Below are 72,089 nucleotides of genomic sequence, written 5' to 3'. Positions count from 1 at the left end.
GGGCTCTCTGAATGTCACTAACATTAATATGATAGAGTTATCATAGATTGTAAAGCAGGATAATGGCTACTTAATTCTCTGTCCCTTCAAAATTGTCTAGTGTGAAGTGACTAAGTGCTTCTTTTTGTTTTTTGAAATATGTAAATGTGTATGTAAAGCTATAATGAGAACGTGTTAAGGCTAATAATATTTATTCTCTTATACAAACATAATTAAAATTTCCCATTTGAGGAAGATAAGTGATGTGGTAGAATTGGTTGACTAGAGGAGGTTAATTTTTTTCTCATTATTTATTAAACAACCTAGCTAATCACTGTTTATTTCTCAAGTTTTTGCTTGCCTATAATTATAAGCACATTCTAATTTTCCCTAATCCTTTCAATGTATCCCGAAAGGTATCTTATTTCTAACATGGTTGTAATATTTTGTCCTTCTACAAATCTATCCGTCAATTAAAACAAGCAATCTCATTATCCTCTGTTATTGTCCCTAGCTTCTAATGAGTATTTAGGCAGGGATTTGCTCAATAAAGCAAACACATTGCCATACAAATGATGACTATGTATTTTTTACACTCACAAAAATATATGTTCATGGTGAATATATAAACCTCTAAAAATGTAATAAAGCCTCTAAAAGTGCAATAAAATTCAAATATTTAAATATAGATTCAATTTTAAAAAATGATTCTCCAACTTATTCATGCAAAATTAACAACCAAAGTTTTACTCCACTTTAGTATATACTTCAGCCGGTTGTGGAATAACATGTTTTGCTAAGTCAGTTTAACACAGACGAACAGCAGTAGTTAATTTACCAGACAGAAATTGGGGCACATCTATCAGTTATCTGACAGCAGGATCATAGCCAAGAAAAGTTTGGTGCCAAGTAATTGAGAAACTGCTCGAATGCATTTCATGCTTTGATTTCTGAGCAACTATCACGAAGTTTAGTCCTGGGCCAATTATGCAGTATCATGCTTGGAAAACAGGAAACTGCCTTAAGAGGAAGTTGTTACTGTCATTTGTAAGATATCTCAGACAGCTCATTCAAGGACAGAGAAAGCATTTTGTTGTGAAGCAGCTGTATTGTACTGGAAAGCAAAACAGTCACAAGAAATGGATATGGATCCTGGCTCTCCCATGTACTATTCTCATGTATAATCTTGGGCGAGTCATTTAATGTTCCAGTCTCAATTTTATCATCCTTAAAAAGGCTATAATACTTGCTTCAAAGGACTAGAGTGAGGCTCATATAAGATCATAAATGGGAAAGTGCTCTCTGTTCTAAAAGACTACTCATCTAAGAGATGATTGTTATGATTCTCCATTCAATAGTCCTTGCCATGGTATTAGTGAATTTATGACCTTGGATGTTGAGTTCTAAAGACCTTACACCATTTTCCTCTTGACTGTATCATGAATGAATCAACACATAAAGAACATCTCAGAAATGTTAAAATAGTAAAATAAATATGACTCATCTGGAGTGAGATGCATTTATGTCCAACCTCTGAACTCTTACATGTCATCGACAGCAGGCTAAAACCTTGCAAACTTAAATACGTTGGACCATTTACCTGTGCTTATAGTTTTGTTTTTCTTCATGTAAGAGATGTATCCAAATATGTTACATACAAATTGACTCATATTGGAAACAGGTTATTATTTAGATTAAAGAAATGTTGTAATAATTTTTTGTGGAATAAAGAATCTTTCAGTGTAGAAAAATAATGGTCTCGTAAATTTGGATTTTTATAAGTCTAGTATTGTGAAAGTGGGGATATGCTCCAGTAGGATTTTTTTTTAACGTGGGTGCTTTACTCATGAACTAGGAAAAAGTAGCTCTGGGGAACTAAGACACAATATAAATTAAGAATTAAAACACTATTGCTTATCTAACAATGGATTTCTTTCTGCAAGTGGAGTCACAGTCACCCTTTAACTGAAGTACTGGCCTTTTTGTGTCAGTCCCCAAACATTAGCATCTGTGTGACAGGTAATGACTCTTAACTACACATTCTAGCCTGTTTGCTCCATTTGACTGTGACCAGTAACAGATTCTGACTTTTGACCCACTTTTTGATTATATGTTTGTTATTTACTATGTGACAGAGCTCATAAGGATTAGAAGATTCATGAGGATGGCCTCTTAGGTCCCAGCCTCTCCTTTGCCCCTATCTTGGATCCCTTTCAACTTAGTTCTGCTTAGAGTCAGGCAAGGGCAACATCCACTCCTTAGTCAGCCCCAGCTTCAAGTTCTCCTATCTGGGCAGATCCTAGAATCTTCTGTTGGCCCTGGAGTGAAAGCTCATGGAGTCTTGAGTTTTTAAAAAGAATTTCCTAAGTCAGGTTTATTTTCTAGTTGAAAGTGACAGCAAGCCAACTCAAAACTAGTTGAGCCAAAAAAATAGAAATTTATTGGAAGACATATAACCACAAAAAGAGCAAATATGGCCCAGGGACCAACTGGGAATAGAAACTCCAATGTCTCCAGAATGTACTACATGTCTTGTATCTGCATATTGGCTTCATTTTCTTAGGAAAGGTTTTCCCACCAGCAGGAAACACAGAATTTGGCAGAAGCTCCATCTTCAACCTTCCAGAATCATCACCAGAAAATGGCTGGCTTCTGCTGTCTCTTTTTCTCAAATTAAAAACCAGGGAGAAGATATGTACTTTGGCCAGTGTGAGTGAAGGGTTCATTCCCAGACCAATCAGCTAAGGTCAGGCAGTAAGTGGTGTTACTCTGGATTTATTTACTTACCTCAGATCATTAAGTGTTGCTGAGACTTACAACAAGTGACATCTCCCACTGAAAATAGATGGCTTCGGTGGGAGAAATACCATTTCCCAAAAGGAGGGAGTGAGTACAGAGAAACAACTTCCAGAAGGAGGAGGGGTGAATGACTGGACAGACAAGGCAATGGCTATTTATTGGGGTAGATATCCATGGGTATATTATCTTTTGATCTTTTGGTTTTCCTGTTTTCCCTATTAATATCTGCCTTTTGTTTATGTGAAATCTTTCTTAAAGTCAAGTGACTAATGAATAGGAAAAGCAAATAAATCTTAAAAAAAGCTTTATTAGAGAATTAATACTTCTTGAGTACCAGCCAATTTCCAGAAATTTCTTCTGTAATCTTTTATTTTCTCCCTCAAACAACCCTGAAGTGAGATAACCCCTTTCCCATATAAACAAATTAATACTCAGGGATAATGAATAGCTGCTTCAAGATGACAAAATTAGCAAGGGCTGGGCTGCAACTAGAGACCTGTGTACATTCAATTGGAAAAGAAAAAATGTAGTGGGGCTGGTGCAGATTCAATTCATGGTGGAAATTATGAGAAAGTAGTGATTGGTGTTCAGGGCTCATCTCTACATGTCAACCTCACAAGAGATTTGTTGCTTTGCAGGGATTAAGTCCAAGGACAATTCAAGCCCTGTTACTTTATTATTAGTACAAGAAGTATAAATAAATAATTGCTCTACTTTCTTTTCTTTGGGATCTATTTTATTCATCATCACAGTATTAAGATGGAAAGTTGAGATTAGGGTGTAGACCTAGAGAAATGAGGCCAAGGAGACCAGCTGTCCTGCTGACTATAGCCCCTGCTAAAGGCTTTCTCACAGCATAATACGATAAGAAGACTCTATTGGGGTTTGGTGAAAAGTCTTAAAAAAAAAAAAACCAGAATGATTTTTCCTAGAATATCCCTTTGGTAGAATGCATTCTTGAATCAGTGGGGGTGTTAGCCAGCTATTGGAGAATGCCTGGATCTTGAGTTCCTGCCAAATGCCATTGCATCCCAAAGAAAGAAGAGCATGAAAGACTATAGGATATTTACTTTGTATCCACAGAATTAAGTTGAATTCTTTCTTGTCATCTGATTATATTTAACACTCACCCACTATGTATGGGCCTTGTGGTTGGCATGGGGCATGAAAAGATGCATCCCTCCCCCCAAATTCACAGTGTCATGGATGCACTTTGGAGCATTTCTGAGCTCAAAACTTTAAATTAATTATTAAGATAATTTTGTGACATGAGTACTTCTCATAAATCACAAGCCATTCAGACAACAGATTCATAATGTGGCTCACATCTCTCCCATATTGTAAATGAAGGAACCATCTGAAAGCCTGAAAGACACATGCAGCGAATGACTGAGCAAGATAGGATTTGAGTCCATCTGGCTGGTTCTGGAACTCAAAATACATATCTCATTCCTTTATGTTCCTGTGCTGAAACTGCAAGTTGGAGGTGAACTCATGTCTTTCTCTTTCCTTTCTATTCCCCTTACACATTCATCAGAGAACTGGGAAATAAATCTGGGAATGTGCTCACTGATCGGAGCACTGATACCCAATAGAATTAATTTGCTTTGACACTACATGTTCGTTCAAGCATATATTTAATTTACGACAAAATTGTGAAAAGAGCATGTCCTGGAAAATTGAGATGAAATTAGAAAGTTTTTTTCTACCTAATTTCCAAAGCCTAGATTTCCAACCAAATCTAAAAAAAAGTCAATTTGGTTATTAAAGGAGCTCTTGGATGAAAAAAAATTGCTCAGTTGAATATAAGAAGAATCTCTTAATTTTATTCTTAAACTTGGGTACATTCTGTTTTCACAAAAACCTTCTCCAATTACATTTACCAAGTTTGCATTTTGCCTTCTAATATTTTGTGGTTACATATTTCTCATCACTGACTGTCATTTAGGCAGGCAAAATGCCACCTACAACCAAAATAATTTTAAATAAAGTCTATACCCACATGAAGATCTTAACAAAAATAATACTTACCCTAACCGACAGATAGTATATGGACATTCAGGAAAAGTCCTTCATAGAAATTATCTTATTTAATCCTAAATGAAACTACTTTGGTGGGTGATATTATTTTCACTCTTATGCAAATGAGGAAATGAGGATTAAAGTGTTTGAGCCAATGGTCAAGAACAATAGCCTTCAAATGGTGGAGTAGGGCTGTAAATTGAGGAGACTTGTCTTGGCTTTGCCCAGGCTTCAGAGATATTACTGCCACTCATCCTTGGTCCACTGCAAATATGAAACAATGTCTTCCTCATCCCCTGTGCAATATTGTTAGTAGTTCAATGATCTCCTGCACATTCATTTAATATTCAGTAATTATTACTTGAACACTTGGTTTATGAAAGGCACCATGCCAGGCACCATTAGGATAGACATCAACAAGACCCCAGCTGTGTCCTGCAGTTTACACTCTCCTCGGTGAACAAATTCAAATATCCCAGTATGCAGAATTCCAGGAAATAGATTATTTTATTTGTTTTTTATGTTTATTTTTGAAGGAAAGAGAGAGGAAGAGTGTGAGCAGGGGAGGGTCAGAGAGAGAGGGAGACACAGAATCTGAAGCAGGCTCTAGGCTCTGAGCTGTCAGCACAGAGCCCAACGCGGGGCTCAAACTCATGAAAAGTGAGATCATGTCCTGAGCTGAAGTTGGACACCCAACTGACTGAGCCACCCAGGTGCCCCAGAAATAGATTATTTTAAAAGTGCCATATAAGATGCATGTTTTAAATGCCAAGGCATTTAGGGGCACCTGGGTGGCTCAGTTGGTTAAGTGTCTGACTCCTGATTTTTGCTTAGGTCATGATATCATGGTGGGTCATGAGATGCAGCCCCATGTTGGGCTCTGTACTGACTGGGCGTGGAGCCTGCTTCAGATTCTCTCTCCGCCTCCACTCCCCCACACATATGCACACTCTTCCATAAATAAATAAATAAATAAATAAATAAATAAATGCCATGGCATTTAGCAGAAAAATGAGGTCACATCTGGTGATAGATGTGTGATGACATCATGAAGGCATGGCCTCTTTTTTTTTTTTTTTTACAAATAGTTTATTGTCAAGTTGGTTTCCATATAACATCCAATGCTCATCCCCACAAGTGCCCTCCACCATGTCCATCACTCCCCTTCCCCTCTCCCCTACCCCCTTCAGCCCTCAGTTTGTTCTCAGCATTCAAGAGTCTCTCATGGTTTGCCACCCTCCCTGTCCCCAACTATTTTTCCCCTTCTTCTCCCTCATGGGCATTAGAGCCTTGAGGATGGGGAGGATTTCAGCTGGAGGGACTAGGAATTCCAGAAGAGAATCAAGAGCATAAAAGTGAGAATGTGTTGGAGAGTTCAGGGAACTGTGAAGTGTCCAGTTCAGCCTGGAATGTGTGAGAAGGTTGTGAAGCATAAAACCCAAAGACTGAATTAGAAGCCAGAGGACAAGAGACTGGAATTTTAGTTTCAGAAACTCACTGTGAGGTTCACATATTATCTGTTAACTAAATTAAGTCGGTTCTGCCAGAGCATTGTTATATGCAGGTAAGGTTACTGAATTTAGAACAATCTGTTGGTTGTTTAAAGAACATAAGAAGGAAGCATAAGGAATTGCTTCTCCACGGGTGCTTCCTTCACAAGGTAGTCACATCATTCCTTGTCTAAAGATGATCCAAGTGTATTGCTACAATCAGGTTAATCTTTAATTCTCCGTTTACCCGGTGCATTAGGATGAAGTACTCTGGGAAGAAATTCCTTTGTGTATTACCAGTCTTTTCAGATGTAATCTTATTTTGAAAAAAAATGTGGTTTTTATATACAGTGCTAATAAAAACAATGCATGTCAACAGACAGAATAATCTAAATTGAAAGAGCACTGTGATTATTTGCTTTAGATATTATAGTCTATTTAGTGTTTTAGCCCTCAGTTTTCATGACTGAAAGATTCACCTCCTGGCCACTCCCAAATTTGTTAGTAGCTCTGGTGAGATCTTTAATCAGAAAACAGGAGTTGGTGAGCTCTTAGATCAGACAGACATCTGTGTCAATGGCAGAAGTGGCCTATAGAATAGGTTTATTGGGAACAAGTATTAAGAAGAATGAGTATTTGACTTTGAATCATTAAAATTCTTCTAATGTGTTGTTAATTAGCACCACTTATCTCAAACAAGCTAAATGACAAGAGGTCTAGATAATTGTCTAGAAAATGACAAGAAGTCACAAGATATGAATCACTTAGAAGAGAATAAATATAGATCCAGATTATTAGGAACAAAAATTAGAATGTATAAGAAACTTCAGCACATCAACAAGCTGATAGGCATGAAACCAAGCAGGATACAAAGAGGCAAAACTAGGATTAGGCAGGATTCTGGAGCTTTCCTAGTGAACTGCACGTGTATGAAGAGATGCCCTAGCCCACTGGCAGTGTGAGTAATGGGTCCTCCAATGACAAAGGGAAGCACTTTGTATTCCCCAGGTTGGTAAAAATGAGAAAGCTGGAAAATACCCAATGACACTATGGACCTGAAGAAAAGAAACACAGACTCTTGCACACTATTTGCTAGGGTATATTCTAAAGTAGTTTTTTGGAAGAGAAATCTGACAACACAGTGGAATTAAATTTGCCATCTCATTTGCTGGTACACTCCCCAGAGACAAAAGTCACCTGCAGTTTAGTAAGAGACATGCCAAGGAATATCAACTGTAGAATGGAGGTGAAGGCACCCTGGGTCTCCATCACTAGACTTGCCATGCAAGTCAAAAGCAATGCGCTAGAGGCATATCCAGAAATGTGAGAATATGTTAAGAGCATAATATTGAGTGAAAAATAGGAAAAAAATCTCTCACAAACACCATTCTACATTATTATAGACACATATATAGCTAAAAATTTACATAAATATGTTTTAAAATGTGCCAGACAGGAGAAGGGTGGGGAACAGTAGTGGGGATCAGAAAAAATGGGAAAATGGCCAAGTAATATTTTTTAAAAGTAGGATCTTCCATAGATCAATAGTGAGAGTGTTCCATGAATTGTGGAAGAGAGACAGAGTGATGGATGGAAGGAAGGAAGAAGGGAAGGAAGGAAGGGAAGGAGGGAGGGAGGAAGGAAAGGATGAGGGAGGGAAAACTGAAGTGTAATTATAAGGAAATGATACTTTCATTTCATTCAACTAATTTGTATTGAATGTTTACCAAGTACCACACACTGTAACATAACGTTTATTCAAGAAACAGGCCAGAAACTAAACATTCAGAAGGTTGTTACCCTTCACAAGAATCACCTTGGTAAGCTATGCTCACTTTTCAAGCCTGGCATTGCTCAGAATATTTGTGGAATTGCTATACTTTGAAATCCAATTATGTCCATAGCACATTCTCGTGTCAATAGGGAAAAGAAAAAGAAAGTTATCTCATTATTTTGCAATCATGCCTTTTTAAAACCTATATGTGAGAGTGTGTGTGTACATATTTATGCATATGCACAATATGTAATATACATGCATGCAAAAGGTGAGTCTGTATAACTTTTAGCACTTTCCGAAAAGAAAAAATTACACTCCCACAGGATTGATATTTGCCACTGTCTGAAAGAATGCATGACTGACTCTGGAAGACTGTAACAGTGGGCCATAATGCAAAGAAAATACCATTTGGGGCGCCCGGGTGGCTTAGTCGGTTAAGCGTCCGACTTTCGCTTAGGTCATGATCTCGCGGTTCGTGGGTTCGAGCCCCGCGTCGGGCTCTGTGCTAACTACCAGCTCAGAGCCTGGAGCCTGCTTCAGTCTGTGACTCCCTCTCTCTCTGACCCTCCCCTGTTCACGCTGTCTATCTCTCTCTCTCCTAGAAATAAAAAAAAAAAATTATAAAAAAAAATAAATAAAATGATAGAGATTTTTGTTTGTTGGTTTTTCCACTACTAGAGTTGAAAAAGGAATCATGAGTCAATCTAGAGTAAACTGTCAAAAGTTCAACAGAGTTCAGTTCNACCAGCTCAGAGCCTGGAGCCTGCTTCAGTCTGTGACTCCCTCTTTCTCTGACCCTCCCCTGCTCACGCTGTCTCTGTCTCTCTCTCCTAGAAATAAATAAAAAACATTAAAAAAAAAATTAAAAAAAAAAGAAAATACCATTTACTTTTGTACTCTTATTCTTTTACTCATTAATTTCTCATTCATTAAATAAATGTTTTGAAATCTTTATGTTAGGATCTGAGCTATGTGCTAAGGATGAAACCAAAAAATAAATAATAACTCAGGCCTAAGGTAATTCAAAGCCTGATGATTTTACTTCAATAGTTTGTGGATTTATGTGAATATCCATGTGGACTTGAAATGACGAAGGCCCAATTTCTGGCAAAAGTGTAACTCCTTTGTTTGACTCTATATTCTAATAAACATCAACTTTCCACTGGAGGAAAATGATGGAAAGGGAAGATAAAAATATTTTCTAGATACATATCTATTTATACTAGGGAGAATGTCAGGCCAGTGCCCCTGATCATACCCAGCAGATCCCTAAGGGGGATCAAGAGAAGGAACATCTGCTAGGTGTCTAGTGCCTAATTGGCCCAACTGCCTAACTCTTCAAAGCCTATTGATGATGAGCATGTCTGGTGCAGATTCTTTGTTCAGTAACTCATTGTTCAATTGGTCTTCACGCATGAAGCCTACTAACATAGGCTTCATTTCCTTCAAACCTACTCTATTTTAGAGGAAGCCACACCACTTGGGATGGTTTCCTCCAATCCTGTGGATTTGAATGGTGTTTAAGGCCTTTTCACACACTGGTTCAGCTGTGTTGGAGGCTGTATTAAGCACAGCGTCGCTGCACATTAACCTCCACACTTCAGAGCCTTAATCCAACAAGGCTTATTGTAGGTCAGCAGAAGGTACTACTTCACATGGGAATGGAGGGACTGTACAGTTGGGTGCTTGCAACATACAGATAACACACATCACATACAGGGAGAAGTTTAAGGACTGATGAATAAAGGGATCATTTACCAGATGTGGGGAAGGTAAAAGAATCCACAAAGACAACTGCGGTATCAGGTCTAATATCCATAGGCCAAATGCTCTGGCCTAGAGGGTCTAAAGGAGAGGCCAGGGAAGATGCTGGAGATAAATGTCTGGACCTTACCGTGTTCACTTCTACCATCTCCTACTGGTGGTCCCCATGCACAACATGGAGCCAGAGGGAAAGGGCGTCCCCCAAGAGTACTTACAGACTGGCCTCCTTGGTGTAGAGCAGGGTGGAGAAAAGGGGAAATAGAGTCAGGAGGAGCAAATGAAAACAATTGGGGCTGGAAGCTGAGTTGCCTGAGACTCTGCTATATTGTAGCTGCCCCTCCTCTGACTTTGTTTTATCGTCAGCTTCTAGAATGTACATTCCTTGAAGTGAGGATGGAGACTCAACTGCTGTGCAATGAATCTCCTACACTCTGCACTGTGCCTGGTTCATGGCAGGCAGCCTCTAAGTACATAATGAATGGCCACTGAGTTAAGTATTTGGGGTTTGTGTTGTGAGAAAGGCACAGAAGAGCATGATAAATATTCACCAGATTCACTCATCTGAAGCACATCTCTGACGAAACTCCACTCACGATCCCAACCTCCAGGTATAAATGTTCTCAGGTCATCCTTTCTACTCTGGATGCACTCCAGAAAATGAGAGTGAATAACAGCCGTCAATCAACAGCTGTGACTATCAAGGCATCTTGGAAATAGCTGGCTTTCAACAAATACTGCACTTGACAAAATTGAATCAAAAGCTCCATTTAACTTGGACAGGATGATGCATGTAGTAAATGTGGGTCCTGAGTGCCCCTCACTATCTGTCTCATTTCTGACGTGATAAGGAAGGAGATTGCAAGTGGGCATTGCAGTGTTGAGTCTCAATACCAGTTAATAAAAAGGACACTATTCCGTGGCAAGGCACACTTGTATGAAATAAGATACAGAAGATATCCCTTACCTTTGGAATCTTTCATTTGCCTTGTAAATGTGGTCTTTTGATGTTTAGAAGCTCAACTAAATACCCAGAATAAAACAACTTGGACATTAGATCTTTACATATTTACAATGAGAAATGTACCAGCGTCATACATTTAGTCTCAGAAGTCTGCACCAACAGCCTCTATTAAAACAAAAACCATGCGTTCTCAATTAGTGCATTCCAGCTGCAAGTGCGGCAGTGATAAATCTACCATCGCCATTAGTCAAAACCCACCTTGGGTTGTTTTCACTAAACCTTGTTGGAGTTTGCAAAATGATAGATCAGAAAATTGCAAACTAAAGAATATAAAAACTTATCTATGATAAGTCAGACAAATAAGATAGACAAATACCGTACGGCATCACTTACTTGCAGAATCTAAAAAAGTCAAAAACATAGAAACAGAGGGTCCAGGCACTGGGAGGTTGGAGGGAATGGGGAGATGCCAGTCAAAGGGTACAAACTTCCAGTTATAAGACGAATAAGTTCTGGTTATCTAATGCAGAGCATGATAGCTGTAGTTCATAATACTGTATTGTACAGTTGACATTTGCTAAGAGAGTAGATCATAAGTATTCTTACCACACACACACACACACATACGCACACACACACAAAGGTATGTAAGTGAGGTGATGGATGTGTTGATTAACGGGGTTGTGGTAATCATTTTACAATGTATACATGTATCTAATCATCATGGTGTGTACTTTAAATATATATAATTTGATTTGTCAATTAAGGTAATTTGTCAACTACCTTAATAAACCTATTAAGGGGGGGAAATAGGGGCGCCTGGGTGGCTTAGTCGGTTAAACATCCGACTTTCGCTTAGGTCATGATCTCGCAGTTCGTGGGTTCGAGCCCCGCGTCGGGCTCTGTGCTGACTGCCAGCTCAGAGCCTGGAGCCTGCTTCAGTCTGTGACTCCCTCTCTCTCTGACCCTCCCCTGCTCACGCTGTCTCTCTCTCTCTCTCCTAGAAATAAATAAAACATTAAAAAAAATTTAAAAAAAAAAGGGGGGGGAATAAACCTATCAAGGAAAATTATCCTCAAAACAAAACAAAACAAAGCAATCCACCTTCTTTATGACCATACAATAATAACATAAATGTGTTGGTTTTATCTTAGTAATATAGTAGCACTCCAAAGAAGCTTTGTATACAATTATTTTATTTTCACACAGATCCATTCTCTTTGTCTCTTGTTTCCTGTGAACTTTCTGAACTGTTTAAACTTTCAGGTCTTGTAAAATGTAAGCTTTCGGGCAAAAATGTTAGCACCCGTGCGGCAGAAAACATGACTTACTACATTGAAGGAGAAAGCGTTATCAGCAGAACTGTCTCCTTTTCACAAATAGTGGGGCTCACTGCTCGGGTACACTTTTCTGAATCCCTCCCAAGCACACCCATTCACAGCGACATCCACCCTGCCAGGATGGACAGACACACACAAATTTTTCATATGTTACTTGTGGTGTTAATGCCTCTACCAGGAGGCGATGGAGGGTGGGGTTTGGAGTTCATTTGAACTTGAATCCCAGCGCTGCCACTAGCAAGAAACATGACCCTGGACAAGCTACTTAAACTCTCCGTGTCTCAATTTCCTTGTCTGTAAACTGAGAATCAAATAGCATCTACATTAGGGCTGCTGCCAGGGTTAATGAGCTAATTCCTGTAAAACACTTAATATAATGAGATCCAGACTCCTGTTCTTTGTCTTATAACACTGGATTTGCTAACATTTAGTAATGGGTGTAGCTATTGTATTTTGGAGCAGGATTTACAGGAAAAGAGGTTTCCAGCAGCGTGACTCCCTCACTTATGTGGTCTTCCCAGCTTCTCTGATTCAGAAACTTCAAGAGGTGAGGATGGTGTCCAGGATCAGCCTCTGACACTTAAAATACCCTTCTTAGATATGTTCATTCAATACATCTTTATTGCGAACCTCTTGAGCTGAATCATATGAAATTGCAAATGGTCTACTGTGACCATTAATAAAAAGAAGTCTTCCTTAGAATGAGGTGGGGAGGCAAGCAGGGGGAGCTCTCACACCCTATTACTCCTTGTCAATTGCACACCCAACAGGGAAAGAGGGGCCTTGCACACTGATACTACTTTACTATCCCAGCACCAGGAAGAAAGGCTTTTCTCCTCTCTGGCAACAGCCAGCCAATGAGAGACAGTCACACCTCAGCCAATGAAAGGTCCACCTTAGTTCAAGTTTCTAGTTTACTCCCAGAGATTTTTTTGTTTGTAATAGCGTTCCCACCTCTCCTTTCCTCTATACCAGAGCATTCCTCTCCTTTGTTCTGCGGACTGGCCGATGGTTTTTCCATAACTTGCTTGTCCCAGATTGTAATTCTCTGCTATTCTTGAATAAAACCATTTTGGCTGGTAAAACAACAGGAATTTTTTTAAGGTTAAAAGTAATTTCATACAATCAAGTATAAAATACCCGAGATGAAGGGTTAAGGATGCCAAGGTTAACCAGACAAATGTGGGCTTTGATCTCACAAAACTGGTGCTTCAGGTAGTAAGGCACACAAACCACATGCTAAGGGGAAAGAATAAAGGATGTTGTGGCAGAAAATAGCATCTACCCATGAACCACACTCAAAAGGGTAAAGGTAGGGCAAGAAAAGCTCTCCTCACAGAAAGCAAATGAGTGGGTCATAATAATTTGGAAGGATATTAGCTTCCCTAAAGCTACTGCAAAAAATCAGCACACATTTGGTGGATTAAAATAACACATACCTTTATTCTCTTATTGTTTTGGAAATCAGAAACCCGAAATTGGTTTCATGGGGAAAATCAAAGTATAGGCAGGATTGAACTCCCTAGGGAGACTGGGAGGAATCTATTTCCTTGCCTTTTCCAGCTTCAGCATATAGAGTCCTTGACATCCCTTGTCTTGTGAAATCTTCTTCCTTCATCTTCAAAGCCCATGACAGCATCTTACTTCAGTTGTCACATGCCCTATTCTTCTGTTTGTCAAAGCTTCCTCTGCTTTTCTCTTATAAGTGTGCTTGCAATTGCAGGTTAGACCCAGCTGGATAACCCACATCAATATTCTTAATAACATCTGCAAAATCTCTTTTGCCATATAAGGTATAGGCATTTGCCATATAGGTTCCAGGCATTAGGATCATGCCATTGGGGGGCCATTATTCATCTTATTATCCAGGGGTTGAAAGCTAATTAATTGCAGAAAAAGCAGTTAATAGGTTGTTACTACAGCACAAATGAAGATTCTTGGGTGCTCAGTGAGAAGATTTGGGAGAATATAATACCCTAAACCAAATCAGCCAAATGAAGAGTAAAGAAGGGCATTGCTAAGGCAGACAGTACAGGTAGTGTGAAGGCCTGGGGACAGGAGAACATGGGATGCTGAAAAACCTTAAAGACTGTCTTACCAGATACCTTTTACACGTGGAGTGTAGTAATGATGGGGGAGTAGTAAAAGATTCCACTGTGAGGCTCAGAAATCATTTTGTAACACGGTATTTCAAGATTCAAGTCTCATAGGATTATATTCCCCTCAAAGCTCTATCCCGAAATTTTAACATGATGCCAATAAATGGTAATATGTTTTTGTAGGAATAGAGTCAATATAAATAAATTCTATTGTCCAAATCATGGGATATAACATACATAAAGTAATAAAATTAAGAGATAACTTGAAACTGGGCCAACACATAATAGAGTCCAGAGGAAAACAATGGCCATGAAGGGTGTCAGCGGTTCAAAACAAAGCCCAAGGGACTATGGCAAACTTGAATCCATTACGGGTGAAGGTTAGTGGCCAAGGGTGAGGTTCTTATATGGAAAACCAATATTTCAGTGTACTGGTGGTTTTCAGACACAATACATTCTTCCATTCGAAATTTATTGAGGTTTTGCTTTCACCTTCTATATAATTGCATGGCATCACTCACCATTTAGGGAAGTCTGTGTGAAAATAGCCTAAGAAGATGGAAGCAATAATCTAATGTCAGGAGCTCCAGTGTGTCCACTGGTGATCAAGGCTTTACACCAGCCATTATAGGAAGTCAGGGTGGATCTGGAAACAAAGACCAAGGCATAAGGTGATGGCTCCAACACATGACAGACACCATAACTCTGCCTGGATATAAGCCTGAAACCTGAGCATGAGGGGACAGACATCATTCAGGACCTGAGGCAAAGCTTGTACAATCAGAGACTGAAATAAAGACTTATCCTGAGATCCAAATAATAATGTCATAGTTTACTCACATTTCTTTCACAACTATATAATTCATTTATTTGTTCCTTCATCTTTTTATTCCTCATAACTTCATTGCACCCTGCTATGCATCAGGTATTCGTTTCAGCTCTAGAAATATAGAGGTAAGACACAGTTCACTCTTTCCTTTATTTAACAAATGTTTATTGAATACTTACTGTCGTTCAGCCATTCAGTATACAGGATTGACTGTATACTTGTCCCTTAAGCATCCACAGTTTTGTAGGAGGAAAAAAAGATTAGTATGTAGATAACTACTATGCAGTGTGATTTTTTTTTTCTGCAATAGAAATAGGTACCAAGTACTAGAGATGCACAGGGTGAGAAGGGCATTGGCCTAGTGTTAGGAGATTCAAGGAGACTTCCTGGAAGAAGTGGCTTCTAAATCAAGATATAAAGCAGAAGCCGGAGTTTAAAGATAAACAGGGTAGAAGGAGAAAAAGATTGCAGGTAGAGCGAATATCAGTTACAATGATTCAGAGAGAGCAAAGGACGCTACTGGAAGCTTAAATAGTTTAGTTTTAGCTTCAGGCTATTGTGGAGGGGTGGAGAAGGCACCAGTTAGGCCATACAGAATGCTAAGGCTAAATCACAAAGGTGTGCCTGTCATCTTGAGGAGCTGGGATTTTATCCTTGGAGCACTGGTGTGGGGAGGAGAGGCCACGGAATCACTGAGGGTTATAGAGGGAATGACATCATCAGAATTTAGTTTCAGAACATCTTTTTGTAGTGGAAAATTTTCTTCATCAAGCTCCCCGACCGGGGCACACACACCTAACAACCCACTTCGAATAATACATTATGGAAGGAAAAACCTTACACTCACTTTGCAAACACAGCTTCAAGATGGTCCCTATCTCTCTCCTTACCTGCCATGCCACGTGGATACACACTTTCCACTAGACTGCCATGCCCTCCCAAAAGAAACTTCATTGACAGTGGAAATGAAGTCAAGAGTTCACGCATAGAAACTAAGCAGGCTCCTTTAAAGCATTAAGTTATTTGAGTTCAAAACAGAAAGCATCCACAATTCTGTCCTAACAGGAATTTGCAGCTGGAAGCTGCTTCTAAAGGTACCAACAATTTAAATACATCACATCCCGCTGGCAGGTTCCCAACCATGTGGCAGGAGGAGACTTTCTCTCCGGCTTCTCACTTCCCTTTCAAGTTACATGAACCACTGACCTTTCCGGGTTATCATTCTTTGTCTCCTGCCCCAGCTGAAAGTAAATATAGAAGATCATCATTGACAAGAAGGAAAAGGAACCAGTATTTGCAGAGTACCTGTTCAAGGCATGTTAGGTATTTCCTGATACCTCTACTACATTCCTTTGTTGTTGTTGTTGTTTTATTTTTTCTTGATAGCAACCCAGTGAGGCAAGTAAAATCTCTATTCTGTGCTTGAGAAATTGGGTTTCATGGTGATTCATTTCTCCTTTTTCTGTGCCAAGCACTGGGGCACTGGGCTAGAAGTTCAGGGTCACAGGGTGTGGTCAGGGAGGGATTTGAGGACAGATTCTTTGGGCTCATGCCTTTCCAACTACATCATAAACAGGGCTTGGTCTTTTTCTTGAGGTCTTTTGTTACTGGTGCCAGTACCCACGCAGCTTCCGAGGTTTCTGGTTCCCTACTTTCCCTTCCCTGTGGCACTGTCTGTTTGTAACTACCTGCCCATTCAGACTCCAGAGTTTCCATGCTACTTTCCCCGGTGTCTTTAACCTGCTAATTCTCGATTGCTGACGTGAGGATCCCCATTTCCTCTTTGGTTTGTGCCCAGCTCTGAGCCACTCACGCTCCAGTGTCAGCTCCACTCTGTCCCTTTAAATCTCTATCTCCCAGCACTGCTCGGGCAGGACCCAGTTTCTAAGCACCTGTAGCACCTCTGATTCAAAGCCTGCCAGTCCTCGGTATCAGACTTTCATCGAGGGACATCTTTAGAAACTGCTCTGTTTCCTCTATCTCCTACCACTGATCATTTAAAAAAATGTTGCTTTATTTTTCCAAGTGAAGCCATAGAGAGCTTTGTGATGAGATACTAATGCTTCCCATTTTGGTTAAAGACATAGGAGCCAATTAGACCCAGCTACTTCTTACAAACTAAACACAGACAGTGAAATCAGGCTTATGAGTAAATTTGGTCTTAGAATATAGTTAGAGAGGGGAGCCTGGCTGGCTCAGTGGGTTGAGCATCAACTTCAGCTCCGGTCATGTTCTCATGGTTCATGGACTTAAGGCCCATGTAAGGCTTTGCTCTGATAGCTAGGAGCCTGCTTCAGATTCTCTGTCTGCCTCTCACCCCTCAAAAATAAATAAACATTAAAAAATATATCTCTGAATGACCATTTAGCCTGACTTTTACCCTCAGGTAGGAACACAACTAAAGTTTGTAGAGGGGGTACAGGGAGAATAATATATATATTATATGTATATATATATATATTAAAGTTTAATTATTTAATTAAATTATTTAATTTGAGAGAGAAAGAGAGAACAAGTGCAAGCAGGAGAGGGCAGAGAGAGAGGGAGAGAGAGAATCCCAAGTATGCTCCCCACTGTCAGCGTGGAGCCCAATGCAGGGCTCAAATAACAAACTGTGAGATCATGACCAGAGCCAAAATCAAGGGTTGGCTGCTTAACTAACTGAGCCATCCAGATGTCCTGTGGGGAGATTCATATATATAACAAAACAAAACAAAACAAAACAATGATCTATTTAGGATATCCCTCACCTAGGGCCATTCATACTAGAGAGCACTAGATTTAAGAAAGACACTCTAGGGGCGCTCAGTCAGTTGAGTGTCCAACTTTGGCTCAAATCATGACCTCATTCTTCGTGGGTTTGAGCCCCACGTCAGGCTCTGTGCTAACAGCTCGGAGCTTGAAATGTGCTTCAGATTCTGTCTCCCTCTCTCTGCCCCTCCCCGACTCGTGCTCTGTCTCTCTCTCTCACAAAAATAAATAAACGTTAAAAAAACAAAATGTTAAATGTTAAAAATTTTAAAAAAAAAGAGAGACTCTTAACTACATAGAAAACAATGTTTGAATAATTTTTATAAAGGGAGAGAGTCTTTCCAATAGCAGTTACTCAACTTGTAGAATCCAGTATGCAATGGCCAAAACTGTGGGGCCTTGTGCTGGTTTGTTATTTCTTTTAACTATGAATAACTTTTTAACTAGTAATAATGTGTTTCCTGATCCAAGGTAAGATATTCATGATCAAATCTCATGCTTCAGGCTATAAAGTAATTACTGCAGAGAACAGGATTCTCTTGCCTGTGTTTCAAATGAGAAAGAAAGAGAGAGAGAACCATTGGCAAAGTCATCTTCCCTCCCTGTAACTCGCACTGAGCCACCGTTTCAAAGTCAAGGTGTCCTGACTTTGAAACAGAGGTGATACAGCTTTAGCCACGGTATATAAAGCTCTGGTTTTTGCCAATTTTTTTTGGGAAGTGTTCTCCTTATCTGCCAAGATTAACCTCTTTTCTCTAAGTAAAATAAAACTATTGTTTTGCTAGTTAATAAAAAGGAAATCACACAATGTCTGTGTTAGCACATGACTTTTTAAAGCAACGGAATACTTGTATAGAGGCTCTTGTTTAAAAGTGATTATCTGAACCCATGGTATTTCAGGCATTATGCCGGTGGCCTTGACTTGGAACTCATGTTTAACTGAGATTTGGTATAGCAATCATGGTGACCCAATACATAGTAAGTTTGCTTTGTTGTTGCTGTCATTCTTAAGATCATATTCAAGCTAAAATACTAAAGCAAATGACACTATCATGTTGACACTTGAATTCAACAGACCTGAATATAAGTAAAGGTTTTGCCAACTGCTACTGGATGACATCAAACAAATAATTTAACCTGTGTTTCAGTTGGAAAGATTAAAATAGGAAACATAAAGAAGTGAAAACAACGATAGCAACCTCCTAGAGTTGCTGTAAAAATTTAAAAAATTAGCCAGGGTCTAGCATATGATGCAAATTTTCAACAAGTGACATTAGATTCATATTGCTAAATATAATGAGCTTCTCATACTTGAACTCAGATTTAGAAAATAAGATGGGGCGCCTGGGTGGTTTAGTCGGTTAAGCGTCCGACTTTCGCTTAGGTCATGATCTCACAGTTCGTGGGTTCGAGCCCCGCGTCGGGCTCTGTGCTGACTGCCAGCTCAGAGCCTGGAGCCTGTTNCTCTGTGCTGACTGCCAGCTCAGAGCCTGGAGCCTGTTTCAGTCTGTGACTCCCTCTCTCTCTGACCCTCCTCTGCTCACGCTGTCTCTCTCTCTCTCCTAGAAATAAATAAAACATTAAAAAAAAAAAAGAAAATAAGATAAATCCCTATGTTTCCAACTAAAATGTGTTTGGTTTTTGTGAGTTTTATATCCAGTAAATAGGAGCCTCGATACAGAAATTCCAGAATGGGGCTTCTAATTATTATGAATTTACTTAAAAACTAATATGCCATTGCAATTAGACTCCTTAGACTTACTTAGAAAGTAAGCTTTCTAGGATTTTAGTACTCAAAGTGAGGTGAGAGATTCAGCAGCAGTGTCAGCAACTAGGAGCTTGCCCAGATTTTAGAACTTTAGGCATTATCCAAACTACTGGATCAAAAAAAATGCAATTTAACAAAATTCCCAGGTGACTCATCTGCACATGAGAGCTTCAGAAGGATTGCTCTCGTAGAGTTCTCAGACTTTGGCATGTATCATAAGTACCTGGAGAACTTGTTAAAACACAGAAGCTGGGGCCCAACCCCAGAGTTTCTGATTCAATAAGTCTAGAGTGGCCTAAGAATTTGCATTACTAATAAGGTGATGCTGATGTTGCTAGCCTAGGGACCACACCTCAATAATGACTACAACATTTGGCAAAGTCTCTAGAATGGCCACACTTTAGTCATAAGACTACTAGTAAAAGCTACTCTAGAACCCTCTAACCAGACTTGAGAATAATCCTTAAAAGTATCAAATCAGTCCATGAATAACATATCTACTTACCACAAAAAAGTCCAACAGTACTTAAAGGAGAACAACAAAATCCAGATAGTCCACATTATAATATTCAAAATATCCACTACCCAATCAAAAATTACTACCTATGCCAAAATACAGGAAAATGTGACCCACAAAGCAGGAGTTAGTCAACGGAAACAAACATCGAAATGAAAGAGATGATGGAATTAGCAGACATGAGCATTATAACAGCTATTGCATACATGCTCAATCTTTTAAGGAAAAAACATCAACATAAAAGGAGAGAAGTGGAAAATATATTACAAAACTAAATGGAATTTCTAGAGATGAAAGATATAAGTGAAAAATGCACTGAATGAGATTAACAGCAGGTGTAGACACAAAAGAATTAAAAAAATATACATCACATAAAAAGCTGTATACAAATGTTCATAGGAGCATTATCCAGAATAGGACAAAAGTGGAAACAACCCAAATGTGTATCAACTAAAGAACGGATAAACAAAAATGTGGTATAACCATTCAATGGAATAATATTCAGTCATATAAACAAAGTACTGATACCATATCAGCTACCACATGATCGAACCTTAAAAATATTATGCTAAACTGCTAGGAATTTACCCAAGGGATACAGGAGGGCTGATGCATAGGGGCACATGGACCCCAGTGTTCATAGCAGCACTCTCAACAATAGCCAAAACATGGAAAGAGCCTAAATGTCCATCAGGTGATGAATGGATCAAGAAGATGTTATTTATGTATACAATTATACAATGGAATACTACATGGCAATGAGAAAGAATGAAATCTGGCCATTTGCAGCAACATGGATGGAACTCGAGGGTGTTATGCTAAGTGAAATGAGGCAGAGAAAGACAGATACCGTATGCTTTCACTTATATGGGGAACAGGAGAAACTTAACAGAGGACCATAGGGGAGGGGAAGGGGAGAAAATAGTTAAGGAGAGGAGGGAGGCAAACCATAAGAGACTCTTTAATACTGAGAACAAATTGAGGGTTGAGGGGATTAGGGGAGAGGGGAAGGGGGGTGATGTGCATGGAGGAGGGCACTTAATGGGATGAGCACTGGGTGTTATATGGAAACCAACTTGACAATAAACTATAATAATAAAAAAAGAAAATATTATACTAAATAAACAAAAATAGTTACAAACGCCATATTGTATGATTCCATTCATATGGCATGTCCCAAAGAGGTAAATGTATAGAGACAGAACCTACATTTGTGATTATCTAGGGCTGGGTAGGCCGACTTGAGGGAAAATGAGGAAGATTGCTAATTGGTATGGAATTTCTTTTTGAGTGATAAAAATAGTCTAAATGTCATTGAGGTCATAGTTGGATAATTCTTTGAACAAAATAAAAACCATTGCATTGAATGATATACAAATTATGTCTTAATAAAGCTATTATATTAAAAAATATAGGGGCCCCTGGGTGGCTCAGTCAGTTGAGTGTCCAACTTTGGCTCAGATCATGATCTCACAGTTTCTGGGTTCAAGACCCACATCAGGCTCCTCACTGACAGCTCAGAGCCTGGAGCCTGCTTTGGATTCTGTGTCTGCCTCTCTCTCTGCCCCTCTCCCACTAGCACTCTGATTCTTTCTCAAAAATAAATAAATAAACTTAAAGAAAAGAAAGATAATTATTTTATATACATATATGTGTGTGTATACATATAAGTTAGCATTATATTTCACGCCTAGGAGGTCATTGGTGACCTTTGCTTGAACAATTCCAATCTGAGTTGGGGAGGCAGAAGCCATGTTATATTGTGTGTTGTTAAAAAAAAGGGAGGGGGCGGTGGTAATGTGAAAACAACGCAGGTAGACCATTCTCTTAAAAAGTCTAGCTGTAAAGGAAAGAAGACACAGTGTTATTTAGAGGAGTTTGTATGAAAGGGAATGAGGTAATAGGAGGTGAAGGAGAAAGAAAGATACAGAAGAGCGGGGTAGGGAGAGTTGACCGAGCCAGGTGTGACAGGAGATGGAGTCTGAAGAAGGAGATTAACCTTGCATAGGAGAGCACCACTCATCCACCCATCGAGGAGGAGGAAGGAATGAAGATTGAACATCTGCCTCAGAGTCTGGGGGGCAGCAGCTGGGCTGTTTGGCTGAGGAGACATTGCTCAGAGGTCTCTAAACATCCACAGCTTTCTAGTACTATCCATCCAGACGGACACCTGTTATGGGTGGTGGTGGTGTGTGCATGTGTGTGAAGGGGGGAACCATCCTCCTCAATGACATTCTCCCACTGACAAGAAGGTGACAACTCCCACAAGGAAACTTGATAGTTTTGAAGACACAGAACCTTTGGGGGATGTTCAAGCCAGATTTAGAGATTAGAGTAGAGGCAGCTGCAAGCTCAACTGTCTACAAGGTCCAAGCAGTTAATAACAAGACCTAATGTTCACTGAGTGCGTGTAATGTGCAGGCATCAGTCTGAACGCTTTCTGTTCATAAACACACTAAATCTTCACAATAGCCCCATGAGGGGCGCCTGGGTGGCTCAGTCGGTTAAGTGTCTGACTTCAGCTCAGGTCATGATTTTACGGTTCATGGGTGCGAGCCCCACATCAGGGTCTGTGCTGACAGCTCAGAGCCTGGCGCCTGCTTCAGATTCTGTGTCTCCCTCTGTCTGTCCCTCCCCACTTGTTCTCTGTCTCTCTCGCTCTCAGATATATAAAAACATTTTTAAAAATTAAATAAAACAATAGCCCCATGAAGTAGGTATTCTTAATTCTACTTGACAGGAAGAACACCAAGGCACATGAAGGTAAAGGAACTCACCAAGAATCCATAGTTAAGAAACTGGTAGAGCTGGGGTTTGCAGCCGAGCAGTCTGAGCATGCTCCAAATCATGAAGTGACATTGCCTTTCTTTAAAGAAATATGCATCATAAAATGGCATGGGGCCTATGATGGCAGAAGAGCCCACGACCATACTGACTATACGAAGGGAGCGGGCACTACTTACACCGAGCCCCTTCCTCACAGGCATGAAGTATTCGGTGTTCCCAGTGTTCTCAGTTCAGGAGACTTTTTTTGTTTTTGTTTTTTTTTTAAACAGAGGAGCTGAATCTGAACTTGTAAATAAAATCTCATGACTTTTTTGTAATAAACCATGCATTTATGAATTTTAAAAAAATCTCACGATTTTTATTTTATTTTTAAATTATTTTTTAAATTTAATTTATTTTTTAATTGACATCCAAGTTAATTAGCATACAGTGCAACAATGATTTCAGGAGTAGATTTCCTTAATGCCCCTCACCTATTTAGCCCTTCCCCCTCCCACAACCCCTCCAGCAACCCTAGGTTTGCTCTCCATATTTAAGAGTCTCATGTTTTTGTCCCCCTCCCTGTTTTTATATTATTTTTGCTTCCCTTCCCTTATAAATCTCACGATTTTTAAACATTGGAAATTTATTTTTTTTAAGTTTAGAGATTTCATGACAAACACATCCATGGGCCAGTTGAGGTTGATGATGAGCCAGTGTGATCTCTGCTTTAAAGGGAACTATAGGCATCTAAGGTGTCCAAGAGAAAGAAGGATCTAATACAAAGTTTGATAAGTTCGGAAGTCTGATATGTCCACAGACAGCATTTGTAAAGGTACAGCATAAAGGGGAAACGAACACACATTTCATGTAGTCGAGCAAATATGCATCATGAAGAAAATCAGAGAATACCAGCCCAAAGAAGAGAAGACGACAGACATTTTAGAATAACAAATAACAAAAATGCTGGGCTTCTGTCATTGATAAGGACAATCGAGATGGGACATCATTCTCCAAGAAAGATAAATGTGATCTGGACAAATAAATCTCTTGCTGTAAAAGTCCTGTTCCACTTACATCAGGCATGCTGTAATCAGCGACATGTAAGCAAATAAGGGACAACCCATCACGATCTCACAACGTTACTGGAAGAAGAGGGAAAAAAAAAAAAGAGCTTTGGCACCAGTAGGAGAAACAGTTCCCCAAAACAAAATTATGTCCTGTTACCATGAGAAGCGACAATAGACACTGAGCAGTCCCTGCAGGGTCTGGGCAGTAAGGTGCACAGCTGGGCTCTGAGAACAGATCGTTAGGTCAGGTCTCTTCCACAGCTGCCCAGGATCACCATACCTAGGGCGATGTACCTAAAACTGTGCTGTATAGCAGGGCAGGGGTGGTGCGGTTGGTTAAACACTCGACTTTGACTCAGGTCAGATCTCACAGTCTGTGAGTTCAAGCCCCTGCGGGCACTGTGCGGACAGCTCAGAGCCTGGACCCGACTTTGGATTCTCTCTCTCTCTCTCTCTCTCTCTCTGCCCCTCTCCCACTTGCACTCTGTCTCTCTCTCAAAATTAAGTAAACATAAAAACATTGTTTTTTAAACAGTGCTGTATAACCTCTTTGCAGCCCATTCGTCAATATTTCTGTCTACATTGAAAGGATCAAAAGGCACAAACTGATGTTCAAGTATCCAGCAATCATTACAACTGCCACCACCACAACAGACCAAAGGTATCGGCCCCTGCACAAGAGTCCACTGTTATCACACCATTCACTGGCCTGCCCTGCAGGCCTCGGCCTCTGGCTGGGAGAAACTCTTTACAACCCCCAGAGAGCTCGCTTTGATACCCAGAAGGTAAAGTTGCCTTTTGTTTCAGTAAAGAAACTCTTTTTTTTTTTTTTTTTTTTGCCAGTTGAGTCCCCTGGTACGTCTCCTATCTCTTACGTACAACTGGTCATCAAAACCCATGACCCTCTTAGTCCAAGCATCCATTTGGCAAAACTGCCAAAACAATGACAACAGCAAAGTAACACAACATGCAAGAGTGATCGCTTTATGAATGTGTCTGATGAGTAGGTGCCGTTCTAAGACGTGGCGGATTTGCTGCACAGTGTGGGGTTTCGTACTAGCTGGAACTTCTACGGCAGCCGGATGTGTGTAGCTTCTAAGAAACTCCTACTCACTTCCCACTCCAGGGCTGACGGTGGGCGACTTTCCCCCCAGTCTTTTCAGACCTTTATTTCTCTAGATTCTTCCCACTGTTGTGGAAGCTGGAAGTCCTACCATGCATCGTCTATTCCGTGCCCTCGCAAAGTTTCTACTCCCCGACTGAACACTAACTTGCACTCATTCTGACTTTAGCAGGGAGGTGCTATTATTATCCTTACTTCACAAGGAAAAAACAAACAACAAACAAACAAACAAAAAATACCTGTGGCACAAAGAGGGAAAATTACTTTCCCAGAGTCATACTCCTGTTGTGTATTGGAAGATTTGAACCCATACAAATTTTTTGACTTAATAGCTAGTTAACTATCATAATAGATTGCTAAAAGAAGATATAGAGAGACAGGTATTAGTTGCCATTACAGTACATATAGATGGTATATATCATACATGTCATACTATGTGACATACATAGCATGCATTATAAGTAGCAGATATCATATATATACATTACATAAAGTATGTAACCGATTAGATAGGGACACTCAGCTTGTATATAGAATTTAACTCTAGGATTTTATAGAAATTGATTTTTCAGCTGTTTTCGCTAGTGGCTAATAAATTGCCACCTGTGTATAATAGAAAATATATATACACATGCATATATTCTTAACTGTATACATTTGGTATCTTGATATCATTTCAACAATTGAAAAACCAGTTTCTGTAAGATCCCAGAGCTAAATCATCCTACAAACCAAAAGGAATGGGGAAAACTTTTTTGAATAATATTGGTGACTCAAAAAAAAAAAAAAGAAAAAAAGAAAGAGAAGGCTGAGCTCATTAATGTTCAAGCAAGGATGCATTTGAATAAGGAAAGTTAATAAGTACTCTGCGTGGGAGATCCGTGAGACAGTATAAGGCTGTGAAACAAATTCAATGTTTAGAAGAAAATGATAGATAATTCCATTTAATGAGTACACAGCAGACTAATTATCGTAATGAAATATGTTTAATTAAAAAGAAGTCTGCTCCCTAATGATTATACTGACTGTAAACCCGTTTGGAAACCCCAAAGACAGCTAAAGAGGGTATATATAAAGGCTTCAAGGAAGCTTTACACAAGGAGGGTAAACAAACATATTTACTGTAGCCTAAAGTAATCATTCTAGCTATCCTAGCCTCCTTTCATGTAACACTCCCTGATTTCTTATGGCAATGCCCAGTTGGAAATAAAAAAAAAAAAGAAAGTCTTAGGAAAATCATTTAAATATAGTTTTATATGAATTTGGAGAAAATATATTTTAATATACATTCGTAGAAAAATGCAAACTATAGCAAGTTTCATTCAGGATACTGTTAAAATCCATTCGTAGAATCAAAACATTAACCAAAGCGTCCAGCTCCAATTTGCAGTGGGACTTAGCAAGGACACGTAAAGCATGACTTCACATACTCTTTGAGCCACGTGACCAATGCGGGCTCAATGGACAGGGAACAACATAGCAAGTGGAGGAGAGCGGAAAGGGGGTTTCAACCCAGGGCTGCAAAAAGGTGACCCTGTCTGGATCCTCCACGAGATTCTCAGAATGTAACAGATGAGCTCATCAACACAGATTAATAGTCTTTATTAGATGGAAAGTTCAAGGATTTTTTTTATTAAAGCAGGAAGGTCTTCTGCTTCCCATCCCCCAGTCTTCTAGAACATCTCATCCTCCTACAAGAAGGACAGTTTTGAACACCTAGAACAAGGATAAAACATTTCTTTTTTTCCCGAAATGCCAAACAGCTCTGAGGACAAGAATGCTATGATTTATTCCTGATGGTTGCCATGGGTAGGGCGTAATAGGTATTGTAACTCAGGGCAAGTATTTACTTTACCTAACTTTTCTGTAAGTTATTTTCCTCACTTCAAAAAATGTATTTTCGTGGGCATCTGTTTGTCTCCTTAAAAAATCACAAGCCACTGATTTCTGCTATGATTTTTTTTAAAAATCTATGCCTTCATATGGAGATAATTAGAGAAAATTACCTTACTAGGCTATATCTATCCTTCGATTATCTTCTAGTAAGGTCAGATCTGATTATGTCTAAGGTTTGAAGAATAATTAATAGTACAAATTCTCTGGGGAAAGATTTTTTTCCCTCTCTTCTGGTGTAACGAGGGGCTCAAAGTAACATTGGTCAGCTGAAATGTGTTTGGTTTTTTTTCCCTATAAAAGTAATTGTAACACCTGCCCTCTCTTGCCTTTGCAAATGTCAACCCATTTTTCTATTTTATGGGTTAAAAGTCATTTTCTATTGGATAAATTTAAATCATTACCAAAATAAAGAACAAACTATATTTCAGGAATAATTTCTTGATTCATGTATTATTACTAATGATGTTAAACATTCATTAGGTGCTTACTATGTGTTAGGCACTGCAACAAATGCTCTCCAGATAGGTGTCAATCTACAAATAATCCTGCCTCCCTATAGAAGTGTAGTTAAAAACATAATGACCAAGGACTCATAAGAATAAATGACATTCTGTGAAATGTGAAATTAGAATATTTCCCCATAAGTTTCATAAACTTGCATACCTTCTACCATGCTTAGCAAGATAATTGAGCACTCACTAAATATTTATCACACCATCATATCTGAGAGCATTTTACAATAAAAAATTACATCTTCTATTTCATTTCACTTTACAGTATCCCATAGGTAGGTAAATATAGGAAAATAAACCCATTTAATGGGTGAGAAATGAGGCTCAGCATAGTTAAATGATTTGTTCAAGATAAGCAAACCCTCACTGCACTGCTTTTCCCTTCACTGTTGGATGGGTTTTAATATTTGAGTGCCAATTTATTTTTTTTATCTGGAGCCCCAAGTTATCTCTGTAAACCTTGTGCTTTATAAGTTCACTCCCCTCTAACTTTGCATTGTCCTTATAGGGTTCTTAGGATAAAGTTCATAGTCTTAGGCTCCACTTAGAAGGCTCTGCTGAACCAAACCTTCACCCAACTCCCTGGCTTCATTTCCAAGTACATGGACTTCACTCAGTTCTTTAAAGCAAGCTCCTTCTTAAATACCGGTTTTCACGTATGTTCTCTCCTTTGTTCCTCCTCCACCCTTCTGTCAGGCTAGTTTTTCTTAATCCTTTGGGTCTCTATTTAAGTAGCTCACTCTTCAAAATTTTCCCCAACTTTCCACATTAGGTGAAGACCCTGTTACTCGTTCACATACATTCCATATGGAAAGAAAACATTTGTTAAAGTATTTTTGGCTATGCTGCAGGTGGACCAATGCCTTATTTGGTCAATTTACCAAAATATAAGTCATAGTGGAGGATAGAGCCCACCTCCCATGATGGAGAGCTAAAAGTGGATCCTTGTTGCAGCCTTCCTTGTAGCTGGAATGCAGATGCATGGGCAAATTAGATGCACCTGCTTCCAGGCTCCAGTGAGAAGCTAGTGACTCAAAGAAGCATGGACAGAAGAGGATTTATCCCCAGTATGGTGACAGTGGCTTTGCTGACACCCAGTTTTGAGAGATCACAGAAACATCAACAGCCTTGGTATCAATGGTAGAAGCCTTGACCCCGTTCTGGCAATGTAAGGAGTACAAGTCATGGATCCTGGTGATCAATGGAATTGGTAGTGTCCTAACTTGACTAGTTCCATTGCTTAATTTTGGGTGTGACCTGGCTATGCATACACCCTTATCCATTTTCTCAGCTTGGTTTCCCAGCACTCCTGCCAAATCTACAAACTAAGACATGTCTTTTCAATAAATTGTGTTTGTGTTTAAAGCAGTCAGGCTCAGTTTCTGTTGCTTGCAACTTAGCACCCTGAAAAAAACACTATTGCCCTTTTAACTTTATGATTTTAAAATGAATACATATTTCAGTGATGTCTGCTTCTTCCATTGAACTATAAGCTTGAAGACTTTTTCTCTGTCTATTATATGAGCCACTGCTGCCTAGCACAGGTTTGTCACATAGTAGACACAAAATCAGTCTGCTGCATGAAAAGAGTGAATTAATATCTGCAAAGCACTATGCCTAAATGATAGAGAGGGTTGGGGATAATCAGGTTCAACAAAGGAAAGTCACAAATATTATCCTCAATACAGAGGATCTGTTTATAATGAATTAAATGTGTATGTGTGCATACAGCCACACACACACATATGCACTAGTGGATGTGCATATACATATGAACTAATGAATTACCATTATGTAAGACAGAACATGAAAAGTGTGGGAAAGACAGAAAGGTCAAAAGGAGAAGAACTGAAGACATTATGAAAGAGGTAGCTTTCATGCAGGATCTTGAAGTGTAGATCAAATTCTGATATTCGAAATTTGGAAGACGGATCATTCAATGAAGTCTGAACACTTGGAGGGATGAAGAAAGGCAAGGATGAACAAAGGCACGGAGGCCAAAATGCATAGAATTATGGGCAATTCTCTATTTATTTAGAATGTAACAGGCGACCTATTAACAGCTATTATGGAGAGGAAAAGCTATTAGGGAAGAAAATGGCATGTCTAGTCTGCACTATGAAAAAGTTAAAATTACAGAATTCTTTAAAATTTAACACAGAAGGGCACCTGGGTGGCTCAGCTGGTTAAGCGTCAGACTTCAGCTCAGGTCGTGATCTCACAGTTTGTAAGTCTGAGCCCCGCATCGGGCTCTGTGCTGACAGCTCAGAGCCTAGAGCCTGCTTCGGATTCTGTGTCTCCCTCTCTCTCTGGCCCTCCCCTGCTCATCCTCTGTCTCTCTCTTTGTTTCTCAATAATAAATAAATGTTAACAAAGTTTTTTACATAAAAAGGTAAAATTTAACACAGAGAAGAAAGAGGAGACCAAAACAAAACAAAACAAAACAAAACAGGTTTTAGAAGCAGTTGGTATAATTCAAGGAGAGGTAATAGGACACTGTTCGAAATAGTAGACACAAATGAATGAGACAGATTATGAGCCATCAAAGAGGTGAGATTACAAAGATTTGGAACCTGGCTGGATATGGGAAGTTTCTTTAAAAAAGCAAAGTTTTATAAAAATGAAAATAAAGCATGGACAACTGGGGGAAATGGTAATACCAAGAACAGAAGGGAGAAAGCATAGGGAAAGGTGAAGTTTTAGAGAGAAAGAGAAAGTTTCCTGTAGGATATTTTGAGCTTAAAGTACAGGTGCATTCCAACAGGCAGCGGGACGTAGAGGTCTGGAGTTCGAGAGAGAAATCAGCGTTAGAGGTCCGGATGAGGAACTGAAGCAGATGACGCCAGTGCTCTCCTAGTGCAGCAGGATTCTCTCACAGAGTCATGACACCGAGTCTTTTCTCGCCAGGAAGCAACTTTACTCCTGCCGGCGCCACTCAGTTGGGTTCGTACCCAAAGAACTGAGCCCTGAACACCACGTGGCATGGTTTTTTAAATATATTGTTTACTTCTTCGTCTCCCATATATGGTAACACACAAACATGCAGTCTGATGAAGTGGTCTCCTGTTACAAGGTCTTGAGGGATGTTGTCACATAGGTGAATAGCAAGGTTGCCTTGAGATGTTCTTTTTTGTTTTTTCTTTCCTTAGGGAGGGCTCTACCACACTAGGTCCCTTCAACTCCCTTTATATCATTTCTGTGTACCTTTCTCACCACTTTGGTGTGGTTTCAAGCATCAGCCCCTGTGGCCCACTTTGGAAAACAACTGGGAGTTACTAGAGGTGCACTCCCTGCATATGCAGATTGCTAGAAGAGTCTGGAGTTTATGTGCTCTTCTCTTCTGCCCTTTTTTTTTTTAAACGTTTTATTTATTTTTGAGAAAGAGATAGAGACAGCATGAGCAGGGGAGGGTCAGGGAGAGAGGGAGACACAGAATCTGAAGCAGGCTCCAGGCTCTGAGCTGTCAGCACAGAGCCCGACGCGGGGCTCAAACCCACGAACCATGAGGTCATGAGCTGAGCTGAAGTCAGACGCTCAACCGACTGAGCCACCCAGGTGCCCCTCTTCTCTTCTGTCCTTAGCCTTTTCCAATGCCAATCAAGTAAAGAAGTGTGAAAGCCTTGCCTTGAATTGTGCAACACTGAGATGCAACTTACACTCCACTTGTTCTGCAGGATCAGGCTGACTTATGCTTGAGATCACACCCTTGCCTGCCTCCCCCCTCCCCTATCTTACGCTCCTCCTCCCCCAGGCTCCTGTGAGAGCACTTCTTCACGGAATCACTTGTACATGAATCCATATCTCAGGGTCTGCCTCTGGGGCACCAGAGGGAACATAGGGAGTTGTTCTCCTAATGCTGCTCAAGTCTTCCATATTGCCATTGATGTTCCTTTGTCAAGTTTTGAGTGAGGGATGGTGAGATCTTTGATTCTAATTATGGATTTCTCTTTTTCTCCATATATTCTACTGTTTATGCATCACTTATTTTTAAAACTCTGTTATAAGTTGCATAAACATTTAGGAGTTTTAAGTTCTCCTGATTAAATGATGCTTTTTATCATTATGATATCACCCTCTCTATCCCTGATAACTTCGTTGTGATTGAAACTTATTTGGTCTGTTAATATAGCCCCCCAGGCTTTATTTTGATTACTCTTATCATGGTATACCTATTTACATCCTTCTACTTTTAATATGTTTGTGTCTTTATAAATAAAGTAGGCCTTTTTTAAGCAGTGTATAGTTCAATAAGAATGAGCCATAATGTAAAGTATGGGCTGGGTGACTAAGATGTGCCAATGTAGGTTCACTCTTTGTATAAAATGTACCATTCTGGTGAGTGATGTTGAAAATGTGGGAGGCTATGCATGCATGGGAACAGAGTATACATAGGAAATCTTTATACTTCTCTCAATTTTGTTATAAGCCAAAAACTGCTCTAAAACAAAAAAGCCTTAGGAAATAAATTTAAAAAATTTTAAAGCGCATAGTTTACTTTCATTTTTGAAAGACATTTTTGCTGTATATAAAATTGTAGGTTGGTAGCGGGTTTTTTTCTTGAGTAACTTAAACATGTGGTTTTACTCCCTTCTTGCTTACATTGTTTCCAACAAGTCTGTTGCCACTCTTATTTTTGTATCTCTCTATGTCATGTATCTTTTTTTTGTTACTTTGAAGAGTTTTCTCTTTATCATTACTTTTAAGAAATTTTATTATGATGTAGCTTGGTATATATTTCTTCATGTGTCCAATCCTTGGAGTTCATTGAACTTATTAGATCTGTGGATATAAATGGACAACTTTTGGAAATCTGTCAGCCATTATATCATCAAAATTTTTCTGTATCTTTCTTCCTTTTGAGATACTAATTACAAAAGTATTAAAATGAGGTTCTCCCACTGCTTATACTTTCATCTGTTCAGTATTTCCTCCCTCTGTGTGTTTCATGTTAGTTCCTGTTTCTATTTCTATGTTTTCATGTTAACAAATCTTTTCACCTGCAGTGTCTAATCTGTTAATCCTCCACAGAGTATTTTTTCATCTTGGACATTGTAATTTCCATATCTAGAAGTTCAATTTAGGTCCTTTTTATATATTTTATATTTGTTTCTACATGATATACTCAATCCTTAGTTTTTGAACATATGGCATTCATTTATACTAACTATCTTAATATTCTTTCTACTAAAATTATCACCGGTACCATTTCTGGATTTGTTTATGGTGGTTGGTATTATCCTCACTACGTTTTATATTTTCTGCTTTGCATGGCTTGTCGTTTTTAACTGGAAGCCAGACATTGTGAATCTTATCTTCTAGGGTGCTACATGTTTTTGTAGATCTTAATATTACTGAAGATTGTTCTGTGATTCTGCTGAGTTATCTAGAAACAATGTGAGCATTTTGAGGCTGTTTAAAAAGCTTTGTGAGGCAGGACCATAGCAGCCATTCATCTAAGGCTGACTTTGTCCCACTACCAAGGCAATACTTTTCTGAGTGCTCTATCCAGTGCTCCATTAATTAGTAAATTTTTCACTCTAGTTCCTGGAAACAAAAACTGTTCCTGGCTATGTATGAACTCTGGAGATTATTCCTCTGCTCCTCTAGCATGCTTCTTCCTTGGCCTCAGATAAGTTACTCACCTTAATGTGCTGATCAGCATTTATCTGAAGCTTTAAGGAGGACCCTTTGCCAACCTCCCAAGCTTTCTCTGAATGCAGCTCTCTCCTATAGTATTCTGTGAACTCTAGCTCCTTTGGACCCGCAAACGCTGCTTCACCATCTCAACTCACAAAGACAGCTGGCCTCCACAAAGCTCTTCCTCCCCCATACTCTGGAAACTTGCTCCTTGGTGAGAAAATAATAGGGTTCACATGACTTTTTTCTTATTCCTAAGGGATCACTACCCTGCATTGTCTGATGTGCAGTGTATGAAAACCAGTGTTTTACATATTTTTTTTTCTGGAATTTGTCTCAACCAGAAAGATAAATCCAGTCTTGGTTATCCTATTTTGGGCAGAAGTCACATGTTGCTGTTTCTGATAATAAGAGGACTTTGTATGTGCTCATAGAGGGGGAAAGATTGACTGTAAAGTAGAATTTGAAACTGAAGAGAGAGAAGGAAAAATTAATGAATGAATTTCCTAAAGGAAGTGCAAAGGAGAAATAATGAAAAGCTGGGATGGGTCTTAATTTTGGAAAGGGGAAAAAAAAATCCCACTTCTTCTGAGACAGGAAGAAATGAGGAGAGTAATAGTGATAAAGCATAGAAATTTAGATGCAGGATTCGTGTGGCCAATGGATATTATGCGAGCTCCTATTATATAATGTGAACAAATCTCAGCTACTTTCTGCAGTGTGGGCCAGGGGATGGAGGAGAGAGAAGCGTGATAGTTAGCACAGGTCTCCCCCAAATCACCCTCATTCCAAATCCTCACATCTGAGCTTTCCATGTTCTTGATAAAAGTGAATGTTTTATAGATTACCTGATGGGTTCTTAAAACTTCTGGTGGTCTGATTCACAGCTCACACTGGTATCTGATATCTTTTGATGCCTCCATTGATCTTTTCAACTTAAAATCCTGCCATATAACATTACCTAAGGGATATGAGACAAGTGAAAATATGATTTCAATTTAGCGAAGTAAGTATTCTGCATATCAGGTTATGGAAGCACAGTGGGTGGGCAGGGGCCCTACATCATATTCAATAGCCAGAGAAATGCTGCTATAAAGAATTGCCCTTATAACCCAAAGAAATTATCCACAGCATAGATATGGGGTATAAGAGTGGTGAGAAGGAAGGCTGTTCCATTAGAGGGAGGAGAATGTGTAAAGGTCTGGAGGCAGGAGAAGTTTTGGAACTGCAGATGGATTAATAGGACTGGGGAGGTCAGAGAGCTCATCAGAAGCTGCAGCCCCACAAATACCCTGAATACATTCTGGGATGTTTGGAATTGATCCTGAGAACAGTAGGGACTCCTAGAGGAGTTTTGTTTTTTAATTTTTTTTAAACATTTTTATTTATTATTGAGAGACAGAGAGAGACAGAGCATGAGCAGGGGAAGGGCAGAGAGAGGGGGAGACACAGAATCTGAAGGAGGCTCCAGGCTCTGAGCTGCCCAGCACGTGGCTTGAACTCACAAAGCATGAGATCCTGACCTGAGCCAAAGCCGGACACTTTGGCTGAGCCACCCAGGCTTCCCTAGAGGAGTTTTAAGTAGAGGAGTGACTGCAATCAATTTTGTGATTAGAAATCATTGTGATATCAGTGTGGAGAACATAAGGGAAGGAACAAGACAGAGTACTCAGTGTGACAAGGGATAACATCTTCTCCTGAGGCAGTAGGAGAACAGTAGGGATGGAGAAATGTGATGTCTCTTCGAAAATAAGATGGTAGAACAGCCAGACCTTATAACTGATTAAATATGCGGCATAAGAGGAGCTCCGGGGAAACACCCAGATGTTTTTCTGGATAACTGTATTGACGGCCCTGTTTTCAATGAAACAAGTATTACTGGTTAGATGGTCTAAACCTCCCTGTAAAGTAAGAGATAGTAGGGATGGTTGGAATGGTTTAGATTTGCTTTCATTCATGGAACACATTGGTCTACTGTGTCAGGCTTAAAGATGGGGAAAGTGAAAGAAGATATGGGATAGTAAGCAAGACAAGTAGTCAGGAGGGGTGGTGGCAGAGAGTGACAACCTTAGGAATCCTTAAATCCTAGTCAAGGTTAGGTAACGTGAGTAAGTAGTGGAAGCAAGAGTCTTGGTTATGATCTTCTTTCTGCAACCCTGGACACTACGGAAGTAGCATCAGATAAAGCAGACACAGATGGTGGGTTGAAATCAAGCTGCAGAATACGGGGGCGGTATGGGTAGATTTACAGTAAAGTACAAGATAGAAGGCAACATCTGGGACTAATATGAGCATCCCTAAAATGCTTTCCCATGAGCATAGGAAGCCAGAACAGGGCCAATAAGAGAATAAAGGCAAAGTAAAAGGCTGAGGGTCAATGGGCTGAAAATGAAGGAGAGTGTGATGAATAGGAGATAGCCATCAGAGAGCATGTCAGCGTTCAAGGGAATGGCAGTAGTGAAATTCCAGTAAGGTGGGTCCAGATGTGATCTCACCTCATTGAAGGTAGCAAGTGGTTACGAGGCAAGATTGTTGAAAGTGTCATGAATATGAATGATGACATTCCAAATTAGGGGGTCCACAGGAAGTCTATGAATAAGGTAAAAGCCATGCTGGAAGTCAGTTATGGAAACAGGATGGGCAAAGAGCAGAAAGTGAAACTGTGAAGAGCTCATAGTCAGTTGCGTGGAGGAAGAGACACAGTGGTGAAGTGGAGGTGGGGCTGAGTGCTTTCCTTCCTCTGAGTCCGGAGGTATTGCTTTTATCAGAAGGAAACTGGTATTGAGAGAAAACAGGTATGGGAAGTTACCATGAGCAGGGAAAATCATTCAAGGAAGGAATTCACTTTCAAGCAAATATCATGTTACAATAATAGAAGAAACCTCAAGGACAATTCTTTTTGTTCCACTGGTCATTGTGGAAGCAACTAGGAGACGGAAAGCAAGGATGGTTAGGGACACATGGTATAGCAAGGAACGTGCTGGAAGGGACACAGTGAAAAGTTTTCTCCTCAGGGACAATATTTTAAATAAGCGCAATTGAGGCTCTCGGAGCCATTCGTATTTCTGGAAACTCCAAAGTCATTTTAAGTTTATTCGTTAAAATTTGGGGGGCTCATCATAGTTGCTGAATATCTCCAAAATGAAATTCTTTGAAGAGGCCTTCCCTTTGAATGCTTTTTTAAATGTTTATTTATTTGAAAGAGAGAGACAGAGAAAGCATGAGGGGGGCAGAGAGAGAGGGGGACAGGATCCAAAGCAGGCTTTGTACTGACAGCAGAGAGCCAGATGCAGGGCTGGAGATCGTGACCTGAGTCGAAGTCAGTCTGACGCTTAACTGACTGAGCCACTGAGGTGCCCCCTTTTGAATGTTCTTTAAGTGCTTATGGAGAAATGTGAGTCAGAAATAGGATAGGAGAGGATACACAGGAAGATTATTCCCTACTGTCAGGGTCTGAACCCAGAGAGAGTTCACTAATGAAACAAGTGAGTGGAGAAAACTTTACATTTCCACATTAAATATCAGAAAGTAATGACTAAGAGGTGGAGAAGATGGGAGGAATATACAAAAGGTTTCACCCACACCCTGTTTTGTGGGCTTTGCCCTAATCCTGACACCATGCCTATGAGTTTCGCTTATTAAAATAATAATGAGGTAGAATGACTAAAATCTGCTGACATTGCATAGAGCTATACACAGTCCCATAAAGGCTGGTACCAACAGACAAGATGAGTATTCAATTTGGAGAATGCCTGATGATGTTAGCTAATGTTTCTTCCAACTTGGTCCATCTGCGTATGCTGGTGTGCGTACTTTTGTTTATCTTCGGCTGATCATATCCTTTATTTCACTTAACAAAATGTTGACATTAAAATCAAAGACAAAACGGGGATGAATCGGGGTAGGGAGTCTAAACTATACATAGCATCCTTTTAAAAAATCCATTTAAGGGTTTAAAAGGCAAGAGCACTTCATAAGTTTTGGACAAGTAAAATCAATAATTAAAGCTTTATCTGGAAAATACCCAGCCCACGCAACATCATGTGTACACAAAAGCATGACATGAGTATATATCAAAATTCAAAAACACAGCAGTCGTCATTATTAGCTACCATTAAAAGAGCACTTACCATGGTCTCAGCTCTTTCCATGTTAATGTTATTTGGAAGGAGGATTGTAATCACAGGAGGTTGATATCCTTACCCCCATTTCACAGATGAGCACACCCCAGGCTCACAAAGAAGCCAGTTACCCTTCCAGCATCCACCACCCACAGGTGTTGGAGCTGAGCCGTCTGACTGTCCTAGCGGTGTTTTTAAAACCCCACTAGAGTCCCATTTAAGGCAGATCCACCCCACTTTTTAGGTGTGCCTAGTGACCCTGATTTTACTTTCTGAGTCACAATTTCAAGACCTGTCTTACAGCTACATTGAGGAAAGTAGGGTAGGGAAGTTGTGAGCGCAGGAGGAGGGGTAGGACAGGTGGAAGGGAACAGGTGGAAACCAAGCGGGCTACGGGAAACGAATCGAGAGCAGGGCGCTGGCCCGCGGCGGGGCGAGGAAGGCGCAGGAAGGACAGCGCCAGGCGGCCGCCGCACCTGTGCACGTGACCGGCGCGGGCGCCGCGGCGGCCTCGGCGCGCTCACCTGGACCCACGTGACGGGGCGGGGCCCCCCGCGGCCCTCGACAGCGCGGCCACGCCCCCTCCCGCGCGGTGCGCCGGGACCCCGCGGACCCGGGCGGCGGCGGCGGCGGCGGCGGCGGGAGCCCGGGCGGCGGAGGCGGGCGGAGGGAGGCGGCGGCGGCGCGCAGAGACGCAGAGCGGCAGCGGCAGCATGTCGGCCGGCGGAGCGCCAGTCCCGCCGCCCCCGAACCCCGCCGTGTCCTTCCCGGCGCCCCGGATCACCCTGCCCGCCGGCCCGGACATCCTGCGGACCTACTCGGGTGCCTTCGTCTGCCTGGAGATTGTAAGTGGGGCAGGCTCGGCGCGGCGCGCGGGGAGCCAGCACCCGCAGCGGCATCCTTGCGTCCGCTGACCGGCTCCCTCTGCGCGGGTCCCAGCTCCCTGACATTGGACGTGGCCTTTCCCTGCGCCCCTCCCGGGGTCCTGTCCTCCGCATGCCCAGCGCAGCCTGAACCTGGGCCCTCTCGCCTGGCACCTGTTACGCTGGCACCTGTTTCCCCGCTGGCGACAGAAATGGCCCCGGGAGAGCGAGCAGCCGGCCCGGCGGGGCCCAGGATTGGGGACTTTGAGAGCGGAAGCGTGTTTGGACTTGGGGCGCCGCGGAAGACCCCCGGCGGCTTGGCCAGGGGCCGCGCTTGGCCAGAGCCAGGGCAGGCACTCTGGGCCTCGCCTGTTGCTAACCTGCCATTTTGTTGGGTGGTGCAAAGGTGTAGCCGATGACTGAGTGACCTGAAAGCTGCCACGACGTGAAAAGCTGGAGGCCTGGAGGCGGAGGTGCCAGGAAGGGAAGGCGGGCTTAAGACCCGGGCCTGCCCACCCCCTTCCCTTTCCCTTAGTCGTGCCCTTTGGATTGAGGAGAGGAGCAGGGCTCAGGAGGCAAGGAAGGGGGGAAAGGTCAAGTGTGAACCGTGCTCTTGGCAGTTTCTAATAAATTGGGCGTGAGCGTGGCCGCCGTTGGTGGGGGAGGTACAGAAGTGGCTGTCAGGTTGCTCGCTGCCTGCCTGCCTTTGCGCCTTCTGGCTTCCTAGCTGACCCGTGCAAGTCGACGCTTCTCAGCACACTTCGCTGGGCCTGGTGAAGGCGAGGTCACCTGGCCTGCCGTGCAACCTTATTGGGCTAGAGACTTTAACTTTGTTAAAGCAATTTTATGGAGTTGGAAGCTTTTGGAGCTCGTTGTGGAGCAGGGGAAATGTGCAAACATAAATTGGGCAACCCGAGGTTGCATCACGCCCTGAGAATGGCAGATCCAGGGGGCAGGGGTGGCCAGCCTCTGGCCTTCCTGATGTTGTTTGCTCGGTATGGAGGGTTCATCCCTCTTCCCTCACCTCCTCTGAGTTTGCATAACCTGGATTTGGTCGCTTTGGTTTCGCTTTTGTGCGTGGGGGGCCGGAACGCCTTCTGAGCGTTGGTTTTCTGCCCTATTGTGTGAAGGTGGCTAAGGCGTGCTAAGTTAAGTTTAGCTCAGATTTGAATCTGCAAAAGGAGACAAGTGAGTTACAGGCGACGACATCAGTAATCGGATCGTGACTGCGAGGCTGGAAGAGGCTGGTTTTGAGTCTGAGCCCAGTTCGGAAGCATCTGAACGCTTGGGATGAGGCGCGGGCATCCATGTGAGGAGAGTAGTGAGGGGATGGCACTGGGCCCGGGCACCGGTGTGTGTTTGTGTGTGTGTGTGTGTGTGTGTGTAGGAGGTGGGGGTGGGGGTGACGAGCTTAGAGCAGTAAGATCTGGGGAGAAAGCTTGTATACGTCCTGGGCTGCTTTAGTCCCACGTTCCTCAAACTCTGCTTATTTGCATACCACTTTTAGGCATTTTTGCTATATCTGCATTCCACCTGTACTAGGATTTATAGAATGCTCGCTTGGATTCACTTTCTAAACCTCAGTACCTACTTTAGCCTCATCCTAAGCAATAGTATACATGAATTCTCAAATTTGATACATTGGGTATATTTTTTTTACTATTTACTCAAGTATGTACTTTTGTATTTACATATATGTGTGTATGCATGCATATATGTAACGGTATGTAAGGATACATGTATGTATATAGGGACCTATATACGTGTGTATATATATATGTAAAGAAGGCTCATCCATGTGCCATCAGATCGAATACTGTGTCTAGGGCCATCTGTGGTCTTGTCACACTTTTGGAAACACTGCCTAATTCTGAGGGAAAAAATGTGGAAGTGATTTATTTCCTCTCCTCTGCCCCCATATCTAGCCCAGTAGCTAGTTCTCAACTCTACTGTACTTAATTACTTGGGCAGCTTTTAAAAATACGGTGGCTGACCCAGACTAATTAAATCAGCATCTCTGGGGGGAGCAACCAGACTCGGCTAGGTTCTTCTAAAAGCTCCCCCGAGGGTCTAGTGAACATATGGCTGGGAACCACCAAGGGCGGCCTTTACTAGGCCCCTGTGGGTGAGACAGCCCTCATGCAAAGCAAGAGCTTCCACCCCTCCCCATTCTAGTAGGGACCCAGGCCCATAGAAGTATCCAGACTGTTCCCCTTACCTCTTAAAGTTTTCTTGTTGCTGTAAAGTATTCAGTCTCCCTCAGCTCCTCCTCAGAAATTCCTCAGCCTGTGAATTAAACGTGGCAGTTTACTAGAAGCAGTTCTCATCTCTAGGTGATCTCCTTTCTGGGGGACCGATTATTTTAGCCTCTTCCAGTGTTTCTGGATATCCCTAAACTCCTCAGTTTTGGCCATTTGTCTGTTCCAATCTGTTTGTCTGTTGTCTGTCTTCTCTGTTCAAATCCATTTGTCTTGGTGAGTTCTCTTTTTATGTCTTGTGTCATGTAAAGCTTGATGTGGGAAAACAGCATTTGACAAGTGGGCTGGGCTATTGGTAGCCGACTAAGCTAACGAAACTGTGATCTTGGAGTTTACCTCTCACACTAACTGGAAACTTTGCTCAGAAAACTCAGTCTCACAAATGGTGGCCTTACTTACCATGGTGAGCACTCAGGAATGTATAGAATTGTCAAGTCACTGTGTTACACACCTCAAACTAATAGAACATTGTATGTCAACTGCACTTCAAGAATAAATTTTCTCGGATTTTACATTTAGAATTCCATCTCAGTCCCTCTTATTATACCCATGCATAATCCCTCAGGTATAAGCCACTTATTCAGAGATCATTCAAAGATGCACACAGTGCCTGCCTAATGGCACCAGCTAAGGCAATTTATAGCACTGGCTTCGTAGGTGGAGAGTATTGCAACCACATAGGCCTGGTATGGTTGGTTGGTTTGTTTGTTGTTATGAGGTAAGTGTGGTCGGCCCCCAGATATTTAGGTTGTCAGCCCCCAGTTTTTGCACTGAGCTGTACTTCCCAAGGCATGCTTGCCACGAAGAGTTTAATCCGGAGTTATTTGTGCAATGCAAAGCCTTTTAGTTTAGGATGGAAAACATCACCTTCAAAGTTACATTTTCAAATTCTCTCAGTGTTTCCTGGATTAGGGTTCTAAGTTTTTTGTCACATATTGATTGAATACCTACTGTGTGCAAGGCACTCTTCTGGGGGGAAAAAAAAAGATGGTAGACCCTCACCAGAAAGAACATCTAACCTAGTTGAGATGATCTGCATAAGAATGACTGCCATTCAGGGACAAGGCAAGTATGGAGAGTGAGCTGCAGCTAAAGTGTTTTCCAGGCAATTCCGTTTATAGGAAAATGACATCAGAGCATCTGTCCTATGGGGCTGAACAAACTACTTGCGGTCCCTGTCCGCAGTGAGCTTACCTTGTATAATGCGCAAGAAAGATCAGACGTAACAGTGTTAAATATGAAAAAGAAGACGAGTCAATGTATTGAATTCAGTGGGTTTCCTGTTTTTGGTTTTGGGAAACTGTCCACATTCCGCAAGATATTCATTAGCGTTTTTCCTTATGGGAGATCTTCTAGGACTTGTATTCACATGCTCCGACCTGCAGTGTTGTGGATGTCCCAATAGTTTTCACTCATTCAGCAAATAATTAAGAATCTGCTATGCATCAGGCCTTATTTTATGCCCTGGGAATAGGATAATTAACATAGCTCCTAGCCTTAAAAAAAATTCCTATATAGTGAAGTATAAAGTGAAGAAAGAATTCCTGTGCTGTGTTTGAAGTGATAAAATTGGTTCATGAAAAGTTCTACTGAAAAACAGGATAGGGCACATCTGGCTCTGGGCCAGGCAGCTGGAATGGGATGGTGACCCAGGAGTTTAGTCTTAAGTGATGAGTAGACATTCAATACACAAGAAAAGCAGGAAAGAAAATTCCAAGTAGAAACAAGGGCATGTATAAACCCTAGAGACAAGACAGACCATGACATGAAGGTTCTAGTAATTGTTAGTTTGTTTTTGTTATTTATTTATTTTAAAAAATGTTTAATGTTTATTTATTTTCAAGAGAGAGACAGGGAGTAGCAGAGAGAGAGGGAGGGAGACACAGAATCTGAGGCAGGCTCCAGGCTCTGAGCTAGCTGTCAGCCCAGAGCCCGATACGGGGCTCGAACCCATGAACTGCGAGATCATGACCTGAGACACTCAACTGACTGAGGCACCCAGGTGCCCCTAGTTTTTACTTTTTTACATGACTCATGGGAAGGTGGCAGAAGAAGGAGAGAGAGCAGAGAGGGCCTGAGTTGTGATTTGCTGAGAACTGACTGGACCAGGTGTTGGATGGGGAGCTGTCGAAGGGCAGGGCCAAATGTGATTGCACTGATGTTTTAGAAATCTTTGAGTATGGGCACCTGGGTGGCTTGGTCCAGTCCAATGTTTGACTGTGGCTCAGGTTATGATCTCGTAGTCTGTGAGTTTGAGCCCCACATGGGACTTTGTATCATCTGCACAGAGCCCGCTTCGGATCCTCTGTTCCCCTTTCTCTCTGCCCCTCCCCTGCTCGTTCCCCACCCCCTCTCAAAAATAAGTAAATATTAAAAAAAATCTTTAAGTTGTGAAGTTTGCTTATAAAACAGATCAAAGGCAGAGATCAGTTAAGGGGCTTATCTCAGTGGTTTGAATGAGGGATCATGACAATGACAAATGACAGAAGTAAAGAAGAGAGATCTGACCTTTAGAAGGTCAACCAAGTGTGTGAACTTTGGCATGTTCTGAAATGATACTGGAGCAAACTTAAATATAAGCTGTAACTCAGAGGAATGACGGCAGGAAAACACAAGTTAGTGACAGGATGATGGGGAGGGCGGGGCTCTGGAGCGGGCATGCACAGTCCTGCAGAGAAATCTGGGGAAGGGATTTCAGGTTATTTGCAACCCGAAGTTTTGACATTAGACTAACATATAAATGGTCAGATGTATGGAGTTTTCTTGTCCCGAAAATAGCTTTGAGGTGCACAGAGACGCTGTGTGTTTGCAGCGGCGAAAAGGGGCTATCTGTGGGTATGTTTCCTTCTCTGCAGGGGTTTCAATTCTCTAAGTAGGATTTTCCTTTTTCCTCTGGGTTAGAAATCTCCAGCCATGTGAAAAGAGTCCTTAAAACTGCATAAGAGAAAAGAAACTGATGCCCCTGCCAATGATTATTTTTGGCAACTGTTCGCCCTGACTGGCAGCCCTGTACAAAATATGAAAACCTACAATGCAGAAAAAATTTAAATCAGGTTCCTAAAAATTTTGACCTGGAGCTCCAAAGGAAAAGGTCAAGGAGATGCGATTTGTTTTGCAGAGCCCTACAGAAATGTTGTATCTGGTAGTAGGAGCCGTGGCCGTGGCATATCTGCGTTGATGTGTCTGCATAGAAAAGACTACGTAATGACAAAGGACAGGGACCAGGCTGGCATACACAGTATCGTGCACGTGCTGCACCTCGCAAATGCCATCTGATCTGCAGGACAGACTGGACGGTGTATGAAGATATTCTAGAGAAACTGGCTGGAGAGAAGGGCAGCTTTGAGGTAGATGTCCTGAGCAACTCTTAAAATGTCATGGTTCTTCTCCAGGAATCTGCAGTCTAACCTGAATTTCCTGTGTCCTCTGTTACAGGATAGAGGCCGTGTCCTTTCATATGTGACGTTCTTAACTTTTGCATAATAGCTTTCAGAAGGAGGGAGGTAAAAAGGAAGAAAAGAGGCAATGAACGATCCATGTGGCTCTTGCTGACATCAGGGCATTGGCCTGCATGAAAATTTTTAACCTAGATGATAAGTATTTACCTGCAAACAGGAAAAGAAGATAAAAAAAAAAAAAAAAGAAATCAAGGGCAGTTATAATTAAGAATAAAAAGGAGCCAGAATGTATTTCTCCCCTATAAGGATGTGCTTTCCATTTTAGGGTTAGCCTCAGCTACTTAAGAAACTGAAATGGAAATTTGGGTCAGATGGGGAGGGAGGCTTGTAGTAACAAATTCTTCCCGGCATCCTCAAACATATTTTTGAAATTTTCAAGTGTGACTCTAAAAAGCAAAACTTCCTTTGCATGAGTATATTTTGTACCTAGGCCTCTTCGTATATGTTATTTCCCATTGCTTCCCAGAACTTGTCTTGTTCTCCTTTCTCTGATTTAAAACAAATGAAACACCACGCCAGCTTGTAGCTCTAAGTCAGAACTGTACCAGGGCTAGGGCAGGGCCAGGGCGTGTTTGGATGGACGTCCGCATGGTGAGAGAACAGATGGGGACTGATGGAGGGCTCGGGAGGGGGTGGGGGAGGGCACAAGATAAACACCACCCTGATCAAGAATTCCAGTCACTATTGCAGGAGAATAAGTGAATTGAACACATTTGGGGCTCGAAGAAGAGTAAAAATGGGGCGTCACGAGCTAGACTGGCAAAAGCTGCCACCTTCCCCATAACTTCCCATCCCCGCCTCCTGAGCTCTTGCTAGTACAAGATCTGGGTGGGAGTTGCCAATAATAACTTCAGAATGAGAAGTACATGTTCCTGCTTCACTAGTCTTCATGCTGACTTTCAGACACCCACCATGTACCAGCGAATGAGCCGGGCTCCAGACAGCAGCGTGTTCTTAGCATCTCAAGCTGCACTGCTGGAGCATTTTCTTCTAGAACCATTCATTACCCACACTGGCTGGTTTCCTTTTCTTTCAGGGAGAATGCAGTTGAACATCTTCTGTAGAAGGCACTGTCCTGGGTTCTGAGCGTAGAGATGTTTAAGGCAGTGCTGCCGACTCCAACCTCACAATCCAGTGGGCAAAACAGCCATATGAACCGATTATTTTTCAAACCAGTAGTTTTCAGTGCTACAGAGGATACACATATCAGTAACCATGGAAGGACCAGGCAATGGCATCCAGCTACGGAAATCTATCTGGAAGACCTGCTACCAGAGTTTAGTTATGCAGAGAAAATGTTGACGGCAGCATGCTAGGCAGAAGCATGGACCAGTGAGATGGACTCAGGTGCAGGGGGTGAGAGATAAGAGCCTAGAGTGCCGGTGAGGGTGGCAGGGAAGTAGCAGTGCCGGCAAGAAGGTGAGCTTGGAGAGACTTGACTGTGTCCCATGGTGAATGAATTTACACGTTTGTGGGCTGCCTTGCAAGCACATCTATCTGTTGACCAAAGTATGTTCCCAGCTAAAAAAAGAATCTTGGAATACAGGGATGTGTATAAAGAGCTAACTGTAGGTCATCTATTCATTAGGTGACAAATGGTCTCAACACATTAACATTAAACGTTCTTTAACTATGTTGTTTCATTTGCAGGTACTCAGCAAACCAGTATTTATTAAAATAGGAGAGATTACCGAGAGGATAAGATATTCTGAACTTTTTTTTTTTTTTTACTTATTTATTTTGAGAGAGAGTGAGAGAGCATGAGTAGGGGAGGGGCAGAGAGGGGGGGAGAGAGAGAAATTCAAGCTCACAGCACAGAGCCTGATGCAGGGCTTGAACTCACGAAACTCTGAGATCATGACCTGAGCTGACATCAAGAGTCAGACCCTTAACTGACTGAGCCACCCACGTGCCCCGATATTCCGAACTTTGGGAGGAGCACAGACTCCTTTGTGATCCTGATGAAAGTTGTGTCCTCAGAAAACTGCACGTGCATTTTACCCAATTTGATATGATTTCAGGGAGTCAGCCCCCCACATCCACCAGGCTATTCCACAGCAAAAGGATAGGAACCCTTTGAGGGAGGCACAATAGCGTAATATCGAGAGCATAGACTCTGGAAGCCAGCTGCCAGTTCAAGTCCCAGTTCTAACATTTATTAACTGTGGAACCTAGGGCAAGTTATTACTGGCCACCTACTTCAACTTACCTGTAAAATGGGAATAATAATAGTAATTATCTCTCTGTGTTTGTGAGGATTAAATTGGTACAAATAAAACCCTTAGAGCGGTTCTTGGGACATGCACATTCAATAAATGCTAGCTAATATTTCTGTTATCCTCATTAGCTTCAACCTCTTAGTCAAACTAACTCTGTAAACCAGACTAAGAGACAATTTTTTTTCCCTCTAGGCATGCTGATGGGTTCATTCTCACTGCTACAGCGATGAAATGCTCAATATGTAAATTGCAAGAAAATTGGAAAGAGAGGGTTCTGTGTTATATACAGAAAGTTCTAAATAATGAAATTTCTCCATAGGGGTAATCTAATCAGTCCTTCCTACCTTCAGATTCACTCACTTACCTTTCCCTGTTCTCATTCCAGTCATTGACTAAAAATAGGTCAGCATAGGGACTGGCGTGTTTACTTAGTGCACTAATAGGAGTGCACTAAGGTGAAGGTGTCAGATTGGTTTGAAAATTGTTAGCTAAGATGTTGGAGGGCATGTCTAAAAGCATGCTGTTGGGAAATACATGACATTTGAAAAGACAAAAGGGCATTTGCAAAATGAACCCTTTTGAGACAGGAGACCACGCAAACAGGAGCCAAGGTGAGAAGCCTGTCGGCCACGTGGCCAGGATCGCCGCAGGCGCTGCCGAAACAACACTGTGCCTTCCCGCGGGGCTACGGGCTGTCAGCAGTCCGTGGTTTCTAGTGAAAGCATGTTTGAGTCCACTTCAGAGGTCTCAGGTCAGTGTGATGGGTGGATGAGAACTTCCACGGCTTTCTTGCAGGACGGCTTCAGCGGAGTCACACCCTTGCTGGAGCGAAGCTGAAGTGACCGACAGATGGGAAGCCACGAAGGAGTCTGTGGTTGTAGGGATGTGTAGCAGCTTAACAATTGCAATTCAACACAGACTTGAGCGCTCCAGGTGTCTGCCAGGAACCCCTGAATTTGAGTGCAGAGGGGAAGGGGAAACTGAGTCATGGGGGAAGGCTGATGCCTACGTCTAAGGAATGTTGGCCTTTGCAACATACCTGGAAGTCTGGTTGCCTTTTTGTTAGAGCTTGAGGTTCAGAGACGTGAGCCTCAGCTTAGTTCCTGAAAGAAATGTCAAAATGTGGTGCACTGGGGAGTTTTATATGTAATTATCAGACTTTTCAGGACACTGGAGAGTGATGGAAGGCAGTGATAGATAAGAGGTCAGAATGTGGATTCAGATACAAGAGGAAAAAATGTGGGCGGACATGGCATTCCACCCTCCTTCACAGTGTGTGTACTGTGCAGTTGCTACGATACTTTATCAGCTGTTCTCCCTCAGATTTTAACCATTTTTGTGCTCTGCTTTTCACCTCTACAATCAAGGCTCCTTCCAGAGTCACCTCTACTAACCAGGGATACTAATATTTACAGTATGGCTGGTAAATGCTCTCAGCTTAGTAACACCCAGGATTAGAGGACGTGAATGTAGTGAGCTTTGGTAATGTTATTAAAAGATCAGTGATTAGAGTTGGAGCCAGGTTGGGAAGCTAAGAAGAAAGGGAAGCTTTTGGCAAAAGGAAGTCATGAAGTGAGGAAGAAAAAGCTGTGTCAGAGCCCTAGTGACCCATATACCAACGTGACAGTCTTTGCAGTGAGGAAGGTGGAACTCCGTAATGAGCTTACTTATGTTCTCTGAGACCCATCCCTCCAGTATCTCCCAAAGCTACCATGGTGAGCAGGACTTAAATCTGGATTTCACAGGCTGTTCGAGCCAGGGATGTGGGGTATGTTCATGTGAGGGAGAGGCACTCGCACACCTTCCTCCCTCGCCTGCCCCCTTCCCACGCAACACACACACACACACACACACACACACCAAATGAGGAGGTGAATCTGTTCTCTTTCCAGTAAGTGCTTGGTTTCCTTCCCAAGCCTTTGAGGTGTTGGAAGGGCTGTGATTTTGAGTAAGACAAGAATGGTTAATCTCTAATGTTTCACATCAGCATCTGCTGTCAAAGCCCTGGTCTGCCCTGGAAGCCTGCTTCGAAACCTGCCTTCCATGCCTCCCGTTATGTTTCTCCCTCCTCTGCCCTCGCAGCCTCCTGCAGCACACTGAGTGGAGCTCTTTTTATAGCACTCCCCACAATCTGCTCCTGAATCAGATTTGATGGTGTGTATTTCTCCCTGATCTAGAGCTCCAGGACACAGAACCTTGCCTTTTTTTTTTCCTCCCAAGTATTCTTCCACAGTGCCTGGCAGTAGATTTCAGGCCAACTAGTTTGAGGTCCAGTCTGGGTTTATTAAGTGTTATGTTTAGTTCTAGGGGATCTTATAGCCCTTCTTTGGAGTGTCAAGTTTATCATAATCCCTACATCATATATTTATGCTTTCATATCTGAGTCTGCCTGCCCCTAATAAACCTTGTCAATTGATCTTTATTACCCTGGTTGAATGAATAGATATTTTATAGTGATGTATATTTCTTAAACAGTATTTAAAGAAACAGAAGTTTTGAGGTGCCTGCCTGGGTGGCTCAGTCGGTTAAGCGTGCAACTTCAGCTCAGGTCATGATCTCATGGTTTGTGGGTTCAAGCTCTGCATCGGGCTCTGTTCTCACAGCTCAGAGCCTGGAGCCTGTCTTCGGATTCTGTGTCTCCCTCTCTCTCTGACCCTCCCCTGCTCTCTCTCTATCAAAAATAAATAAAAACATTAAAAAATTTTAAAGAAATGTAAGTTATTTGTGGTGAGAGACTAAGAAAAGGTTACCAGAAAGAGGATGCTGAGAAAAAAAGGAATGATTTGAAGATCTTATCACCTTCAGATATTTAGTAGACAGTATGGAAGAATAGAGAATCTTTGTACCAGAAACATAATTTCTTTCATAGCAACTAAGAAGGATGTGGTTAAATTTTTTAATATGCATTAATATTTATGACTTACATTTATTTCAAAAAACTTTCTGGGCTGATTGTTAATTTTTTTGTTATTTTTTAAAATTTGAAGTCAGGACTTCAGATATACCAGCAGCCACAACTATAAATTTATTAGAGTGATGCTTTAGTTATCATACTCAAGTGATAATTCATTATGCTTTCAAAAATATTTTTCAAAATGGTAATGAATTGAATGACTTGGCCTTTGTGTAGAAACTGAATTGAACTTGTGGTTTTGACTTTTAGTAACTTGTGTAATTTGGATATTAGCTAGATACTTAAGCAAGATACGCGGGATTACTCTTTGTTAATATGTGGAGCTCCAGCTATTCTTGGAAACTTGGAGGTTTTTTTTTACTACACAAATATGGGAGAGCCTTCTTCCTGCCAGACAGACATGTTTCTTTGATACCACCTCTGTGTGTATGAGGGCAGGGGAGATACTGATTCCTACTTGCCTGTAGGTTTCTTCAGAACAGGTGTATGGCCTCGGCTTTTGGATTGCCAAATCTAGCACAGTGCCTGACTGAGAGTTAGGAAGGTATCATTATGTTGATGGACAAATGGCTTAGGATGCAGAGACCTATAAGGTGGCTGGCTGACAAGAAGGTCTCCTAATGCAGTTGGCCTGGAAGCCAGGACAGTCAATTACAATGCTTCTCATCAGTGTAACATATCCATATAAGGAGCTTGCCCAGGGGACGGGGCACCTGACCATGGTGTGGGACTCAGGAAAGACTTCTGGGGTGATGTACTATTCCAGATGAGCTATGAATGGAAGCTTCTCAAATACACATAGGTAGGGAATGACGTTCTGGGCCAGCATATGTCAGGCCACATAGATGTGAAAGTGCTTCGTCTTTGGACTATGGAGATTTTTCTTTAAGATGCGAGGTGCTTGGTGGCAGGAGACAAGGAAGAGATCAACAGGTGAGAGCCTAAAGGGCCTGGAATGCCACATAAAGGACGGATAGCCTCTCTTACTTTAGCGGTAGCATAGGGGAGACTTGCCATGGTTGGGTTCATGAAACTAACCATCTTCACCCCAATGCCATTTCCCCTCCTGTGATTTCTCACTCACATCTAGTTGCCCAAGCCAGAAAGCTGGGTTTCTTTCTAATCTGTCTTTTTGCTGGCATGTCCCCCCACCTGCCACCATGCTTACTTCTCAGTTTCTGTCTAATCCACTCACTCTCTTCTGTCCTCCATGCCCAAGTCTGGGCTGTGTGCTCTGTGGCTCTAACAGTCTCGTCTGTGGTCCCTCAGCCCTGTCACTCTCTGGCCAGAGAGAAGCTTCTAAATACAAGTTAGATGGTGCTCCCTCCTGCTCAGGCGTTCTGTGGCCTCCTGCTGCCCTTGGGAGAATGCAGGACCCTTCAGCTCAGTGTCCAGCTGTTGCCCGTGGCCATCCACCATATGGTCCCTGCTGCGCCCCAGTGCTGGGCTCCACCCCTCAGCTCCACCAGACCAACTCCGGGCTCCTCTCCAGCCCCGAAACAACCCTCTCCTCCCGCCTGCCACTATGCACCCTAATTTGGCCTTTTGGGTTGTTGCTACCGGGGTGTATTCCCTGAGTTTTCAGCTCTGGATTTTTAGAGCCCTCACTCTGTGAACCTGCAGTGCCCAGTATTTGCCCAATTGTGACACGTGTGAAGCAGCATTTTACACACTTATCTCTTTCCTATAAGAGACCGTGATTTCTGTGATGGCAGAGACCAAGTGTAGCTTGTTTACCATCTTATTCCCAGCACCTGAAACGGTCTCTGACAGCCAGCAGCTATTTACTGAATATTAGATCTGTGCCCAGCACACAGAAGAGTATCAACAAATCAGGTAGACGTTGTTTACTACCACGTACGGCAGCTGAGCTTTTATTCTACAGATAGGCAATAATCTCCCATGTGCAAATAGGCCGTGATAAGGACGGACACATGGCTGTTAGAAGTGACAAGTTAGAAAGTTATGGCTGATCTGTGCTAATAAACTCTCAGAAGTGGTGAGAGTGAAAGCCAGAGGTGTGAAGAGTCACAGCAAGGATAGGAGGTGACGACCAAGCACAGATGAATTTGTAAAAATGGTTGACTGAAAAGGAAATCGTTAGAAAGGCCACGGGGTCAAAGGAAAATATTTGTAGGTGATGGAAGAGTTCTGTGTCTGTTCGTGGGCCGAGGATGCATGTCCAGCACAAAGGCAGGTGCAGAAAGAGGTGTGGAAGCTCTGTGTGCAGAAGCACTGGCCTTGCCCCTGCGGGAAGCAGGCATCCGTGTAGAGAGAGAGGAAAGGTAAAGGGCGGGCTTGCAGGAATGTGTGCAGGGGTCTGCGGAGAAACAGAGGTAGAGGTAGGGGTATAAGCATGGGCGTTCGGTGTTCTGTTGCCCACTCCTGTGACCTCTTTCTGTCTCCCTTCAGCTGTTCGGGGGCCTCGTCTGGATTCTGGTCGCCTCCTCCAACGTTCCTCTACCTCTGCTACAAGGATGGGTCATGTTCGTGTCCGTGACGGCTTTTATCTTTTCTCTCCTCTTCCTGGGCGTGTTCCTCTCTGGCATGGTGACTCAGATTGATGCCAACTGGAACTTCCTGGTAAGGGATTTTTAAGTCTATTTCAGGAAAATGTGAGAAATGTATAAATATCTTATTCTGTCCTGAAATGCCTGATCCCCTGCTCTGTCTCCAGTGAGAGAGAAAAGATCTGACCACTGGGTCTGCTGGGCTAGTGCCTTGATGGACAACAGGGTCCCAGTTTGTGAAATTTCTGTTAACGGAGCTGAGCAATCTGATGCTCCTTTATGAGTTAGGTGACCTTTACTCAAAGACTCTTTTATTTCATTCAGTAAATGAATTGCATTACAGTTATTGAACTATCAAAGAGATGCCATTGGGGGGTGGATGCTGAGACATACATCTTGAAATTTTCCATTGATTTCTGCTTCGGATATTAAACATATATATTCTTTTCAGAAAACAAGGAGCGATATATTCTATTCTTTAAACACTTACAAAAGGGGATAGTTTATTTTTATTCCTGTCCTAAATTAATAAGAATTGGCAAATCTGAAGAGTTGAATTTACAGTCAATACAATTTAAAAAATTATGACACCATTAAATTGGATCAGCTTACCTTCCCTTTTCCCATGTAACACAGGGGCTCTTTTTCATGCTTATGCTTATTCATTCTCTGGGACAATTTCAAAACGACCAGTGGAGCTTGAATTCCAATCAGTTGGTGGTTAGAAACTTAAATCAAGCCTTTAGTCAGGCTTATATTGTTCCTTTCAGGTATGGTAACATTGTATTCACCAGCTTTAGGACAGAGGCTAGGCATATTGAAAACATGTTCTTAGTTACAGAGTGTTAGAAGAACCATCATCCCAAATGTCACTAGCAGTGAAGTGTAGTGAATGTGGCTGCCCATGAAACCACCCCAGGGGCAAATGGTTAGTGTAAAAAGTTAAGGAGGAAGTGTGGTACGTAAAGTGGTTATAATCTTGCACAGGCTTTGAAGTTAGGTCTGGTTTGCTTAATAACTGTATATATAGCCGTGGGCAAAATATTGAACTTCTTTGGCTTTCGATTTCTTCTTCTGTAAAATGATAACAAAAATACCTCCTCCCTTAGATGCTGTTAAGGAATAATGGAATGAATGTATTCTAAAGCGCTCATCAGCTTTGTGTGTGATTTATAGTAACTGATCAGTAATTGTCATAATTCCTTAAACACACAAGGCTTGCAGTTTGAAACTTTTAAAAGCCCTTCTGTTGAGGGGCGCCTAGGTGGCTCAGTCTGTTAAGTGTCCAACTTCAGCTCAGGTCATGACCTCATGGTTTGAGAGTCGGAGCCCCACATGAGGCTCTGTGCTGACACCTCAGAGCCAGAGCCTGCTTCAAATTCTGTGTCTCCCTCTATCTCTGCCCCTCCTGCTCATGCTCTGTCTCTCCAGAATAAATAAATGGTAAAAGATTAAAATAAGTAAAAATAAATAATAGCCCTTCTGTTCAATTACTATATTGTACACCTGAAACTAATGTTACACTGTATGTTAACTAACTGGAGAGTTAAGAAAAAAATATAGACACACACACACACACACACACACACACACACACTCAGGAAGTCCTGTTTCTGACATTGCTGATGCAGTGTGTTCCTACATTGTTGCCTTGATTTCTCATTAATGATGAGAAAATATTTCTAATAAATGGTCAAAATGATGAAGATCAGAAATCTCTGTTTAAGTTATAGTTAGATGCTTACTATCCTCTCCCTAATTGCCTGGCTTTCTCATAGTAATGTATGAATGAACCAGTCGATACCTGATGTTGGGAAGCACCACCAGGCTCTTTTAGTATTAGGTTCAAAGATGGTTTTTGACCACTATGTACCAGTATAGCCTTCAGGACTGGCTAATACATAGTCATTGGCCCTCCCTGCTACCTCTTCCCAGTGCTGTGCTCCCCGTCATCCTGGCCCTTCCTCTGGGACCTTCCTGGACCTCCTAATAACCCAGCAATGAAAGGGCTAATGCCTGGAAAAGTAGTGAGTCTCCAGGAGCCTGCATTGCCCAGCTCCTTCTAACTGGTCAAACCACATGCCGTACCAATGTTTAAATGTTTTGCCAACATCACCCCTGGTTTTATTAGACATACCATCTTTTTTTCCATTATTTATTTTATTTTCAAATTTTATTTAGATTCTAGTTAGTTAACATACTCCTGGTTCCAGGAGTAGAAGCCAGTGATTCATCACTTACATACAACACCCGGTGCTCATCATAACTAGTGCCCTCCTAATACCCATCACCCATCTAGCCCAAAAAACAAATAATCCAGATATGAAAAGGGCAGAAGACATGAATAGAAAGTTTTCCAAAGAAGACCTCTAGATGGCTAATGGATGCATGAAAAGATGCTCAATGTCACTCATCGTCAGGGAAATACGAATCAAAACCACGATGAGATACCACCTCCCACCTGTCAGAGTGGCTAAAATTAACAGTGCAGAAAACAACAGGTGTTGACAAGGCTGTGGAGAAAGCGGAACTCTCTTGCACTGTTGCTGGGAATGCAAACTGGTGCTACCACTCTGCAGAACAGTGTGGAGGGTCCTCAGAAAGTTAAAGAGAACTACCCTGTGATCCAGAATTGCACTACTAGGTATTTACCTGAAGGATACAGACTCCAAGGGGTACATGCACCCTGATGTTTATAGTAGCATTATCAACAATAGTCAAATTACATAAAGAGCCCAGATGTCCATCAGCTGATGAATGGGTATAGAAGATGTAATATATATACACAATGGAATATTACTCAGCCTTCAGAAAGAATAAAACTTTGCCATTTGCAACAGCGTGGATGGAGCTAGTAGTATATATTATGCCAAGTGAAATAAGTCAGAATAATAAATACCATATGATTTCACTCATGTGGAATTTAAGAAACAAAATAGATGAACATGTGGGACTGGGCGCAGGGAAAGAGAGAGGGAACAAACCATGAAGAACTCTTAAACATGTGTTTCCTTATGCTTATATTGAGTCTAATTTTTGATATTGAGTATATCATTAAAATTCTTATAAATGTATTAGGTTTCCTACATTTGTGTCCTTCCCCCAATCTGTAACGTTGTTGTTCAGCCAATAAAATGTAGGAGTGTTTTTTTGTTTTGTTTTTTTGCTTTGTTTTTTTTGCTTTGTTTTGGTTTTAATTAAATCGCTTTATGGAAGAGGCGATTGAAATGGGAAGACCTCCGAGTCTGTTGCACGGGTGCCCGCAGAGTTTATCCAGTGGTTTTCTTAGCGGCTGCACCTACTCGGAGGGAGAAGGAGAGCGCGGTGTAGTAACAGGCCCCACACCCGCCGTGTGTCACCACGCAGCCCCGTCACCCGTACCTTACAAAAGCCAGCTCTCGCCTTCAAGGAGTTGACAACGCTCGCCATATTTACAGAGGGCTCCTTTTGTTTCTCCTCTTTTATGATTTTGTACATAATCAGTCATTTCTGACCGCGTGGTTTTGTCACCTACCTTGTGTACTCCTGGCTGGGAAGTTTCCAGCCAAGCGTATTGTGGGAGTTGCCACCAGATGGTAACAACTTTTAATTGCTGCCTTCTGGAACTGTTAGACATGAACTGCTCAAAAGATAATTTCCCCTTGTGGTGACGGTTTCTTGTTACCTGTATACAATGCATAAAGGAAGCAAAAATGCATTTTAATGAAGAATTTGTTTTCTGAAAGTGTCTGTTGTGGGATATTGACTAAAATATTCATAGCTTCTACCTTTTGTTGATCATAAGATTGAGTTAACATTCATGGTGGTAGACGTCTTCAGTATTTTTCCCCAAGCTTTCTAGCTTCGGTATAAATGATGAAATAAAAATATAATATGTAATAACATATATTAAATGTTAAAAACTTGCCCTATTCTAATTTGAGAAAAGAAGCAGGTTTTCATTTTGAGATGGTTTTTCTGTGTGTGTGTGTGTGTGTGTGTGTGTGTGTGTGTGTGTGTAGAGGAAATAACACCCTTTTGACTAACTTTAAACAAAAGATACCATACTTATTTTACATTTATGGAGAGGAGGAGTATGAAGGAAAGATATATTCTAGAAAAATGAAAGTTACAAAAAAAGTTCTGTACAATTAAACATGTTTCATTTTCTTCCCATAAAGCACCTGGCACACATTTGCCCATTCTGGATGTCACTTAATACTGTAAATGTCTTGGGGCGCCTGGGTGGCTTAGTCGGTTAAGCGTCTGACTTTCGCTTAGGTCATGATCTCGCGGTTCGTGGGTTCGAGCCCCGCGTCGGGCTCTGTGCTGACTGCCAGCTCAGAGCCTGGAGCCTGTTTCAGTCTGTGACTCCCTCTCTCTCTGACCCTCCCCTGCTTACGCTGTCTCTCTCTCTCTCTCTCTTCTCTCTGTTCGTGGGTTCGAGCCCCGCGTCGGGCTCTGTGCTGACTGCCAGCTCTGAGCCTGGAGCCTGTTTCAGTCTGTGACTCCCTCTCTCTCTGACCCTCCCCTGCTTACGCTGTCTCTCTCTCTCTCTCTCTCTCCTAGAAATAAATAAAAAACATTAAAAAAAATACTGTAAATGTCTTGATCTATATTTTCTGTCCTGCCATTCATTTACTTATTTGATTTCTACAACAGTTCATCACGGAATACTATTTTCCCATTTTTACAGATGTGAAAGCGGAAACACAGTGTGGCCATCATCCCTTTTCATGCTGCTGTATGGAAAACAGGGTCCCCCTACTTACGATGTAGCTTTTTGTTTTTTAACTAGTTAGTGAAAATTTGACCCTGGACTGTGGAGCAGAACACGGGCTTAACATAAGAATATGGGGGTGGGGGGTAGTCATTTGTTACTGGAAAAAATCAAGCCGTGCTTGAGGCTGTTTACCCGAGGAAAGGTGAAGAGAAATGGGCAATACTCTGGGGTGTATGAAAATTGGGAAGTTTGGCAAGAGAGCAGGAGTAAGCAAAGGAGACTCAGAAAGAGGACGGGACCATCTGCTGATGGGGACGTGCCAACGACTCAGGACAGGTGGCTCCCAAAGGGTGGTCCCTGACCAGCTGCAGCAGCGTCGCCTGGGTGCTTGGTAGAATATAAATTCTCCAATCCCACCCAGACCTACTGAGTCAAGAACTCAGAAGGTGGGGCCCATAGTTTGTGTTTTAACAAGATTTTCAGATGATTCTGAGGCATGCTTACCTTTGAGAACCACTGGTTTTGCGTAAATAGTCTGCGTTGTCCAAAACAATGAGCAAAATGTGTGGAAGATCTTCTTGCACACGTTCCACACAGAGCAGCAGTTGGAGTAAGATGACAAGGATGGCCTGATATGAATGTGGGGGTGGCTCTCCAGTGGTGGGGGATCTTTACTGAGCATGTAATACATACCTGGTCCTGCATAGGTTCTAGGAATACAGTGGTGAACAAGACAGGCCTGTATTGGCTCTGAGGGTTTGTCGTCGTAGGCAGAGGCAGTAAAGAAATGGTTACACAATTGATGTGCTAATCAAAATGATGCTAATGGCCAAGCAGGGGGAATGTTCAGGGTCCAGTCTCTGGTCCACTGAGAAGCAGACTGTAAAGTGGATTTAAAAGTGCAAGAGATTTTTTTTTTCTGAGATGGAGGGGAAGAGATAACCCCGTCAAAGGTAATGGGCAAGGAAGTAGGGTAAAGCAGGAAAGTCTTAGAGTGGGAGGTAGGTTGACAGCCTTGGCGAAGTTAATGAGAAGCTGACGAGCACGGTCTTTGCTGTAAAAGTCTTGTATTGGGCAACAGTGGCCAAGCACCTGTATCCCCACTCTGTCATCATTAGCTGGGGACTGCCAGGAGGAACATGGTGGCAGCTCAAACACAATAGTATATCCCAAACCCACTGAAGCCAAAGCTGTCAGCTAATGTCAGGTTCTTTCTTAAAGGGGAATGCGTGCAGTGCATGATTACCAAGGCTACTGTCTACTTCTTGCTCTGGTGGGTCCACTTTTCTATATGTGTCAGAGGAACTGCTCTTCCAGGACTCTCTTCCTGAACGAGCACTTAGAGAGAGAGGCCAGGTGGACAGACCACAGCCCCTCTAACTGGCATTGGTCTCATCGGCACTCATCATCTCCTCCTTCCACAAACCATCTTACCCCCCTTGCTGGACACTCACATCTGCTAGTCTTGGTGGTTCACCTGGAAGTGGCATCCAAACCCACCCTCCTGAGGAAGTGAGCCCCCAGTAACCATGGCCCTGTTTTGCTGCAATTTCCATTTTTAGTCACAATTGGGCAAGAGAGTTCCCACAGCAAGGTCACCTGAGTTCTGCATATACTGCCCTCCTGTGTATCCACAGCCTTACCCTCCCTTGATGATAAGGGCAGGCTACCCTTGTCAAAATGGTGATTCCTCCTCTTGCCTTTTGTTCCCACAATTCGCAGGCAGGAACCATAGCTTATAGCTCAGTGAGACCCTTGCTGTATCCTCCAGCAGGAGTATGCCCTTTTGGGGACCGGGCCTCTGGGCATGCGGAGCCCAGAGTTGCAGGGGCAGCGTTCACAAAGTCATCAGGTTATGGGGAGCGATGGTAAGTGGAGAAATTCCTGCTTCTACCCCTGGTTTCCCATTCTTCCAGTGGAGAAATAACACCATGTAGAAAACTCATCCTCCCCGTTTCTCCTGCGTCCCAAAAGATGGCCACACATTCTCCAAACTGTGCCTTCAGCCAGTCATTCCATCATGCTCTCAGGCCAGCAGCTTGTGAATGGTGCAGTATATGGCACAGCTCATGGTCATGGCCCATCCCAACTCCTTTGCTGAGAAGTTGGCCCCTTAGTCACATGCTCTGTTGAGTAGATGCCTGTGAATCAGGCATTCTGTAAGTCCCTGTATAATGGTGGTGGCTGAGGCTCTCAGGGAAGGAATAGCAAATACGTACTCAGAATGAGTGTCTGTTTTGTGAGAATGAACCATATGCCTTCCAGGAAGCCAGGGGCTCGGTTTTATCAGTTTGCTACTAGGTAAGGATTGTGCTATATCAAAGTCTCAGAGTTGGTGTCTGCTGTTGACAAGTTCAACATTCAGATGAGTCAGTAGCTAAATCAGCTTTGGCAATTGGAAGCCAGTGGTACTGGGCATTACATAGCCTCCTCCTCCCAACCATGGTCATTCTGCTCTTGGGTCCAGAATGGCAGTAATCAAGTGGCTGGTGACAAAGCCTGGCTCTCATCAACTGGCTGGGTCATTTTTTCTATGTGGCATTCCATGCATGGATGTTTCTGGTAGGCATCACCATGTGACAGATAGATCACACTTCATGCCAAATCCAATATGTCCACCTCCCTGCTCCATACTCCCTTGTCTCAGAACTCTCAGTCTTTTATTCTCCCAGGCCTCTGACCAGCCTGCCAGACCATTACCACTGACCTAGAGTCTCTGTATATTCTCACCCTGGGCCACTGTGCTTCCCAAGCAAAGTACATGACCTATCGCACCATTCACAGTTCCACCCATTAGGAAAATATTCCCTAACCACTGTCTTTCAAAGCCAACCCTGACTGTGGCTACAAAGCACATATGATACAGCCACTGTCCCTTGTCACCTTACAGCCACGTATCATGCCTCCAGAAGAAGCACAGGTACTTTCTTTCTCTTTCAGCTAGACATAAGGGAACCCCTCCCTCATACGGCCACAGGTATGAGTGAGGAAAGGAGACAGTTCCATTGTGGTAGGTGATTGGGGGTTCGGGCTAGCACCTGATGTGCCATTTCCATCTTAAGCATTGCTGTTGGCCTGTTTGACTTTATGGGTCGTGGCTTTGACAGAACTCAGTTGATGGTGGGAAGTTCTGAATACTTAGTCCTTGGTATCTCAAGACAAAAATGCCCCTTCTCCACGAGGGCCCAGTAGAACATCAGAGCAACTTGCTTTACAAGGACATGTAACTCCCCACTGCAGGTTACCTGCCTGACTCTGGAACTCCAGGAGCCTACGTGGTGATTTTCTCCCCAGTGTTGCCGTGAATTTGATTCTTTTCTGCCAACATTTTAGGATACATGTGGCCCTAGCATAATATGGATAGCTGGATAGCATGGCCCAAGCCAAACAATTAGGAGTGCACGAAGTTTACTGGGTGGTTAACACCATAAAAGATGAAGAGGGAAGGAAATGGGTTGGACAGGGAAGCCTTTACCACAGGTCAATTCTGATACTCCTGAGAAGGAGGGAGAAGGTAAAATTAGGCGGGAATTTCTCTGTGAGAAGAGTCTCTCCAGCCACACGACACTGCGTGTAAGGAACATCAGTCTTGAGGCCTGGAGTGCTCCCTAGCACCAAAATGCGGCCGAGGCGGTGTCACATCACAGAGATGTGAGGGTGGCAGGAGATGAGGCTGGTGAGGAAGAGGAGGGGCCTCATCAGACCAAAAGTGGGAGGCCTTGTCCCCAAACTCCGTCCCTTCTGAGATGCTGCGAGCTGCTTCTGAGGGTCCACCGCAGTAAATTAGTTGAGTGGCTAATGATCTCAAATATATCCTCTCAATCTTTATTACTAATTGAAATCCAGCTCTATTATTTTTAATCCCTAAAAGTAGTGACATGTAGACTTTGACTTTCATCGATTAACATTTGAATAGCTACATGTATCTCAGCATTCCTCCTGTAGATTAAACACATGGTCAGTATGTAACACTCTTCTTAAAACTTTTGAAGGCACTGATGAGTTCGCTTATAAATTAAAGGTGTTCAGCAGAAAGCATTTTTAGTGTGTACCTTTGTAATTCTCATTCCTGGTGGGTTAACTTTTCCTTATTATTCTAGGCAGGGTAAGAACAATTTGTATGGACAATTTTTTTGCTGAATAGGCATTTACAAAGGCAGAGCAGTGTTCTTTCTCTGTAATGTTGCTGTATCAATAACAGACCATTTGATAGAGGAAAGAAAGTGGAATTTGGGACCAGACAGACCTATGTGGCTTTGAGTTCCCCTTTCAGAAGTTCATCTTTGTATGACTTTAGAACAGTTACTTAATTAGGGGCATCTTGATGGCTCAGTTCTTTGACTGTCAGACTTCGGCTTGGGTCATGATCTCATGCTTCAAGGGTTCGAGCCCCATGTCAGTTTCTGTGCTGACAGCTCAGACCCTGGAGCCTGCTTCAGATTCTGTGTCTCCCTCTCTTTCTGCTTTCCCGTGCTCATGCACGCATTCTCTCTCTCTCTCTCTCTCTCTCTCTCTCTCTCTCTCCCTCTCTCTCTCTCCCTCCCTCTCCCTCTCCCCCCTTCCCTCCCTCCCACTCAAAAATAAAAATTAAAAAAATTTTTTTTAAAAGAACATTTACTTAATTAAAAAACAAAACAGAAAATCCTATGTTTGTAAAATGGGAATAATAAATGGTAGTCATAAGGATGAATGGTAATGAGCGTAAAGTACCTGGTGTCTGGGAGCTGTTGACAGACACACATAGCAATGTATTGATGGATATCATCAGTTCACATATGACGATGTGAATTCCAGTAGAGTTATGCTTCACAAAGCCAGCAACATAAGGAATCACCTAATGACTATTACGTTGTATTAGAAGTTCCTGTGCTTTCTGTAGAAATCTGATATAATATTTGTTTTTTTTAGAAGTTACTGAATTCTATGATATCATAGGTCATCTCCATTCTTCAGTGTATGAAGTGAAAATCTCATGGATGAAAATCATAATTGCTCAGAAATAAAAGACTTAATTATAAATGGGTGTATATTGTAATGTAACTATATAATGTACAACAGTAATACAATTATCTAGGAACTATAAGAACAAGGTATAATTTTTTTAAGTTTATTATTTATTTATAGAGAGAGTGCGCGCGAGTTGGGGAGGGACAGAAGGAAGGAAAGAGAGAGAGAATTACAAGCAGGCTCTGCACTGTCAGCACAGAGCCCACAAACTGCGAGATTCATGAACCAAGCCAAACCAAGAGTCGGACGCTTAATGGACTGAGCCGCCCACGTGCTTCAAACAAGATGTAATTTAAATGTGGTTTTACTTGAATTTTAAGAACAGCGTACATTATTCCTTTTTTAGTTAATATTAGATTATATATATCAATATTAGTTAATATCAATCTCTGTGGCATCTTCCTCTACACTGAATTTATATATTTTACTATAAAATTCAGTGTATCAGAAGGTTTGCTACTATGCTGATTACAGCGAGTCGGTTGACTTTCCTTTGGATTTTCATAGCTTGATGTTGGTCAAGCAGCCAAAATAAATGGTGAGTATGGTTAAAGATTGTTTGATTCAATGTTCTAAGCTTCCTGGGCCTAAACCTCATCAATTGAAATAAGGAACAGGAAAAAAAAAAAAAAAGGATTACTTTTAATTGTAGCTGTCTTTTTTTGTCTCCTCTATCAGGATTTTGCATACCATTTTACCATGTTTGTCTTCTACTTTGGAGCCTTTTTACTGGAAGCAGCGGCCACATCCCTGCATGACCTGCGTTGCAATATGACCATGGCTGTGCAGCCGCTCTTGAGCGATAACCAGTATAACATAAACGTAGCAGCCACAGTAAGTGTCGAGGAGGCCAGGTCACCAGCAACCCCCGCATATTCACTGTCGGGTCTCCCAGAAACTCCTCAGGCAGCAGTAGTTTTCTCTAATAATAGCCATTGGCATTAAACACCTACTAGCTATTTATCTATATAATAGCCTGCCTGGCAAAGTACTACTGTTACCCCTCGTGTTGTAGTCAATGACATTGAAGCACAGAGGCTGACGTTCTTGTAAGATCACAGCCAGTTTGTGGTTGTGGCTGGTGTGGCACAACAGAGTTTACTTTGTGAAAACAGTTCATAGTGCTCTTTACTTCCTGTAACTCCAGACGTGGTAATTCGTCTTTATCTTAATTGTAATTCATTTCAATTCAGCAAATATTTATGGAGAGCCTACCACGAGGTAGATAGTTTGCTGGGTGTTGGGGACAGGGATGAACAAGGTACAGTTTCTGCCACTGGAGAAAGTCCCCGTGAATGAGGGGGGTAAATATGCCAGCCGGTACAAGAGATGACACGTGGAAGAAATACATGCCGTGGAGAATAGTTTGAATGTTTTTATCTTCCTTAATCCATATACTTAAGTGAGTTTGTTGCTTTGTATTGATGTAAATAATTTAAAGAAATAATATATTATTTCTGTTTTTATAATCTTGAAAGTGCCAGAAATCCAAATTATTCCCTGAAATGTGTTGATATTTAATATGACTCAATAGCAAGTTAGTGACCCCGAAGTTTTACTCTTCTGTGCGGATAGGACTCCCCGCACAGCCATTAAAATCTCTCGGGAGCAGCGCTGCCCAACAGCACTTACTAAAATTATAGAAATGTTCTTTGTATGTTCTATTTAACATGGTGGCCACTAATTAATCCAATTAATTCATTTTAATTAATTTACATTTCAGTCTAAACAGCCACATGTAGCTGTGGCTGTTGGACAGCTCAGGTCTAGAGTCTGGGTTTTGAAGGGTAGAGGTGTTGTGATTCTAACACGTCTTATCATCAGGTTCCCAAGCCTCTGTTAGAATTGGTCAGAATTCATTGAGTGTCTACAATGATTAGACAGAAAGGAGGCATGGCTCTGGCTCTGAAGGGCTTATAGTTTAGATCAGTGATTTTTAGACTTTCTTTTATAGGAAATGAAACTTTTACTAAATGAAATCTTCCTGAAAACCCAATGAGTACAGAAGGCAAGAGCACGGGTGCTCTTGCTGGATTGGGAGAAGATGTCCTTCCTTCTCTTAAGCCCCATCTGTCAGCCTCATCTTCTCTGAGGCACTTTCAAGGAGCCCTTATTATCAGAGACCACAGCTAGAAAGCCACTGGTTTTAACAATTTTACGAAGTGAAGAAACGTTCAGGGACTTGGAATTCACTTTTTTTCTTCCAAGTGTCCTTCCTATTAGTCCTCAATTCTCACTGAATTTTCCCTTATTACTTCCGTCCCCTCCTTTTTAGCGCTGCAGGCTGTATTCTCAACACCTCCCGGATCCTGGTAGTAGCACCAAAATGGTCTATTTATAGTTGCCATAAGATCCTACTTTCATAGCGTAGCAGGTGCTCAAGGACTTGGTGATCCATGGTGGATGTCATTCATTTCTCACTAACGTTCCTTTGTCCTAGGAGCCCAGTTTTCAGTGCTGCCGTGGTGTGATTCCATCCTGGCTGACCCTCTTCTGTGACTTTGTCTCTGTTATCCTTCCTCTCCCTGTGCCTAAGTGAAACTGCCTTAGTAAACCTCTACACTCTTCCCTTCTGTGTTACGTAGCATCCTATCCATATGCTCCCATAGAAGTGAATCTTTAGTTTTTGAGTTTTAATAATACCTAAGTGTATGAGCCGTTCTTTTGTGACCCTATATTGAGTCCTTCACTTTTTTTTTAAATTTTTTTTATTTCAAAATACCTGAGAGAGGAAAATTTATTTTCACTAACAATAGATATCAACAGTGGTCATTCTCATTCAGCACACGATGTCTAGATGAGAGATGCCTCAGAAAGACAACCAGCAGAAGAAAGCTGGGGAGAAAAGCAGAATGGCAATTAGAGAATGGTTGTGTTCTGTAGGTGAATCTGATATTCCCTCTCAGAGCTAGAGTTTTCTGGTAAAGGATCCGTGCACTAAATCATAATGTTTTATCATATTTAATTGCTTTGTCTTATAGTTTTCTATGGATTATGAATTTGAAAAGGATGAAGATAATATCCACTATTTATAAATATATACTAAATATATACTGTTTGTTTTTATGCACCAAATGCACTGATGTACACATAGCTGTTCCTAAAGAAATCCTTGTCAAATCGTAAGGATAGTAATTCAGACTTCAGTGCCGATTTCAGAACTTTCTCCCAGGCCAAATGAATCTGTTGATTCATTTCTATGGGTTTTCTTTGTTTACTTCTAAAATCCCTTTCCACTGTCACAGGAAGGATTTTATACATCCTCAGGCTCTAATACTTACAGTTTTCTTGGCTGTGAGATCATTGTATGAATAGACACCTCGTAGTGAACTTTTGAATACTGTGTTGAGAGTTTCACAAATACTTAAGTGAGTCTACATGTGAACAAATGTTCAAGCTAGGGCTGTCCACAAATGAGAACATTATTAGGGGCTAGAATATTTAAAAGAGGGGTTAATGATGTGAGGGGATTAAATGGTAGTACATTTAATTAAATGGTAGAATAGAAACCATTTTCATAAGTGTTGAAGTATCTCTAGGTAGGTTGCTCAGTCTTCAGATAGTTGTTCCTGAGGATGAGTGTTGTTTTTTGTTAATTAAAGTCAGTGTTATGAATCTGATGTGAGCTTTTGTTTCCTTTTTCTTAGATTTTTGCCTTTGTGACGACAGCCTGTTATGGTTGCAGTTTGGGTCTGGCTTTACGAAGATGGCGACCGTGACACTCCTTAGAAACTAACGGTCCATGTGTTGGTTTTATTTGTCTACTTTACGTGTCTGATGGATTTGGATATCATTTTGTCCAAATATAATAACATTCCAAAAGCAATTTGTTTATATATAGAGAAAACCTAAGGACAAGTTTTGGTTCATTTCATGGATGGAATTTTAATTTTATAATGATGTTAAACAGAGAAGTGGCCTTTAATTTTACATCGGTCTCTTTCCTTTTTTAAGAAAATTTTCCCTTATATCCATAAAATATACCAATATTGTTCATGAGAAAAGGGTGTCTCTTTGGTTTCGTTATTGAGTCACCTAAACCTTAATTTTACTAGGTAACTAACATTTCCTAAAGGAAAAGAAAAAAAGACACATTTTAAATAGTCTTCCCACTGAACTCTGTCTTTTAGTTTAAAACAGAGATTGGCAGCATTTTTCTATAAAGGTCCAGATGGCTTTGTGGGCCCTGCAGGCTGTGTTGCAGCTACTCAGCCTTGCTGTTACTTTGTGAAAGCAGCCATCGACCCCACATCAGTGAATGAGCGTGCCTGCGTTCCAGCAAAACTTTATTTGCCAAGACAGACAGCAAGCTGGATTTGGCCCGTGGCCTGTGGGTTATAGTTTGCCGACCTCTGGTGTAAAATCATAGTTCTATGTTATGTATTTTATTGAACTGATCCTGAAAGCTATAAAACTAGATAAGCCACATAATATTTAGCCTCATTATGCAATAATCATATCACCTTTGTGTTAATGGTCAAGTGCTTCCCCTCGAGGTGGTGGATGGTGGCTCAAGCAGAGTCCTGGGTATAGGACAAGGTAATTTATGAACTAAATCCTAGTTGCCTAATCACACCAAGGGTCTCATAGCAATTGAGCAAACCTGTCATCTGGCATCCTTACAATGAGATCTCCAGAGACCCTTCACCTCCATGGAACTGGTCTCAGTCTACTTCTGTGTTACTTTGGACTCATTTATGCTTCAGAATAAGCATAATAATCTGTTTGTCCCTGTGCATGAACATGGGAATATTCGTGTGTGGATATGTGAGGCTCTACCAAATAGAGCTCCCTGAAGAGTTAACTTTTTACTTCTCATTCTTTTACATCACTTTGGGTTACATTTCAGTAGACTACTAAATATAACTTACAGTTGTAACTTCTTACACGTTTTGATAGTAGCCCCAATATCTATGTTGGTTTGCATTGGTGACAGATGTACAGAATCCATTTTAAAACAGTAGCCATCATAACAACTTGTCTCTGGCCGAATTGCACAGAAAATATTTGAATATATCTGTTAGAGGTACGCTGGTTATGGCAAAATGGCTTCAATGGCAATTAAGAGTTAGGTCCCAGCTCCCACAACATATCCAAGCAGGGTACTTATGTCCTGCCCAGGAGGGCTACCTCCAAAAATAGAAGGCCTTTGAGAGTTTTAAATTTTTGCCCCTTTGCTTTTTTGGCTCAATCATCCCCTAAGAGTGCCATGTATAAGTTGTGCTACTAGATTTCATGGAACATAGAACAATCCTGAATGAATAACATGATCGATGCTCAGTGATCAGATGCTGCTTATATAATAATCTCCTAGAAAGAAGAATCTTATTAGAGTTCGGTTTGTGACGTAAAGAAGTGTTTCAGTATGTGGCAAGAAGAAATCATCCTTACGACGTTAAACTCATGTCGTATTTTTCCTATAATACCTGATTTCCTTGGATTTTCTAGCACCATCCACACACTTAAACCTGTATTATGAATTGTATATTACAAAGTCATAAATGTGCCATAAGGATATATAGTCCATTCAAGTGGGAATCGTTTAGTCTGCTAGATTTAGTTGTGAGATTTTATTTTTGTTTCCAAAGTATAACAGGTTCATGCTTGGTGGCATTAAATTAAATGATTTCATGAAATGGCTTTGGTGGCGCTTTTGTAAATGGGTTGCTTCTAGATCATTAAGAACCAAGCCTAAAATTCCTCTGACTGTGAATTCTTATATTTGTAGATTAATCGTGTTCTGGATTTGTGAGTTGAGTGACAAAGCACTTGAACAAAAATTATGGCATCTGAGAATTTCTTTATATCTGCTGTAGAAATGAGAAAGTGTTGGTTGGTTTTAAAATATGGTAACTCCATGATGAAGAGAAATTTATTTTGTAAGTGTTATGACTCTAATAAAGTATTCATTTGATAATCTTTTTGGGTCATCTATTTTTTACACAATTCACTTTGAAATTCAGTTAAAGGTTTGATACAAACTTGACATATTTGGAATTTCTAGACTTCTACCATATAAAAATCCTGCTTTAAATATTTCTATGTAAAAGATGGTCTCTCAGGAAATGTCAGTGAGCCTTTTTTCTTTGATGAAGGTCAAAGAGGTAAGTTTTTGGAAGTCATATTTTAAAGGAAGTTAAAATTATGATCTATTTTATTTTAAAATTAAAGCATTTATATAAAAATTATTAATTTTTAATTATTTTAAAATTAAGCATTTATATAGTACTTAATATATGCCAGGCAGTGCTCTAAGCATTTCTTTCAAATATTTGCTCATCATTGTTATCATGAGAACTCCATGAGGTAGATAATATCTCCTCTTAAAGGTGAGAGAACTGGGCAGCTGGGTGGCTCAGTCAGTTAAGTGTCCAACTCCTAATTTTGGTTCAGGTCATAATCTCACGGTTCATGAGGTCGAGCCCTGCATTGGGCTCCACACTGACAATGTGGAGCCTGCGTGGGATTCTCTTTCTCCCCCTCTCTCTGCCCTTCCCCCGCTCATGCTTTCTCTCAAAATGAATAAAACAAGTATTTGTTATTTGTTTAAATAACCTAAAATATTTTTAAAAATTAAAAAAAGATGAGGGAACTAAAAACAGACCTATGAAGCACCCAGGGTCATGTGCCTGCCAAGAGGGAAAGCTGCCATTGAACTCTAGTAGTCTGGCTCCAAAGTCCAGGCACTGAATGGCTATGCATCCCTCAGTTCACGATTTTACATATTTATAAAAATATATATATGATATATAAAATTACATATATATGATATTAATATATATAACCCTTTCCCCCTAAAGAAGTTTTTAGCAGAATGTTTGGGATAGATGCCATCTTTTAGAACTTTTTTTTTTATCATAACCAAGGACTTATGAGTTTAGCTGTAAGAATTTAAGCCAAACCTGCCATATAAGGGAAGAGTTAGGCAGCCTTGGTCTGCAAAGGTCCCCAGAGCATTTGACTGCCTGTTTCTCTAGTCCATTAATCTTGACATGGGCTGTGGGGCTTCAGTCTCCTCCTTTGTCTACATCAACATTGTCAACTCCTCATTGACTTACATCAAGAGTCTGCTCTTTCCTGAATTAGCTTGGCTTCCTGATCAGCCCTGGAGCTGACAGCAGAAGGGTTCTTTAGTCTGAGATTCCCCATTTGATCTTTATACATAAACTCTGAATCTCTGCCTCTGCCTTTGCCAAAATCTGGAATTCTAAGCTATCGTCATGAAGGTTCTTATCATTAACATCATGATGCTTCAGGTTTGTTACTAAGTAAGCCAGTGTCAGGTGGCAATGTAACAGATTAGTGGGGGAGTGGTCCAGAGTTAAGGGGAGGTGATCACCTTTAGATCAAATCTGGACTTTGTTGAATGCTCTGAAGTTCAGCTTTTTGAGAGAGTACTAACTGTGCCTTGGGCAGTAGGTCATTACTAGTTGCCTTCTCTGGAGCATTCTTCTCTCAAGTACTTGCATGACTTGCTCCCTCACCTCTTTGGGTCTCTGCTCAGTTATCACCCTGAATCCCATGGCAGCACACTCCTCCTTTCCTGCATTTCTCCTAGGCACTTATGGCATACATTTTAAATATAGCATAAACAGAAATAGCATAGATTGTATGTACTCATTGTATTTGTCCTCTTCTCTACTAGGATGTAAGGCTTATAGAGAGGAGCCATCTCTCTTTGTTTGCAGCTCTCCAGTGCCTACTAAAGAGCATAGCAAAAAGCATGTACCCCATAACTATACATTGGATTAGCAAATGGATGAATGTTCTAACATTACCTACTCCTGTGTTCTAATCGATATACTCTATAAAATTGATCTTGTTAGCACTTGCAAATATCTGGAATATAATGGCTAGGCATTTTTCACCTAGCTCTGGATATATTTAGGATGAATCCTACCTTACAGGTTTCCTGGTAAATATATGTGTATTGTAAAAATGTCTTATAATCAGTCTTCTGTAGCAGAGGAGTTGTGCATACAAAACTGAGGCATCCCATGTAAACTCATTAGATCATTATTCCAACCTTTTTCATGACAAAAGATTTCACTGTAGACTCAACTGATGTAGTCCTCAAAGCATCATCAGAACTAAGAATTAATGGTCAAAAGGTGTCATTTTTTCCCCCACAATTATGATGGGAGTGGAGGGCTCTGGCTAGTGGTGTTTGCTAAAAATTACAATAGTCACTGTTCTCAGGCTAATAATAAATGGAGGTATCTGTATATACCATGTGGCATTTTGACTTTTTACATCTCCCAACTCCAAGCTTTATCCTTGGATATGCATGAGAGGTATTCTAGATGAAGGATATTGTTGAATTTCCTATCTACACTTTCATGTATCATTCTAAGTATGCCTTCTGTCCTGAGTCAATGTACAGGTTCACCAAAGCAATGGGGTTCTGATGCATCCATGTACTGGGCCACGTTGCCTTTTCATGAAATTGTGCATGTTACTGGTTATTAAATATGCCATCTTACTGAATACCCTAAAACCATTGTGTGGAAACTTTTTGGAATGTCAATAAACTCACTTATTTATATACATAAGTATATAAAATATTTAACAGTGGTTAAAGATTTGTTACTTTTGAACAATTTAACTGTTGTCTCAATTTTTGACCATGCATACCCTATTTATGTATATGAAATATGTGAATGAGTGTCAACCTATTTGAGCTATTAGTAAAGCATTTTAATTTTAAATCATAAAATATAGTTAAAATATTTTCTTGTATCGTGCTGTGTAATAAATTTATCCTGAATATTTCTTAAGACACACATACCCCATTTGGAGGCCACAGGAATGAATTGGTCCTTGATCCAGAGGTCAGATTTATCTGGATTTATCTCTCCTACTGGTTTGCTGAAAATGTTGAATAAAATCAGAGAGGAAAGTGTCTCATAGTCTGGCAACCTTAGACATTGTCTTTTATCAATATCTTTCCTTTGGTTTACTGGTGAGATGATAGCTACATCTCCATTTATTTTGAGTAGAAAGTTGCCTATCTCTCAAAAACTAACTCTTGGTCAAATAAATTTTTATGAAATGAATATATTCTCAGCAAATGCGTAGGATACTATGCTCTTTTCCAATGTGAGGTAAGAGTTGCCTCAGTTATTTTTAAAAATAGTTATACTTTCAGTGTGCACTAGGAAAGTATAAGTTACACATCAAAGGCATGATTTCATGGATATTATTCAGCACGAAACTAAATAAATATTTAAGTAGGAAAAAATATTCCATTAAGAGCTGTATGACTTGAATCACTTTAAGTTTATATACTCATCTACACTGGTAATCATATATACAAACCTGTGGCCATAGTTCCTTTGGGAAGACGAATCCAAGATAGAGTTAAAAATACAAGAAACTGATTGGAGGTAATGCCTATGAAAGATAAAGAGAAGAACAAATAAGATTAGGCAGAGAGAGTTTCAGACCATGTTCTAGTTATGAGAAAGTCTCAACCATCTTAGGAGAGAGGCCCTGCACCAAGATCGCCCATCGAGTAGTCCCACACCAGCTAGGGAGAATGAACCCTGTACCAACACGATGCTCAGTCATTGGCCTTCAATTGCCCAGAAAGTGATCTCAGCTCCTCAGCTTAAAACCTGAAGGAAGATCCTAAGGCGCCTGCAATTGGAGGCTGTCCAATAACTGCCCTCCCTGTGGATGGTAACCTGTTGGAGAGCTGCATGGCACACTTGGTGACTCCCACTTTCTGCCCCTTGTGCCATATAAGTCCACTTCTCCATCCATGTCCTGGGCGCCACTTCTCTGAGGTTCCAATGGGCCTCTTGTCCTAAGGGAAGAATTAAAACAAGGAAGTTAAACTACTAGCTCCATCACTGTAGTTAGGCTTGGGGTTGTCACTGACACTCATAATCTCTCTGTGATTATCCATTCTGACTTCCTAGCAGCTACCACCAACTTCTCCAGGTCTTAGTCACTGATTTGGTGTTGAGACCCAAATCCCTAAGAGGTCTAAATTCTTGGCAGCAATACTTCTTACAGGTATGACTCACTGCCTTGTCCATTCACAATCACCGTTGGGCAAGGAAATACCAAAAAGGTGCCTATGTGTATCACCTGAGTTCTAAACACAGTCCTCCCTCTCTCCATTCTGTAATAATAGCCCTCCTCCTTCCTGACCAGGATCAATTACCTCTGCCAAGATGGTGAATCCTTTTTGCCTGCTGGTTTCTAAAATCCTAAATGCTTCAACAGAAGCCGCAGTTTATGAGACCTTTGCTTTGTCCCTGGCAAGAATTAACTTCCCTTGAAGGTCTGAACAGTAACCGTGCAGAACCCAAAGTTGCAAAGGCAGGCAGTCCCAAGTCCATAGTGAGTCATGGGGAGTGACGGTAAATGGGGCTACTCCTGTTTTCACCCTCTTTGCCTCCAGCCTCACGAGTTCTTTTGAGGACACTGCCCTACATAAGTTTCAGACCCGATGCATATCTGGCATCTAGGAAGATGACTCTCCACCCTTACAGGGTATTGCCTCTGTGCTGGTGCTTCACCTCTGCTTTCACCAGGCCATTTCAGGCCAGCTGCTTCTGTATGGGGCATAATCTCTTATGGTCGATGGCCACAGTCACAGAGCTATCTCCCTGGTTCGGTGTTGTGTTGAGTGGGATTCCCTGTTTACGGCCCAGAACTCCAGAATGTTGTTGTGCATGAGTTTGTAAACATTCTCACCTCAAGACACTTTTCCTTTCACAAGAGGTGCATGAGATAAAACTCGAGAAAACATAAGAGGAAGTCCTCATGACCTTGGGTTCAACAGTGGCTTTGCAGACATGACAAAAAAGTAGATAAATTTAACATCAAAATTCAAAGTTCTTCTGCATTAAGAGACCCTGTCCAGAAAGTGAAAAGACAACTTACAGCATGGAAAAAAATTGCAAATCATATATATGGTAAGAGTC

General features: G+C 41.5%; 1 protein-coding gene across 1 annotated transcript; it reads left to right on the top strand.

The window, feature by feature from the left end:
• The first annotated feature begins 37,934 nt into the window (after nucleotides 1-37,934).
• On the top strand, nucleotides 37,935-67,039 carry MAL2 (mal, T cell differentiation protein 2). The gene is made up of 4 exons (XM_039227232.1): nucleotides 37,935-38,066; nucleotides 51,346-51,516; nucleotides 61,831-61,986; nucleotides 64,800-67,039. Exons 1-4 carry the CDS (start codon nucleotides 37,935-37,937, stop codon nucleotides 64,869-64,871), a joined length of 531 nt encoding a protein of 176 aa, XP_039083163.1. The 3' UTR covers nucleotides 64,872-67,039.
• Nucleotides 67,040-72,089: the final 5,050 nt, after the last annotated feature.

This window comes from Hyaena hyaena, unplaced genomic scaffold (assembly GCF_003009895.1).
Source record: "Hyaena hyaena isolate Hyena2069 unplaced genomic scaffold, ASM300989v1 scaffold_26, whole genome shotgun sequence".
Lineage (NCBI taxonomy): Eukaryota > Metazoa > Chordata > Mammalia > Carnivora > Hyaenidae > Hyaena > Hyaena hyaena.
This window is presented reverse-complemented; position numbering and strand designations above follow the sequence as displayed.

Excerpts from the sequence above, each read along its gene's own strand:
- MAL2 (XM_039227232.1), top strand. The coding sequence starts at position 37,935 with ATGTCGGCCGGCGGAGCGCCAGTCCCGCCGCCCCCGAACCCCGCCGTG. Across the intron at positions 38,067-51,345 it reads CCTTCGTCTGCCTGGAGATT|CTGTTCGGGGGCCTCGTCTG; the intron begins GTAAGTGGGGCA and ends GTCTCCCTTCAG. Across the intron at positions 61,987-64,799 it reads ACATAAACGTAGCAGCCACA|ATTTTTGCCTTTGTGACGAC; the intron begins GTAAGTGTCGAG and ends CCTTTTTCTTAG.